Genomic DNA, 72089 nt, shown 5'->3' with positions numbered 1-72089 from the left:
TGTTTCGGCCCCCATCTCTGCGCCCTCCTAGTGTTTGTGTGTCTCTGTGTGTCTGCAACTACAATGTAAATGTATTATCAGTATTATTTTTCGTTTTCTACTTCACATTCAATATTGGGCTCCTTTGGGCTCTCCTCCCCTGCCTGCACAATACAAAGCTGGCTGTACACAGTTTCTACACTATTCTCTTTGGGGGGCACATACAAGAGCAACCTATCATTTATTTTGACAATATCAACTCGGAAATCAAAAAGGTACCCACTCACTTCACTGTATCGACGTTGTCTTCAAAAAAGTTTTATCCGGTCACACTTACCATGACCATTTAACTACTATACATGTATAACCGTTTTACACATTCACAACATCAAATTGTCTTTTGACACATACGAGGTGCACAAACCTCTTGGTACCACTCAATTCACCACTCAAGCTGCCCTCCCTTTCCTCCCTAGCCGGCTGTCCCTGTCCGTCTTATTTGAATATATGGATGCGCATATATGTATATATTAGCCTGCTCTCCCCCCTTCTAGTAGGACTCTTTTTCTCTTACTTTCCCCCAAAGTTTGTGCTAATCTCACTTTTTATTCTCCCCCTACCCCTAAAGAAAAGAAAAAAGAAGTAATAGCGGTCACTAATATATTCTCAGTGCCCCCTTTTGCTGAACACTTTTATCTTATATTCCACTTCCTCATATATTCCCACTACTAGTCAATATAGCACTATGCGGCGCCGCCTTCCACCCCCTTTTCGGAGCTAGGTTCCCGTCACTTTTATCTCTTATTCACCTCGTAATCCTAATGGCCATATGCAAAGAAAAAGCAAGGAAATTTTAAGATGATCCTTAGTAGATCTACGTACCCCCTCTTCGTTACCTGTCCTACACTTCTTTCCCCGCTCCCTTTACAATCGCTCGCACTCAATACTCACGTGCCCGTCTTGAACCGATAGTCTCCGAAACTGGGTCCGTCCAGGCAGTGTCGCCGTCAGCTCAACAGTCAGCCCCGGCTCCGGCGAGCGGTACTCAAAGGGGATTTTTCAACCGGGATCCCATACCCTTTCTCTATTGAGTGCGCACTTCTTAGTGTACCGGTCGCCGTTGGCGGGCAGCCTCCCGGAGCCGGCTCACCGTGCGTATCCCTTTTCGACCGGAGATTCTCGTGCCAAAAGGGGACGGTAATGTTAGGTCGGGGAAAAATAATAATAATAATGATCACGCTTTCGGGGTCACCACTGAAGGCATGCGTCCCCAACCAGCACGATCCTCCCCGCAATGAGAGACAATAAAGGACTCTCCCAAATTGGGAATAAAGCCAGGACAGAGTGCGGGTGAGCTTAAATGGGAGTTTATCGATTAGAATAGGGCATGCAAAGAACTCTGCAAAACTCCGAGAGCGCTCTGTCTGACAATAGCAAAGACAGGCGTATATATTTACAAAAAACGTCATAAGAACCTACACACTATAGGGGGCACAAGTTCAATGGGATTGGGTGGCGACGACTAACTATAGGTGCTGCTGCGATGTGGTTGGCTTTGGCTGGAAGACGTCACTGGTCAGCCTCGCGGGTTGGGCTGGGCCTGGCAGGTTGGCTGGGTTCATCCGGGCGGTGTTGTTGTGCCATCGTGGCCAGTGTCAGAGATGAATGTCCTTTCCTGACTTATTTGCCCTGGGCCATGCAACCGCAGTCATTCAGTCATTGCAATATTATCTTCTCTAGTAAATCTTCCAATAGGATATTCTACAGGTTAATGCTACACAGGCGGAATGTACCTTGTGAGGGGTCTGGAGGTAATACGTCAGGACATGGTTACCAGTGTCCTGTTGACCGGGGCTATAGGTCGAGGGGCTAAGCTTCAGGGCCTGGGACGGGCGGTACAGGTCTTTCTGCCTTGTTAGAAGTTGTTATGGATGTTCCGCTGTGTGTTGTCAAAGTGTTGGGTGTCCTGATTGCACAGGGCCATAAGTCTAAGATGATCCGGTGGGCTATGGGGTTTACGAGGGGGCGCCGTTAGAAGTGTGTGTTCAGGCAGAGGTTTACTGCTGTGCTGTAAATAGTGCAGGTGGCGGGCCGTGGCCTTGGGTGCTGCAGAGGGGGCTACAAATCTTTGAAGCGGCTCCAGTCTGGTTGGGGGAGGTGGAGTAGCGCAGCGCGGGCCTCTGCTCTCATGTCTTGGCAGCCTTCGCAGGGTGGGAGGTGGAACGGCCTTGCATGTATTTCACAAAGGTGTCTCCCTCGTGTGTTGCCGATTTTAGGTAAAAACATCACAAACATTTGAACACTCTATAATACTTATTCAAATCATTTTGAAACATGCATTTAAACTTTGCTGGATGTGTTTCGATTATACCCAGTCTGAGCACCTTATTCATACACTATGTCTTAACAACTACAGTAATTAGTTATATGCATATACATTTGCAGTGAGTGAGGTAGTTTTAGGGTTGGTGGAGTACATAGAAAGTAACCCACCACTGTACGTGGCGGAGGTGGCACATGAGGGGCCTAGACATACACGTGTGACGAGTGCATTCTCACACCCTCTTCACATGTGTCGTGGGTATGGTTACATTTGTTTTCTTGTGTACTCTAGCAGCATCAGTTCAGTTGTGGTGCGGGACCGCGGGGCGTGGGGCTTTCAGTGGTACTTATGAAGAATAATCCCCCGGAAATGCTTTTAACATTTGTACACCCCTGCAGGGGTGTGGGTCCTTCACGGCTGGTGTCATGTACGATAATTACACTATTTCACAGATTTCTTTAGTAAGAGTGGTTGTATGGAGAGGATACATGTGTTAAAAGTGGTTTCTTACATTCATATTTGGGTACCTGTCTGCTTTCAGCAGATGACCATTCTACAGATTTTCCCATCGCCCAGGCCTTGCTGACCGGGTCATTGTGGAAGCAGTGATACACTGCGGAAGGTGAACTGTTACAATGTTAATGTATTATGCTAGATCATGCCCGTCTTGTTCGTGGGAACGTGCTTGCAGCGGATCTACCATGGTGCTGCGGAGACAGGGAGGACTGAAACTATCTGAAGGTGGGGGCCGCGCTGCAGCGCGCTGAGCTCACACCATCTTTAGCAGACAGAAAATGGTTTCTGAGGCCTAGCTAAATTTAATACGTGCGGGCAATGTCTTCAGCAGGTGAGCCATCCACCACCTGGGCCCTGGTGGTAGGAGGGAACTCCCGATGAGCCATGGCCCTCACCCGGGGTGGAGATGTAGGCAAGGGGGGGGGTCTTTTGGACCACTCCTCCCCTACAGAAGTGCCAAAGCATGTGCAGACGAGATCCATGACGAGGAAGAAGGACGCATAACCTGACAAATGGCAAGCGTGAAGAACTCTTTTGCTGGACTGTGGTTTAAATTGGAACCGCCCCCTTTTGAGCTATAATTAAAGGGGAAAAGGACACATTTGAACACTCTGTGCATCCTAGTTGCAGAGTAAATGTTATGTTATGATATGTTATGTTGTGTTATGTTACTTGGCATTTATATAGCACTCTATATATCATTAGTATGATATCAAAGCGCTGGTAGGTTGAACACCCTTGGGAACCATAGTTCTGGTCAGTAGAGAGGGATAGTGTCGTAGGGTGCATGGGTGCACCAGATATGTGTGCAGCTGATGTAATTGCTGGATGCTAGCTGCATTCTAGCATTAGGTGTGGTGATGAGGATATCAGATAGATGTGTGCAGTCTGGTGGGTGGACATCCAGACTGGGCTTTGGCTGCGTTAGGCATGAAGGACGCATATATGAGCAATTATCCGGAATGTGCTCAGCTAGCTGCTTTTTATAGGGTGATGAGGTCATCATGGTGTCGAGTTCATATGTGGACAGCTAGGCAGAATTAGTCAGGGGTATAGCTGGGTTCTAGTTGAATGATGCTGTAAAGTAGAGAGTAAGTGTAGTGATGTGATGTGATGGTTATATTTAAGGTTCCCGAGCCCAGACACTGAGCAGGAAGGCAGAGAGCAGAGTGACATACGGACACATAGAGACCGGGGGCTGGGTTTATAGCGACAGTAGGGGGATATGGATATGAAGCAACAGGAAGGGAACTGGGAAGCAGGTTAACATTTACATTTATGTTTCATCCGCTTTGTCCATTCCGTCCACTCTGTCCGTTCCATCGACTCCATCCACTCTATCCATTCAGTGCACTTTGTCCATTACAGTTACTCTTATTCATTACATCTATTCTGTCAATTCCCTCCACTTTGTCCATTCTATCCATTCTATCCATTCAGTCCTCTCCAACCAATCCACCCACTCAATCCATTCCATCCATTCCGTCCACTCTATCCATTCTTTCCACTTTTATTTATTCCATGCATTTCATCCACTCTATACATTCTATCCATTCCATTTATTCTATACTTTCCATCCATTTCGTCCACTCTATCCATTCCATCCACTCTATCCATTCCATCCATTCTGTCCACTCCATCCATTCTATCCACTTTCATTTATTCCATCCGTTTCATCCACTCTAACCGTTTTGTCCACTCTTGTTGTAGCGTCCATTCTGTCCATTCCATTCAACTCTATCCATTTGACCATTTCATCTGTTCTATCGATTTCATGTATTCTATCCATTTATCCGTTTCGTCCATTCAGTACATTTCATTCATTCCATTTGCGCTATCCATTTCATCATTCCATCCGCCCCTCATGCCACCCGCAGCTGCATGGTACATAGTGATGAATGTTTGAGGCATGTTAATATTTACATTCGCATTTCTGTCTAGATGCGGTTCATGCTAGTGTTCACAGCTGCACCCAAGTGAGGGACATACCAACATTTGCATTTCTATCCAGAAGCGACTCAGGCCAACGTTCACAGTCCTGTCAGGTCTGGTGCAGGCTAATGTTCAGAATTCTGAGTGTGGCATTGCCAATATTTACAATCATGTCCGGGTCTGGCGTAGGCTAATGTTCACAACTCTAACCAAGTGCGACAGGCTACTGTAAAGAAATCTAGCTAAGTGTGGCATTGCTAACATTCACAATCGTATCCAGATGTAGCGCAGACCAATGTCTATAAAATTAGCTAAGTGTGGCATTGCTAACGTTCACAATCCTATTAATATGTGACGAAGGCTGATCTTCACAATTCAAACCAAGTGTGGCATTGCTAACATTCACAGTCCTATCAATAAGGGACGCATGCTAATGTTCACGATTCTAACAAAGTGTGGCATTGCTGACATTCACAATCCTATTTGGATGCAACGCAGGCTAATGTTTACAAATCTAAGTGTGGCATTGCTGAAAACCACAAACCTATCTAGATGCGACACAGGCTAGTTTTCCCAATTCTAAGTGATTCTAACATTCACCATTCTATCCAAGAGAGGCACATGCTACTGTCCACAGTTTCATCGAGGTGTGGCACATGCTGTCATTACAATTCCGTTTAATATATGTGCACTGTCTGGATGCACTCAGCCATAGTAGAGCATTACTCATTGGACTTTGCAGTGATCTTTGGGCTACCTAGATGTGACAGTAGCTATCATTGGCGAATCTGTCTGGTTCTTGTGCAGCCAAATTTCACAATTCTATCCAAATGTGCCTTAGATGTAGATGTAGACTAATGTCAATGACTACCTCCAGGTGTGGCGAAAGCTAACATTTAAAGGTCAGTGTGGCACATGCAAGCATTTACAGTTACAATGATAATGTAGAGTGGTGGGGCTTTCTGGAGTAAAGAAATTGCTCTACTCCCCACCCGTGCCACACTTACATTTTGGTTGCTGCAGGTTGACGGCTGGTTGCTGGCTTCACTGGCTTCCCTGCTGACACCTGCTGACACTTTCCAGAGTGGCCCTTTGCCTTGGGGCCCTTAGCCGCAGGGGCTGCCAGGCAGGGGGCTGCCTTGGGAAGTTCAGGTATAACCAGATGAGTCCGCCAATCAGAGGCCTTGGGCGTGGCAGTGCTCACCTGCTTAAGGAAGCAGGGAGGCTGTGGCCATAGATAGCCAATGGGGAGCGGTGGGCGGGAGGGGAGGCGGGAGTTGGGACAATCAGGCAGGAGTGGGCAGCAGAGGAAACCGAGGGGGAACGAAGGCCTAGGAGGGCAGAAATAACTTTTGGGGCTGCTGTGGGCGGCATGGGATGTGGGGCACCCACCTGCTTCTCGATGGTAATGACTCAATGGAGGAAGGAAAACGGCCAATCAGAGGGTGGGGGCAGGCTGGAGGCGTGAGCGGATGCGAGGAAGGGGTGCTGGGATGGGGTACACGGCACATGGGGCCTGGGGCATTAAATTCGGGCAAATATGGGCCAAAAGGGGGTGAGGGAGTGCAACAACACTCACCTGCTTCACCAATGGAAAAGGGAAGCAGGTGGGAAAAACGAGTCACTAGACTCAATGGAAGAAGGAAAAGAGCCAATCAGAGGGTGCAGGTGGGCTGGAGGCAGGAGCAGACACCAGGAAGGGGTGCTGGGATGGGGTACACAGCACACAGGGACTGGGGACACTACATTCGGGCAAATATGGGCCAAAAGGGGGCTAGGGGGCACAACAACACTCACCTGCTCCAACGATGGAAAAGGGAAGCAGGTGGGAAAAATGAGTCACTAGACTCAATGGAGGGGGGAAAACAGCCAATCAGAGGGTGGGGGCGGGCTGGAGGCAGAAACGGACACCAGGAAGGGATGCTGGGATGGGATACACACCACACGGGGCCAAGGGCACTACATTCAGGCAAATATAGGCCATAAGGGAGTTGGGGGGGCACAACAACACTCACCTGCTTCACTGATGGAAAAGGGAAGCAGGGGGGAAAAATTAGTCACTAGACTCAATGGAGGAAGGAAACAGCCAATCAGAGGGTGGGGGCGGGCTGGAAGCGGGAGGGGACACCAGGAAGTGGTGCTGGGATGGGGTAGACAGCACACGGGGCCTGGAGAAACTAAATTTGGGCAAATATGGGCAAAAAGGGGCTCTGGGGCACAACAACACTCACATGCTTCACTGATGGTAAAGAAGATCTGTATGCTTAAAAAAACCACAGTAATTATTGTCTTTAGACTGAGGCACACTTAAGCCTTAATAAGAATAAGGATATGCCTAATTTCGATCGCGGACATAGCAATTGGAAAAGGAAACAGTACCCGCATTCCTTTTATACAGAGCTCTTGATCAGTGTTACTCATGGTGTTACCCAGTGATGACCTTTCTAGGTTCGTGCTTACTTATCTTGAGTGGGTGTTACATTCTTATCCGTCACTGGTGGGGAGAACTTGCCACATTCCAGATTTTATTGGTAATTCTGACAACAAAAAGATCATTAGAAGAGTGCTCATAATCATCACTGAAGAGTTTTTGAAGTTGCCTAAATTCAGTGAGGAAAACACAAATGCCCTTATCAACCGACGCAGCACATAGACTGGTCAGTGTGGTGTTCTTTCGTCTAACTGAAGAATATCTGCATCTCGTTGGAAGACACACGGATGTGATAACCTTTCTGAGGGATCCAAGAAACACTGCACATTTGAATGTGATCCTGGAAGGAATCATCATCCAGGTGGTAATCTATTCCGAAAGAAATCACAGAGCTGTGTAGAAACTTTTCCTTCGACGGATAGATTGAGGAATTGAATGAAGGACAAAGCTTTGTTCATGCTGACAGGGAAGCTACAATGGGGGTCATTACGAGTTTGGAGGCAGCCATGGCGCTGTTAGCGCCATGGCTGCCTCCAAACCCGGGTCCGGGTCTGGTGTCACTGAATGGGGACTTACCGGGACATTCCGACCTATGCGGACCCGGTAAGTCCGCATTCAGTAAACCATTCCCCATTCCCATTTGAGCCCCCATAGGGCTCAATGGGAATGGGGAAGGCACTAATAACGGGCCCGCAAATTGCTAGCCCGTTATTAGCTCCAAGGTCCCTTAATGGGTCCCGCAAAGAACGGCTGGTCAGACCAGCCGTTCCTGCTGGAACCCGCTAGGGGACCTCGGAATATGGTGGTAGGGGCTTATCGGCAACGCCATCCTTAATGGTGCCGTTAAGCCCCTACCGCCACACTCGTAATGACCCCCAATGTCATCTGGACTGAAGCAGATTCGAGGCATTGATTGGGAACTAATAAATGAAGTAGATTTTATAGAGGCCCACAGAGGACATTCTTCTTCACGATAAATGAACATTTGCACAGCGTCTGTTGAAGGAATTTGTTCCAGAAAGCAGCTAGTTGATCGAGGACGAATGCTGAAAAGACAACAGCTTCCAGATGCAATCTAAAAAATACAGTGTCATACCATAAAAAAAGTGTTTTTCCTTCCTTAGCATCAAATGATCGAGATGGGGAACCAAAGCATCAATTTTGTGTTGCCCCAAGAGGACAGGCGTACATACTGTCCCAGAAGCAGATGCTGCAGGCTTACTTATCCCTGCATCATCTACACATGTATTATATTCATCCTCATATTGCTTTAACTGACAGTTAGAACTGCATTCTTTATAGGAGCACAAGATGCAAAAATTCCTGTATGTGTTTCTGAGCAGAAGGAAAAGGTGAGCGTGGCAACTACAAAGCAGCCTAGGCCATACATAGTCATTCCTGTCCCTAGAAAAAATGGGCAGATACCTGAGCTCAAAATGGATATTAATAGTAATACATCACACACAGCACTTGCTTCAAACACTGCTTTTGAACGCCGGTGACAGGGTCGGCGGAACAGGCAAAATAAGGGGTTGACAAAGGTTGGGCCCACACAGATAATGCATGCAGACACACCTGATCCAGTAACAAGAAGCACAAGCACAAGTCCCCCAGAAAAATCATGTGCAGAGATGATAGCAGAATCTATATGGCCGTTCTTAGCCATTGCCAGAAAAAGAGAGAGGGATAAAAAAAGACTTGCTGAACTTTCTTCTACACAGGGAACCCGGATGGATGTTCCTGCAGACAAACCAGCCAGAAGAAGTTATACTGATGCATTCAGAGATGTGGTTATAGAAAACTACATGAAGGCTTTAAAAATTAAAAGAATCACCCAAGAAGACAATTATGAACTGAATGATTATCTAGACAGCCCTGTACATCTGGGAAATAACATATGGTACCAACACATGAAAGAAGTTGGAAGAAGAACGTCAGATGAAGAATGCTTTGTATGTGCACTCTTGTCATACAGCATGGGGAAATCAAAGACCTACATACCTATTGAAATAGATGCCCAAACAACACATTGTCTTTCGCACATAGCACTTTGCAAAACTAGAGGTCAATTTATGGGAAGTGATGCTTCTCTCAAATGGGCAACTGAAAAGACAGATCCAGATGATGACTATATACAAGATATAAAGACAAGAAACAGAGCCCATACAAGAAACCATGTGATCATATATGAGAAGCCTGGAATAAAAGGAGCTGGAATCAGATGGTAGGTGAATAAGAAATTGGAGGTCACATGAAAGTCTGCAGAAGAAGCTCGTAGATGGAAGAACAGAGGTCAAATGCAAATCTGGGGAACAGCACTGTCACCAGACGGATGGGAGAAAGGTGGCAATCTGCAGAGCATGGGTAGTTATTGGCTGTTATCAACCTACTATTGACATAGTACAGAATGGCTATGCCCTGAGGACTGAAGGGCTGGGGCGATGCTGTTTAGCTGTGGCGGCATCTTTCTTTGCTGAATAAAGCATTCCTGTGAAGTCGGAGAAACATTTCCATTTGTTTTTATTTGTTTCCTGCACTCCTGCAATCCTGCAATCCTGGTAAAGCCGTGCTGCAAAAGGCGAAAAGGACACCTACAGCTTTAACCAGATTCGGAACTGGACTGCTAACCTCTGACCCAGCTGCGCATAAAACCACACCCCCGACGCCCTTGCGGCGTAAGCCCTGAGGGCTGAAGGGCTGGGGCGACGCTGTTTAGCTGTTTGGCGGCTTTGGCGTGCGTGCCAGAACTCACACTATAAAAGGAAAGCCCGAGCGTGAGAAGGGCGAGCATTTATTTTTACATTTTTACCCACTGTTTGGCTGTTTGCTGCTTTGTTGCCTGGCTGTCTTGCCGTATTGCTTCCCCTGGGCAACTTAGTGGCTATCCGAGAATACAAGTTATTAGCAAGACCCTCCTGGCATGGTCCACGCTCTCATGACTCGGACTGCTGAAGGTCCCCAGACCCGACAGAAGACGCTCTACCACCGACGAATGGTGAATCTGTGGACAGCCATAAAAGCCACCTCAGACGGGGGCGGAAAGGTAAGCAAGGCTGCTCCCTGGCCTGCATCTTTACCTTCTCCTTCATCCTTTCCGGCATCATCCGCCCCACTAGCGCCTAACACGCATTTGCCAAATAATCCTCCGAGCGCTTGTGATGATTGTGAAAATGTTCCTACTAATCCGCAAAACCTATTGCAACATCTTGCACACTCTGATATAAGCGAAGGCCCAGATATTCAGACTCTTAGGCAAACTACAGACACTGCCGACCAGTATCACAGCACAGGTACCCATGCTTCTCATGCAATACACCAATTGCCCAGTGAAGTCAGTGAAACACATGAGGAACATACGGCAAAGAACAACGGAAACGTGACTATGCAGGCATCATCACGGAACTCAACTACCACATTTGCCATAAAGCCTGCAGCCTCAAAACGTCCCCAATCACAAGTCAAGACGGCCATGATCAGCGACTTTGGCGAACCGACTGACAGTTTTTATTCGCCACTGTCTGCCACCGATGTCACCGATGCTGAGCTAATTAGCGTATTAAATGTCCCACATGTCGACCAGCGGACTGCTATCAATCACACTCAGGACCTAGCGGAAGGTGCCCGCCAAAAAAGCACATTCAGAGAAAATGGAAAACAGACGGTACGAACACTTAATAATGATGCCTCTCTTTCACCAACACTACTGTGTCTGCCCATTTGTCAAGCAGCGCCAACTGAGACACGAGCCATAAATTCAAAGCTACATGCCACGGCAGGAAAAAAGCGTGCCATTAACAACAAAATAAATAAAGATATGGTTGTCCAAAATGCACGAGCAGATGACATGTGCATATGTGCCCAGATACCAAACAACAGGATCGCCTTATCGGCACAGCCAAACATGTCGGCAGCAAGCTCGATTTGTGATAACAGGGAGAAGCAAAAAACAATCAGTCAAAGGAAAGTGCCAACCATAGTGCGTATGCATGTCAAGCACCAGACGACATAGGAAAAAACATATTGCCAACACCAGGCATGGATTTAGGAAAAGCCGAGGCTTTTGCTACACGCCAAGGATCACCTCACTCAACTTCCAGAACAGCTAAAATGGACTCAAGCTCTATGGCAAGAGCACAACGCCTTCAGTGAATTATCGAACTGAAATTAAAACTAAACCATTCTGCATTTAATGAGCCTGAACTTCTCCCAACAAATGTGAGCACTCTGTGCCCTAAAAACCACAGTACCTCCAGTGAGGATTGTGCAAAACCGCTCCAAGACGATCAGTTTCACATAGAACATTTGCATGTATCATTGAATGGAAATGACTCATCTGTTCAAATCGATCCACAACTGAGTCCATCTGCTGAAACCTTAACTCAGTTACACAACAACGTTGTAGCAGCCTCTTCAATCGTGCAGCTACCATTCACCAAATTATATGAATCTTTGAATGGAGCCATCAGTGACCAAGGGGCAATGCTTTCAAACCTCACAAATAAAATGGAAAAACTCAAACTTTTCACAGGGTTCCTACAGAAACAAATAGAACAACAGGCAGATCTGCCTGTTCGATGGCAGGAACGCCTGAGTGATTTAGCCGCACGGCACCATTGTCAAACTGACAATCTAATTGAAAGTCTGTTAGAGGCGGTGAGATGGATGCCCCTCCAGACCATAGATGTGGGAAAGAAAACTCAGATATGCGATTCTTCTCTGATGGGAAACAACTTCCCGAAAACTATCTCTCCACAAGACATCAAAGGCTCAGGGGAAGTGCCCTGTAACCAAGCCAGTAACAGATCAAAGCACAAGGCCTCTTGTCATCCCAAACCATGACATACAATCCTTGACAATGACTGTGGAGGGCTCTGTGTCAGGAAAAAGACCCCCAACTCTTGATCCTGATAACATCGATGTTGGTAATACAGAAGTAAACAGCCAACAATTGAGGACAACACAAATGCAACCAACCTCTTGCAATGCGCAGCCGGTGAGTCATTTCCACCATTCCTGACGACCGAAAAGCCCACCAGACCGGCTAGAGAAGACAATAAAGTCTCAGCTCAAGAAAACAAAAAGAAGCAACCAAAGCCGATACACTCAAATGTGAAAAAATGTATAAGGATCCTTACCACGCCAACAAAACCTGGCTTGTTTGATCGTACAGCAGAAGCAAGCGAACGGGTAGCTCAGGCCGTGTTTGACCGAGATCTTGGCAAAAAAAACGATCATCAAACTAATAAACAGTCAGCAACACGCCGCGGTCTCGAATCTGATGAAATGAGCAATGTCAGTCCATCTGCCTCCTCAGCAATAGACCTATGTGACCTGTCAACATATTCGGCAGAAGCCGACAACCAAGAAGAGCGAACAAATAATGGGCTTTCGACTGAGTGTTCAGGCGTCCCGTTGACACTAGTTGCTGAAAACTGGAAACAACCAAAGCCACTTCCTGAAAAAAAATCAATTGGGAACCCGCTGCAAAAAGAAAAGGCAAAAACAATTTGGTAAGCACCGTCAATACTTGCCTCCAAGTTAAATCCGAAACTGACATCTAATCAGAGGCATACAAGAACCCAATATTCATCTAGGGTACATCTGAGCAAAAATCAAACAAACAATAGTCGGCTCTGGAAATTACGGATTCAAAATATTCAAACAGATGACAACGAGGTCAATTTAAAGAGAACCAATGTAATGAAATTATTTGCATGCATCCCAGTTTTGCGGACAATGTCCTCGGACGACATAAAGATCGTCGAATATCCAACTGAGATAACTTCTGATCAAGTATTATTACATATTGGCTCCTCGGCAGTGAAAAATATGTTACTACAAGCGACAGAAGATCTACTTGTATTTGGTTTTGACCTAACTTTGGAACCTGAGCATGAGACACAACAAGAATCCTCGGGCCGAGATGTCCGTGCAAATGCGGAAGGACTTGATCATCGACGAGCTACACTGCGAAAATCATTGGCTTACTCTCCTGCAAATTGCAACGAGAGCCGGAACCAGGGACCATTTCCCAGAACACGAACAGGAATCTTTCCACCAAACACCAATAACAATGATTGAAGAGGAGCAACTCAGCCCAAATAGTGTTAACTTGGAACACACAAGGCTTTGTCCACCTGTTCAACAACTTCGAGGTGCAAATGGACAATATCTTTGCTGTCTGCCTCCAGGAAACCTGGCTACGTGAGCCACCGACCCGAGATGGATTTAGTACTTTCTTAAATCCTGCTGGGAAAAACTCTACTGGTCGTCCTTTCTCTGGTTTAGTCACCCTACTGAAGATCCACAATTGGATGACACCGCTGGCATCGTTAAATCTGAATCCTTTTGTTCAAGGCACTTTGGTCCAAATAACATCTACAATTAAGCCAGAGAAACAACATCTACTCTTAATAAACGGATATTGGAACCCAGCCATGATTTCCACAAACAGCTTCATTAGTGCTGTAACAACACTAATTGACGACACAATATTGAAATACAACAACCTACCCATAATGGTATGTGGAGATCTAAATTGCAGTTTGTACAACTATGACAATGTAAAAAAGATGAACATGCAGAAGCCAGCTGATGCGGTAGTTAACAGAGGACAACTTTGGTACGATGCTTTGGTACGATGTGCTAGCAATAAGAAACTGCACAATGGTCAATGGTAATACTAAAGGTGACCAGCCTTGTAATCCAACATGGCGAGGGCCACGCAGTCGAAACACATTGGATTACATCTGGGTTTCCCGACATGTTTTCGAAAGAGTGGCCTCCCTAAATGTAATCCCAATGACCAATAGCGATCACGACCTGCTCCGCCTAGTCTGGGATTCCAACTGGGGTGAACCAACCGGCAAATATGATGTGCAACTCACATCAAATGCGGCAGGAAACCGTTTGAGGATCAACAGGTCGCATATCGAGAACCTTTGCACTGAGCTAAACAGGGGGAACCAGGTGAACTATTCTCCCCTGTTAACAGACTTCAAGATGAACATGGTAGCTTCAAGAATAATTGGCCACTCAAACAAACACCTGTTTAGTAATGTCATCGCACGAGCGAAAAGGGACCTTAGGAAAGATTTGCGCCAGATAAAAAAAATGAAGATACCTACGGACAGTATGGTCACCAAAGTAAAAGCAAGACATCACGCCTATCGACACAGTGATGATAGAACAAAATCGCGCCGAATTGATGTGGAAACTGCTGATCACAAAAAACACGAGTGATATCTGGGCTATCCTAAACAAGGGTAACACAAAATCTGGGCCTACAATTTTCAACCCAATTGACGGCGCGAAATGGGTAGAGCATTTTTAGAGAATCTATAAAAAGCCAACAGAGGATATCCAACCCCAAGCAAACGAGCCAGTATCAGCGTGGGATATAACGCCATCAAGTGACGAAATTGAATTAGCAATACAAAATCTAAAAAATTCAAGAGCAGCAGGTCCTGACCAAATTTCAAACATCATGTTGAAGGAAAACAAGGAACATTGGGCAAAGTTTATCGAATTCCTGTTTGAAAAAGTGTCGCAAAGCAAGAGCATTCCAGAGTCATGGCTAAAAGCCATTGTGGTTCCGATCTACAAGAAGGGCGATAGAGACGATCCGGTGAACTACCGTCCTATCGCCCTCCTTGATACAATCGGAAAAATCATTGGCTCTTTCCTCCGAAAGAGGCTTGCCACTTGGGCTTCCATGTCGGGGAAATACGACATACGACAAACAGGCTTCACCGAGTGTGTGGGAGTCGACGTGAATCTACTACTACTGAATGTCTTAAAATTGGAGGCTCTATGAGCAAAGAGGAAAATCTTCTTTGCATTCATAGACTTGAGGCAAGCCTTTGACACAATAAATCGTGAGAAATTGTGGTCAAAGTTAATAAAGTGGGGGTGTCCATCATTGATTTTGGAACCACTAAAAGCACTTCATTACAAAACTATGGTGCAGATAAGGCTTAATCAACAAGACAACCTGAGTTTGCCTGTAACAACATATAAAGGCATCAAGCAAGGCTGCCCGTTAGCAGCCAAATTATTCAAACTTTTCATAGCTGATCTGCCCGAGTGGCTAGACACAGTACCATCCCCAAGATCAATGACACCCCAATTAAATGCCTTGTCTATGCAGATGACGTAGTGCTAACCGACTATACTCAGTTCGGCTTACAGCGCCTCTTGAATCAATTAATCGAGTATATGGAATTAAACAAGCTCTTGATAAACACAGACAAAACAAAGATCATGAGCATTGGACATACACTTAGCAGGTCAGACAAAAAATTTAAATGGCAAATTGCAAAAAATAAACTCAGCACTGTAAAATCTATAAGATACTTGGGCGTCATGTTTAATGACTCGCTCTACGAAGCGGCATGGACTAAAGATCTGATCAACAGAACAATTAAATTTGGCCTACAAGGAGCGAAGATCAATCACGACTATGGAAAATTTACTATCGCGCCAATAATGACGTTCTATCTCCAGAAGTTCATCCCGACTATTGAGTTTGGTGCCGAAGCCAGCTGGAATCTTGACCATCGTCTCTGGCAAAGATTGGAAGGCACCTTTTGGAGAAGAGCTCTGAGGCTTCCTCACTACATTTCCGTAACTGCGTTGAGACATGAACTAGCAGTCAACTCTCTCCATATGACAGTCATATGGAAATCTCTCGCAACTTTGAGAAAAATGTACCTTGGTCAAAAGATACCTGCATACAAAATTTTTAAGATCGAAAATGATGAGATGCAATCCAAATTAATTCAAATTTGGAAGCAAAAGCTAGACGCCATTATGGAAGCCGCCAATATAAGCAGATCCGAGTTAATCGATCGCCCCCAACACGCACATTTTTTATTTCGAAAACTGGGATTGGATTCAGAACATAGAAAAACGTACAAGACTCAACACTGCTCTTCCACTGGGCTTAGAAGAAACCAAACTTCACAAGCCACCAAAATACTTATTAGACTGCCCGTCACGCCATCACAGAAATAGGTCCCTAAGATTCAGACTAAATGCCCTAAATAACCGGGAAATGCTCTGGATAAGACGGAACAAAGACATTATGGATAATAAATGCAGATTCTGTGGCACAGGAGAAACTGAGTCCCTGAAGCACTTGATAACTGCCTGTATAGGCACAAACAGCCAGCGGACTCTGCATTTGAACAGTTTCAAACCTCAGAATAACGACATGGACGAATGGTGGGCATATGTAAGTGCCGGTAGAAACATCAAGCTATCATGTAGGCTAATCGACTACCTAGACATGATTCTTTGTGACAAATAGCCCAGGTCTGACGAAAGACATCCGAGTAAGAAAAATAGATTAACTAACAAGGAAACTAAAGCACCACAAAACATTCATAAAATAGTGAATGTAGACATGGACCTAGGTGCTGAATATGACTTAGACAAAAATCATGTAAATGACAACGATGCATAAATGTAACAAAAGTTCGATATTGATTTATTGAACTGAAGTATTTTACAATAAAAAAAAAGTACAGAATGGCTACAAGCCATTATGGCCAAAACTTGCTAAACTACTGACATGGTTCGAAGACAGAGGAGGACCCTTGCATATAGTACCATTGGAAAGTTCTAAATTATGCTTCAAGAACAATGGTACAAGAAAAATGGGGGAAAATCAGAACTGTGGACAAATCTTTGATCTACCAGCAATGGTGCATGGAACAGCAGTAATCATTGATCGCTATTGGGCTTGTAGATCGAAACCTACATCAAATTGCCTAAAGATTGGAGAGGAATTTGCACATTGGTGAATGTCCATGTTCCTGCATTGGTGATTCCTAAAGGTGACCTGAACATTGATAGTTTCCTGAAAGCAGATGCTCATCTAAGAAGGAAGAGATCTGTAGAACTGATAAATTGAACAAAGAGAGAGAACTACTTCTCTGCCAAATCAATAGAAACCTTCAATGCTATTCCACATGAACAGAGGCTGTTCAGCCAGACTTCATCAGTGTTCACAATGATCTTTATGCCAAGAATCTAGGTTGGAGCAAATACCAAGAGGCTTCAAATTACCAGATGAGAATTGCTGCAGACAATTAACACAACTATAAAAGGTTTCAATGCAATCAGAGAAGAACTGAGACCTGTAAGACTAATGGCTCTCCAGAACAGATATGTCCTGGACATGATCACAGCCATGGATGGAGGTGTTTGTGCCAAAATTGGAGAATCATGTTGCACGTTTATAACTTCTCACGATGACGACAACGGAAAGTTGACAGAGGCCATAGACATGCTGACGAAACTCCATGGACAGATGATAGAAGAGGTAGAAGATATTGCTGATGACAGCTGGATTGGATCACTCTTCTCGTGTGTTCCACAATAGATGGCAGATATGTTCAAATTTCTCTGAGCTTACTGATGCTTGGATTCTGTGTGATCAAGATAATAATCTCACAGTGCAAGAAGACAGCAAAGAAAGCATAGGGGTGAACATTATGATTGATGTTGAACCAGGATGGAAGCCTAAAGACCTGACTGATGAAGAAATCAGAGACTTTGTGAAGGCCAGTATTCATGCACCTGAGAGAACTCAAAGGACCATAAGAAGTATGTAGTAAGATGGATCTATTGCAGTCCAAGTGGACAGTGCATGCTCATGACATGGAACAAGGATGAGAATGTGAAGTCAGCTGGATGCTTGAAGGGAGTCATAAAAATATGGATTTCCCTAAGAGGCATTTCTTCAACCAGGATGTCTAGCTATAGAAAATGATGTGAGAGTGGTCGATAAATCGCCCAGAGGGGGGAGTGTAGAGGAGAAGCCAAGTACCCCCACTCCACCTGCCCAACCTAGTTGTTAGTTAGTTTAACGTGTACAGGTGCAATGAAGCGCAGGCAGCAAAGCAAACATGAAGCTAGCCAAATGCTTTTAAATAAGTGCCAACATATACATATATACCTCATAGGTACATATGGATTAAATAAAAAATGAATGTTTCTACTACGTATAAAGCAGTCTTGAGCAACGAGGAAGGCCTCAATTCAGTGTCGCAGTTACAAAAGCAATTGAATTAAACAGAATATGTTGGCTGATCTACGGAAGCCAAGGTCTTATCAGAACTGGAATTGGCTGACATTAGATACAATTAACATGAAAGAACAGAAACTCCTGTTCAAGAAGGTCAAGCAGAGCAAAAGACATCAGAGGACTATTCAAAAATAAAATCAAATACACCAAAAGGCTCAATTCGTGGTGTCTAGTCACATGATGGAAGAAAGTTGGACAGATGAGAAGATCACACCGGTTATAGGTAAAAGTATCTAAAACAAAAGGATCGAATGCCTTTTTTTCGACACCAAAAGTGCGGGAAAAAAAGTTTTGAAAGCTTTCTTTTTGTAATGGGGGCCGGGGGGTTCCCCCCAAACCCTGTTTTCCTTTGTAAAAAAAAACTTTTTTTGCACACTAAACTAAAAAATATATAAATAAATAAATATAAAAGCATTAAAAACGTATTTTTTTCGGTCCTTTTGGTTTCGAAAAAAATCACATTCGATCCTTTTTTTTCGATCCTTTGACCGGACACCATCACACCTACACACGGAAGCCAGAGAGTACCCATATTCCTTAAAAAGTCCCAGAGAACAATAAAGTCTCAAAGCCAACTTCAAAGTGCTAATTAACACTGAACCATTGAGATGATGATGGATTGTATTTTTGATTGGTGGGAAGCTGGTATCAAGACAAGCGCACCCGCACGTGGTTGTTCGGTCTGCGTTCTGCTCACGTAGGTGGAAAGTTACTGACGGGGATTAGAAGCCAACCAATTGTAGGGGACCACATAGTTGGGGGTCCTATGGTTTGTGTAGCCAACGGGACGTCCTACATTTAGTGACGTTCATAGTGGCCATTTTGAAGGGAGGGCTTAGTTGCTCCACCTGATGTTAAATATCCAATTCTTTCTCTCCGTTACTCCATACAGATATAACACCTATATTTAGTTATTCACTTAGAACCAATCCCGCTCCCCGATAGGTTTTAGTAGTTTGCCACATAGGATGAAGTTGGTAATGATGCAGGTCAACAAGTCAGCTATGACCGATTATGGGTTTAAGAACCCAGCTTTTTAATGAAATGATTGAGAGTTAGAGTATCGACCAATTGCTGATGTTCGTTGGACTCCCTGTTTTTAATACTTGCATTAAAACAGACAAACGTTTGCCAAGCTATTTGTGTCATCTAAATTATTGATGTTTGATTAAAATCTGCATCCCCATCTTTCTCCAGGTTATTGCTACTCATCTTAAAGGGCTGGAAGCCTACAGTTCACTGGGGCAATAGTTGCTACCCCATGGCGGTTTGACAGCCTCGCCCTGGCCTATTGTGATAAAATGCTCCCCGGTCTCGTCGAGAGCGGGAAGCATTTCGGTGCAATAGGGCACCTGCTGTGCCTTCACCCACTGCGGCAGCTTGGGGAAGCCCTTGAAAGACTCCCCGAGCTGGCGTGGCAGGGGGGTGGGCTAATAGCAGGGTGCCCTGGTCAATCGCCCGCTCGACCCTGCCCTAAGGCCGGCCCTGTTTGTAACTGGGATAACAAAATGATAAATTCTATAATGGAAAGAATAAAACCAGGACTGGATGGTCTTACATCTGACAACCGTGAGAGATTTGCAACCTACGTGGTAAAAGTCACACACCACAAAGCAGGGGCCATCAACTGATGGATTTCGTCAATCTTGAGAAATGAAAAGAAGAAGGGAGGATAAGAGGCAATGCGCTCCCCTTGGACACAGGACAAAACCGTGCCTGCTAGAGGAGTCTGACATGAAGCGATATACATATATATAAATCATCAATAATCAGGTTGGAAACCCCATAACGTAAATTGACCAGATTGTCTGCTCGTCCTCCTAGAGTCAATTCTCTGTCCTTCAAATTGGAAGCACTGCTTGTCTTTAATTATAAGTGGCATAAACAGCACCTATGCATAATATTCTCCTTCTACACTAGATGAAATAACGCATTAGTGGGTCAGACAATCAGGGCGACGTGAGGATTGAGCTTCCACCCTGACGCCTTGCACAAACCGCCGGCAAGCACTCTGAAACATGGTGGCCACCAGCCATCATCCAAAAGTCACTATAACAAGAGAGGCAGCCTTAGAGGCGGAACCTGGGGCTTGAACGTAGAGTGTATCACGGGGAGGGTAGCCACTAATATGAATTAGAACATACTATTAGTTATGTATGTTTTTCCATTCAGCAGGGCAGAACCTGGGGCTTGAACGTAGAGTGTATCACGGGGAGGGTAGCCACTAATATGAATTAGAACATACTATTAGTTATGTATGTTTTTCCATTCAGCAGGGTTATACTGGTGTTAACTAAGTCACCTATGACTCATACTTTAATTGGGTATTGAAATACAGTCAATTACACACTTATTGATAGTCTCATTTGAATGGCTTATACATTAATTTTATTTCATGTTACTCAGCAGTCTGGTTGTAAAACAATCAAGGTAGTGCATACCATTCTGTCTGAGGTAAACAAAAGAATCAAAGCATAAGTCTCAAATTTGTACTAAGCAAAACTTTTTCAAGCAAGCAATAGTGACATTACTTCACATTTGGTTAAAATACAGCATGAGGGAAAGCAACTGCATTGCATTGTTAGAAACCAATACAGACATATGCAGGCATCCAAACAACATAATGGTACAGATATACATGTGTTACACAAGCAGTTAGTGCAACAAATAGAACGTCGGGAACAAAGGAATGACTGTCCTAGACAAAGACACCCGTTTGGTGTGGGTTTTACTGTGGTTCAGTGGTAACCAATTGATATTGATATTGATATTGATATTTTATTTCTATCGCGCTCATACACAAGTGTTTCAGAGCGCGACAAGGCAAGGGAGGGGAACAGGGGAGAGCAAAACAGCGATCTTACTAGGCCCAGTGACATTTCGAACGCGCAAGTGCATGGTAGAGGGGGAGGGGGAAAAGTGCATTGAAGGGGGGAGAAGTGGAAAGTGCGAAACAGGGGTGAAACAGATAAATAACAATAAATAAATAATAAAGGCAACAAACAGTGGTAGTGCAGCCAGCAATTTGCAAGTGCTAGATTTAGGGCAGCAGACAGGGTAGGTCTGATAAGTGCAGGAAGAAAAAGGGGGGGCTGTATGGGGACAGATACAGAGCCCAGTGCAAGGGGGTGGCCCGGAGGCAGTGTGGGGGGGTGGCGGGGTGAGCAGGTACCTGGTGAGCAATCCTCGGTCAATCCAAAAGTCAGACAAATAAATAACTACATATATGAATAAGCAGTGGCACTGGCCAGGCTGGATCATTGGAATGCTGTTTCTGCATCCTAGCAACCCCTGAGCTGGTCTAAAAGAGAGGCTAAATTGGCCACTGGTCTCGCAAGCAAAGGCCACTACACGCCCAGCTTGAAAGCCCTCCACTGATTCTCAGTAGAGCAAAGAGTTCAAGATCCTTTTCATGTCCACAATGACATTTGGAACCAGGGACCAAAATGCCTGAAATTCACCAGTAGCAAGCCACTTAAACCTGGGGTCAGGTAACACAGGTAACACGGGACATGTCATATGGTACTATCAAACAAAGCCCTCAGCAGAGGTAAAAGTCTCCGCTTCATACAGTCGAAGATCTGGAAAGTCCTCCCAGACGATCCTACAGTCATGAAATCATTTGCACATTAGAAATGCTTAGAACGGTTTCCTTTTCCTTAACCCCATTCCATAATTTTCCCGGCTTTCTCTTGATCCTCTCCAAGACCATATTTCTGTGCCCTGAACCTGCTCACACTAGCTTACTCCCAGCCCTTTGTATGGCCGGCCTAAGAATTACCTTAACTTCATCTCTGGACTGCAAAATGCATCGACCTAGCAAATGTGTCCCCCCCTTCTCTAAAATACCCCACCCCTCCTGCTTCCCTTTCCTGTCTCCATATTGCATGCAGCACAGTGCAAAACGCACAAATAAATAATAAATAATCCACTGAAATATCACTCCCTCCATCAAACTGGCCTAATGGCCAGAAGTATATCTGAAATGTTCAGTGAACAGGGCATCCTTCCTCTTGCTGCTTTGCACAAGATAAAGCAAAATGCACACCGGAACGCAACGGCAGTGTCATGGTGCATGCTCCTAAAACCCCGAAACTGGTGAGCCCATCCCGGACTTTGGCTTCCTTGGGGACTTCCCAGGCCCCAGCTAGGCTCACCTGGACTCAGTCCTGGCGCCGCTGGCGCCAGGCTCATGGTAGGTGCTAAATACATGGGCCATATACTTAGCTCTGAGAGGCTGAGCCATTCAGTACAGGGTGTGGCTTGGGACTACTTTACCTGGAGATAGGATACGGTTAAGGGGGACTATTTTCCTGGGACTATTTGCAAGGCTATTTAAACCGCACCCAGCAAACTGAACACGCTTCGCGTTATTCTGCACTCCTGCAGCATAACGCTCACCGTGTCAGCTCAGCTGTTGCTCCCCGCCCGTACCGAGTCTTCTTTCCATTGGCACCTGAGAAAAGAGAAGAACAGGAGTTAGAAACGCATTGAAGGCCTTACCTGCAGAACATCCTGATCTCGCCTTCTGCTTACCCACGGACCGCCGCATCTATAGAAGAGTAGAACTGAAGGTACCCTCTCGGGTAGCTACTCACCTGAAATCGGCCACTTCTAGAAACTCCATCGAGCAGTTCTTCATCATTCCAGCATTGCGCCGCAACTCAACCTGTCGAGCAGCTCTTCCATCATCTTCCTGGAACTGCGCCGCACCTGCCGAACAGAACAGACAAAGCAGGTTAGTCGCACACAGCAAGGAAAGCTAAATACAGCGAACAATTAGCGCGCCCCACACAGCGCTATACTTACCAGCTGGAATCCTGCTCATCATCGTCAGGAGAGTCATCCATCATCCGAAAGCTGCTTAAAGCCGCACCTGAAAGACAAGAACGAACATTAGATATCTCGAGCAAAGACTTAAGACAGCTATTTCAAGGAGTCATTGGAATAGAGACTTACCTGCTTATGCCGGCCTTTCCACTTCAGCAATCTCCATCGGATCAGTGAAGTAACTAGATCCTGGAAAGACTGTGAAACCGCGCCCCTGCCAGAGTGTGCAGGACGGAGAGCTCGCCCATTAAAAAACCAAGACGAACATCTCCTGAGGCAAGAACGAAGGGGAGACGTGAGCTAGCACCCTCAGTTAAGCAGAGCAACACCAGTGCAGACATCATCCTTCGAACGCGAGCACGCCCCCGTGGAGACCAGGTGAGCGTGAAAGAACGCGAAGCCTTACACAAATTCTCTACCTGGGCGCCATGGAAACCTCGGAAACGGATCAGCTAGCTCAGCTTTTGGGGGAACTCAGGGCCGAGGTACATTCGGCTAGACAGGAAACAAATGCCTTACGAAGAGAACTGATTGTAGCCAAGGAGAGCACTGACGATCTCGCCAGACATTTGCTCCAGACACAGGCGGGGCAAGCGGCGCTACCTGGGGTGGGGTCAACGGTACGCACCGCATCAAGCAATCCAGTTCAGGTGGTCCTCCCAAGAGCTGTACCCTTGGCACCTCCAGAACGATTGGCTGGGGATCCAAAAAGGTATGCAGTGTTTATGAATCAGTGCCGTCTACATTTCCTATGCAGGCCAGGGGCTTTTCCAAACGACCAGTCCAAAGTGGCTTTTGTACTTTCATATCTCAGTGGCAGTGCTACTGACTGGTCGGTGCCGCTGGTTAGTCGGGATGACCCCATCTTGCGAGACTTCCAAAGATTCCAATTGGATATGGAGAAGCTGTTTGCCCGACGCTGCCAAGGTCAGTCATTGGACAATGAGCTTTTGTCTTTATGTCAAGGCAACCAAGATCTGCTAACCTACATTGCAACCTTCAACAGACTGGTTGTGGAAACCGATTGGCCGGATGACAAAAGAACAACGCTATTTTACCGTGGTCTGAGAGGGGAGTTAAAGGACATTTTAGCTCAAGTGGTTAAGCCGCCCAGAGACTGTGCTGAGTACATAGACTTTGTAGTCCAGCTTGATCACAGACTGCAGAACCGTAAGGCAGATCGAGCTAGAATCGATTCTAGAGTATTTGTACGCCCAAAGGAAAACACCTCCAAGACCACCGACGTGTCAGAACCCATGCAAATCGGAGGAGTGCGAGGGCCGTTGTCCAAGGCTGAAAGGGATAGGAGAAGACAACAACAGCTGTGTTTGTATTGCGGGTCGGCCAGCCATTTCCTTCGAGATTGCCAAGTGAAGTGACATAAAAAGGCAGTAGGAGTCGCTGGTAAGGTTGAAACCTAGTCTGAACCGGAAAACTTCTCTGCCCGGCAGGCGTAGAGGTCCGCTTGCCGAGCAAAAAGAAGGACTCCCAGACCTTGCACCTAGTTTTGCCTATGGTCCTTATAAACCACCGACAACCATCTCGAATGCATGCAGTCAGAGCATACATTGACAGTGGAGCCATCGGAAATTATATGGATCAAGAACTGGCTTCGAGGATGAACCTTTCCCTTTGCGAAAAGGCAACAACAGACTTAGTCACCACAGTCGACGGAAATGAAATTGCTTCAGGTCCAGTAACGCACTCTATGACAGAGATGACTCTTTTGTGCCAAGACGGCCATCGGGAAACCATAGTGTTTGATATAATCAAGGCTCCACAATTTCAAATAATTCTGGGAATGCCATGGTTAGAATCACACAATCCTTGCATAGACTGGCGTGCCAAGAGGCTGACCTTCTCAGTCAACTGTGCTCAAACGTGTTATCCGACTAAAGGACCTTTGGTCACTGGAGCGACAATGATCATGAAACCAACCAACTCGCTACCGCTGGTATATCAAGACTATCAGGATGTATTCCAAAGGATCAAGCCAACACATTGCCCCCTCATAGGTCGTATGACTGCCAGATCGACCTTGTACCAGGAGCACAGATTCCGTGCGGTCGAATCTATGCACTCACAGAACCCGAGAACCGGCATTTGAGAAAATATCTAGACCAGTACCTGCTAACGGTTTCATTCACCCATCCAAGTCCCCGGCGGCATCACCCTTATTCTTCGCGCCTAAAAAGGAAGGTGACCTTAGGACTTGCATCGACTACCGCGCATTGAATCAGGTCACTGTTAAAAACCGTTACCCGTTGCCTCTGATTCCTGACCTATTGGATCAAGTTAAAGATGCCCGAATTTACACCAAGTTAGATCTCCGCGGAGCATACCACCTGGTGCGGATCAGAAAAGGGGACGAATGGAAGACCATATCAGGTGATGCCTTTTGGCCTTTGCAACGCCCCAGCGGCGTTCCAGTATTTCATGAACAATGTTTTGCAAGAAATTATTGATGTGTGCGTCGTAGTATACATCGACGACATTCTGGTATACTCCCCTTCAGAGCAAGAACATGTACAACATGTCCGGGCAGTTTTGGACAAACTTCGACAACACAAACTATTTGCAAAGCTGGAAAAATGTTTTTTCCATGTTACTGAGGTTGAGTTCCTTGGATTTGTCCTAACTCCTCATGGTGTGTGCATGGACTCACGAAAAGTTAATGCCATTCTCAACTGGCCATCGCCAACCTCAATTAAAGGAGTTCAAAGTATGCTCGGATTTGCAAACTTCTATCGTCCTTTCATTCCTGGATTTTTGCATCTAGTGCATCCCATCACCACTCTGCCACGCAAATACAAGCGTTTTCAATGGTCCAAAGAGGCTGAGAAAGCCTTCCCGGAGCTAAAACAAAGATTAATCTCAGCCCCGATCCTGAAACACCCTCGTCCAGATCTACCGTACGTGGTCGAAACGGATGCTTCCAGTCTGGCAATGGGAGCGGTCCTGTCACAAAGGGACCACAAAACTGGTCAACTGCACCCAGTAGCCTTTTGGTCACTGAAGTTTACGGCTCCCGAGTCGAATTATGCTATTCTGGACAAGGAACTGTTAGCCATCATCAGCGGCTTTCAAAGCCTGGCGGCATTACCTCTTAGGAGCTAGGCACACCATCACAGTAATCACTGACCATCGCAATTTACAGTACCTTAAGGTGGCAAAAGCTCAATCATCTCGCCAACTCCGAGGGGCATTGTTTTTTGCTGAGTTTGACTTTGTAATTACTTACCGACCTGGCTGTCGAAATGGCAAGGCAGATGCACTGTCCCGTATAGGAGTAGACGAGGAATACGCCAATCCCGACCCAGTGCCCATCATCCTTGGTGAAGAGATTCTTGGAATTACTATGGGCCTCATTACACAGTAGGCGGTAAGGGTTTACCGGGACCGGTATTTTACCGGTACCGGTAAACCCTTACCGCCTTACTACGAGGTCCCTTTGCAGGTTGGAGAATTTAATGCCTGCTTTTTGCAGGTGTTAAAAACCAACCCGCAAAGGGACCACGGAGCTAATTACGGTACCGCAATTTGCAGTGCCGTAATTAGCACCTTCCCCATTCCCATTATGCCCTATGGGGCAAAAATGGGAATGGGGAAGGGCAATGGGGGAAGGGGGAATTACCGCCCCACCAACCTTGGAATAGGGCGGTAATTCCCCTTTCCACCAAGGCGGTGCCGGTATTTTACCGGCATGGACCAAGGTGCTAATAGCACCTTGGTCCACCGCCGTCCGTGTAAATGTCTCTAACGTTAGAAGACATTCAAGAGAGAATCTCTCATCTCATGGATTCCAACACCCTAAAGAATTGGCCAACCAAAAGTCCTCACCAATCAGTCACAACCCTATTTTTGGGGACGTCTCTATCTACCCAGCAGAGAACTTCAGGAAAAGGTTGTCTCACATTACCATGGCCCTCATTACAACCCTGGCGTTAAGGGGTTAACAGCGCCGTAAAAGGTGGCGGCGTCGTTAACCCCTTAATGCCTGATTACGAGGTCCCTTTGCGGGTTGGAGATTTTAACGCCTGCTTTTTGCAGGTGTTAAAAACCAACCCGCAAAGGGACCTTGGTGCTAAGTACGGTGCTGCAATTTGCGGCACCGTACTTAGCGCCTTCCCCATTTACATTGAGCCCTATGGGGCAAAAATGGGAATGGGGAAGGGCCATGGCGGCATGGGGAATTACCGCCCCGCCAACCTCGGAATGGGGCGGTAATTCCCCATTCCGCCATGGCGGAGTCGGTAAGTTACCGGCATGGACCATGGTGCTATTAGCACTATGGTCCAACGCCAGGGTCGTAATGAGGGCCCATGACTCATTAGCAGAAGGCCATCCTGGAATTGCAAAAACTGAGGCCAAGGTGAAATGGCATTTTTGGTGGCCAACATGGCGTAAAGACATCAAACAGTTTGTACTATCCTGTGGAGTTTGCGCACAAAACAAGATCCAGAAAAGAAAATCACCAGGCCTGCTTCAGCCATTAGACATCCCACCTACACCTTGGCATACCCTAGCTCTTGATTTTATAACGGACCTTCCTCCTTGTAACGGGTTCAACAAAATTTTAGTAGTGGTGGATTTGTTTTCGAAAAATGGCTCATTTCATCCCACTAAAAGGATTGCCCTCAGCTTCAATTCTGGCTAAAGAATTTCTGGAGCAGATTGTCCGAATTCACGGATTTCCATCCATCCTGATCTCAGACCGTGGCAGCCAGTTTATCTCACGATTCTGGAAGAAATGTTGCGAATTAGCTCAAATTGGCGTAAGACTTTCCACCAGTCACCATCCCCAAACTGACAGAGAGAACAAACCAGACCTTGGAGCAATATCTCAGGTGCATGTTACATCAAACTGAAGGCAGCTGGAAGGATATTCTGTGGATCACCGAGTATGCCTATAACAACTCCCTACATTCCAGTACGGGTCAAAGTCCCTTCTATACAATCTACAGATTACACCCACAAACTTCCAATCTTGACCCGCCGTAACCTCTGCAAATGCCAGCTGTGAAAAGGTTGCATTCTACCATCTCCCAAGCCTTCAAACAAGTGACGGATCATCTGAAGCAAGCTAAGGAAAGGTACAAGAAATCAGCCGACGTGCATAGAAGTGAAGCTCCAAGATATCAGGTTGGGGATGAAGTCTGGTTGGCGTCAAAGCACATACCTGTGAAAGGGCCTCCCTGAAAGAGTGTGCCGACATATGATTAGTATTTTCTGACTAGCCATAAAATATAGAACTCAAATAAATACATATGCCTGCATGTATCTGAAAAATTAGGGTAGCTGTCATGTTGTTAGATGTTTAGGAATACTAAAAGTTAAACCCACTTGTCATTTTGGGATGATGAATCTTTCTCCTCCATCAGCCTCCATCATCCACACCTCCCAACTCCTTGTACAAACAACAAGAAGTGGGCATATTAGAGAGGGTGAGGGAGAGACCTGGCCAATCCGTGGTGTGGGAATTATGATAAAAACTCAGTGTCACAAGCCCTATAAGAGATCAGTTTTCAATCTGAGAGGGATTTTCTGACCTTTCTTTGACTTGGGATCCTTCTTTAGGCTTTTGATTTTTTCCTTCACTTTCTCATTCTATTGCTGGAGGTAGTCTACTTCTGGACTCTTGCCAGGAACAACTTGCAGAGAGACAGGGAGAGCTACCAAGGCCTTAAATGTTGCATGGGAGATGGAGACTGGGAAATCTAGAAGCTACCCTTTTCTGAAGCCTTTGACCAGATCCATTCTGTCCTAGGAGGAGCCCTGCTGTTTCCCTAGATGCTCCATAACCAAGGCCTCCCATGTAAGTAGATTAATCCAAATGCCAACAAATGTGTGGGGTGGAATCTGCAAGCCTTCATCTCCATCTCGCATAGCGGGCAGGGAGGTGGAACTGGGGAGACCCTTATCACATTTTATTAAATCTAACTCAAATTAATTACACTATGGAAAATCACCCTATCCATTTAAATTGAATTGTGTGGGGGACTGCCTGCCTTAATCCTTCCCATTAAATTGTGTCGAGGGGGGAGCTGTGTAGATCCTTGGCGTAATGAATTGAAGTTGAATCAATTAATTCCCATATAGAAAATCACGGGATGAGTGTTGTTAGAGTTTGAAACTAGCAAAGTTCATGCCCAGTCTGTTAGAGCCGTTATAGACAATAAAGTACTTGGGTGACTCTACCTTTCTGAAACCCCTGTTTTCTGTATAGAAGGGGGGTGTTCATAATCCCAAAATAAGTAACCCTAAAACGCTACCATTCAAGTGAATGTAGAGTGTGCAAAACAAAATTTCCCATTTATTTGCTTGCATCCCAAAATTATTTTCCCAAGGCCCTGCATTTTTTCTATTTAGTTCCTTTCCTAAACTTTGCCTTTCAAATAAAAAGCCCAAAACGATGTTTACTTTGTTTCTATTTTCAAACCCTGCCTTTTAATAAAAAGCCAAAACGACTTTGCTACTGCATTCCCAATCGTGCCTTAGAATTAAGGGGTCATATATAACTGATGCCTGGCGGTGGGGGTTGCTGGGAGAGAAGAGCATTGTGATAACCCAAGCAATCACCAGGGGTTGTTTTCAAATTTCATAATTGTTAATGTGCAAGAAATCCTGTGTGTGTGTTTTGATGTAAAGTCTCCAAATTGTACCTGTGTGTTGGAGTAGCTGTAAGTTCATTAGAAATGCAAGTCAGTCAATTGGTGCAAGTAATTTGAAATTGTGATATTGTATTGTGTTGTGCCATTGCATTGGTGGCTGATGTTTTGATTGTTTTATGGTTCTTTGTCAAACCTTAAAAACATCTAGATCCTTACTATACACCAGCCTAGTTCTTAGCTCATTGGTGGTACAGAGGGTGGTGCCAGATAGTTTGGAGGCCTCACTAAAGTTGAATCTGCATAAGCACTTTGAGTGCGTGCCACCTTGCTTAAGGGGGACCGCCTCATAAATCGTGACACTCCAGAGAATCCAAGATTGGACCATAGATAATAATCTAACCCTTAACACCTCTAAAATGGAAATTATCTTCTTTGCCTTTCATATAACCAATGACCAGGTAAAGAATCTATGTATCATTTTCAACAACAAACACTCACTACAACCACAAATAGGCTCGCTAGCAAAAAAAAAGAAATTCCAGCTCCACATTTTTAGGAGAATTGTCTCTTACGTGGAAATGACACAGACAATGGAGGTCTCCAGAGCCTTTGTCCTCTCTCGTCTAGACTATCACAGTTGTCTCTATACAGGACAAAAAAAAATCCAGTTGCCTCAAATGCAAAAGGTAGCATCTAGCCTTATTCTGTGTAATACATCTTTTCATAGACTTCTGTTTGAAAGTCAGCAGTTTTTGCACTTTTGTTTGAAATTGATCAATTACATATACATGTACATGTTTATGTGTATCTGAGGGTGGTATAGCTGGGGGTGGCAGCTGAGTGTGTACGATAGGTGTGGCATGGAAGGACCACCCATGAAAAAAGAGTCAAATTCATGTCTACCAAAGGTGCATGAAGAAACGATTGACTTTAAAACAGCAGTATATGAAAACACATAAGAACCTTATTGTGGCACCCGAGCCCTGGGAGTTTATCAGGCCTAGGAAAGCTCAACTGGCACCCAATTGTAAGAAGAAGACTCAAAATCAACTATACTACCTTCCGTACCCTCCATAACAATACTGTGAAATATATATGAACTCTCACATAATAAATCACAGGTTAACAACCGAACTATACCCAGATTCCCAAAGCCGAAACAAAGAGGGTGTAGCGTTGCAGAGGTAGGTTTTCAATTCTGAAAAAACCTCCCCACATTCTTGAAAACAGAATATGCTGGCAAGAGGTTAAAAGAAATGCCAAAATCTAGCTTCATGAACAGAAGCTATAATGCATATATGCCTGCCCCATTACCCACAATGACTCTTACGCTTCACTCTACCACACCTCTACTGTATCACTGTAGAGAAGCAGATGTACATGTCACTCATTGAGCCCACCGTATCACCTCCATTATATTGGAAGAACAGCAAGAAAGCACTGTACATCACACCTGGGATCATCCCAATACTGCACCGAAGATATGAAAGGCGTTGTGCGCTCAGACAACTGTAACAAATGTGCCCTCGAAATGATGTGGTAGAAGGAAGTCTGCAGACACCACTGGACAAAGAAGAACTATAAGTGAAGTCTGATAGGTGTAAAGTGATACCATGAAGAGAAGAGGTGAGGGCACACTGAAACAATATAAGAATACTTAAAGAATGAAGATGTAACTGAAGTAACAATGTAAACGAATATGAAAATATGAAGAAATCATATATGCTAAAGAGATAAGTGATAACAGATGCAGTAGATGTATATGCGCAGAAACGCAAGGTAGATTAGACATATACACGCTTGCTGAAGTAGAAAATATAAGATGGGTAAAGCAGCCATGTTGAGAAAATGGATGTTGGTTTCGGATAAAAGTAAGCTAGAAGCCTCAAGGAGAGAGGCCAAGGCTGCAGAGCTGACAGGCGCTGGAATACAAAATCGTGCAAGAACAAAGGGAATTTGTTTGGATTAAGATCAAGGATGCCACAGCAAGAAGCAACTGCAAGGCACAAAAGGAGTCGAAGATGATAAGCCATGAATGTAGGACATATTTCTCTTAGATTAAGTAAAGGAGTGAACATTTGCGAGTGCCAAGTATTGGACAATGAAAGATGCAGAAAGCATATTCAAGACGGAGCAACCAAGTCTCCAGATGCCGAAGAGAGTATTAACACCCAGGATGTGCGCTCTGAGGCCCATGGGCATGTGGCGCATTATAACATTTTAAAATAAATAAATAAAATAGCACTAAATAGAAGGACAACATCATGGTCTCCTCAGACATGTTGGAAGACAATAAAACAAGGCTTATTCATAAGGCTCTAAACGAAGATAGCAATGTACCCTCACCCCCTTAAAAGTTCTGGAGAAAAGAACAGTCAGCAAGGTCAACTACAAAGAAGAAGCCTTGGTTTAGGGCTTAACTGATAAGAGATGGTAGTCTAACTGGCCAAGTGGGCTGTTGTCTGACGTTGTTGCCCCCCACCTAGGTTTCATTCAGCTTACGTGCTGCAAACAAACCGAATGTCCAAGGTTGGAAGAGGGTGCTAACCAATCAGGATGGCCTATGTGATGATGGACTATACATTGTTGCAATAGCCAAGCCGCTGCTATTATTCTACTATTATCTGTATTGTACATAGTTAGAGGTAGTTCAAGGCGTGCCTACCAGTTAGGGGCAGCCAATGATGTTACTAACACTTATGCAGACTATAGATATATATGTTCTGCTAACCAATCCACAAGCCCGATAGGTTTTATGATTTGCCACGTAGGATGATGTCATAGCTGACGTACATTGAGGTGTATAATCCTTTGCAGAACTGAAATATGTTTAGAATGAGTAAGCTGCGCTTTGTTATGCTTGCCAGATTTCCCTACTTTATTGAACTGATAATAAAGTAGTATTTTGCCATATTCTTTGAGTTTGTCCAGTTATTTGGGCCTGAAATTAGTTATTGTGGTAATCACGTCTAGCACTTGATATACTCCAGGTGCTACTGCACATTTCGGTAGAGGTGCGGATGGTACAAGATCCAGACCCTCGGATTCTTGACGTCTTACACCATCAGCCGGATGACCTCAGAGTTTCCTGTGGACAGCAGAGAAAAACATGTGTAAGACGAGACAGGTGCCCATTTGAAGAAATTCCTGTCTGATCCCCACGTGCACCCCGCGGATCGAAGGCAAAGTGATCAATTGAGGAAGATTCGAAACCAAATGGCTCAAACTGAACAACAGATGTAAGTAGAAGCATCGAAAGTAGCAAATAAAAGGGGAAAGGTTGTATTGCATGTGTATATAGTGGGGAACGTAACGGGATTTGATTAAGGAGAGATTCCTTGTTTCCTATCCTCAAGGAGGTAGAAGGGACTGCATCACACTCCAAAACAGAGTATTTTTTAAGGGATTCCTGCGGCTGGGCCAAAGAAGGATGTGTGACACACTTCAAAATGGAGTAAAATAGAGATGAGATACTCTTATTAAAGACAGTAATGAAGGCGATTGCATACGTTCTTGTGCACATTTGTTTGGAGTTGTGAAAATATTAGTGTAAAATGTTGATGTCTTTTGTATTAGTTGTAATAATATAGGTTGTAGGTTCAACTATAGAATGATAGTAATAAATCGACTGAGTATGAGACCCTACAAAACAAGCGATTGGTGCCAATCATAGTAGGATAGTAGTTGGAAAAAGAAATTGAATAAAATAAGATTCTTAGAGTGTCAATAATAAAAGCAAGATAGTAAGAATTGATAGAACTATAAACGAAGAAGTAAAAGGAATATTATTGTGTAGGCTTGAAAATTGTTTGGAGAACTGTTTTTTGGGAAATAGGCAGCGATTGATGGTGCTTGTCTGATTTGATTGTTGTGGTGTAACTAATTAAAGTAATAACAGAATAAAATAACTGGTAAGTATTTACAGTTAAAAACGACTTGTCATTATGGGGGACACTCCCCTTTTACACTTGTGTAAAACATTACTGAGATACACACCTAAGATTAGGAAATATCATGCCGAGTAGATAAACGGCACAGCTGACAAAATGTTTATGCATTTGCTTCACTAGCGTTCACTATCAAGAACAGTATTGCAACACATGACACCATACCTACATGCTGCATACTCAAGGAAGAAGTTACAGAAAAGGTTAGCTGTTTTAGAGCTATGGAAAATGTATCAAAGCGAGAGAGAAGACCTGCCTGAGAAGGAGTGGATGCCTAATCAGCATAAAGGGGAGGGCACAGCACCCACGGCTCTTCTTTCTCCTCCAGAACACAATAACACAACTGAGGACAAACAGAGATTCTATCCTCTAATGGAGTTCAAAGCAGCAGCGGGCTATGTTAATCCGACATACGTGCCCCCCGCTTATACTAGTGAAGATAATATAGAAGAAAGCAAGAGTAAAGAACCAACTATATGTCTGCATGCAATGAACATAAAGAGCATGATGACAGGAGTGACATAGAGATAGAAGAAGAAACTAAGAGACAAAAAGGAGAGAAAGCAAGCTAGCAGAGTGACAATAGTGCAGAGCAGTGGATGAGAGGACAGATACTACTCAAATTAGATGGAAAGGGTATTGACAATGTCAAGAAAAGAGAGGAAGGAGAGGAACGGGAAAAGAAGGAAAAGGAACAAGAAAGGTATATAAAGAGGAGAAGGAAAAAGAGGAAGCGAAAGAAGAATGAAGGAGGTAGGAAGAACAGAAAAAAGAGAAAAGGGGAGGAGAAATGTGAAGAAATAGAAGCACAGGGATTGAAAGAACATAGGTTGCAAAGAAAGCAGGAGGAAGAAGAGAAAAGGGAGATGAGAAGAAAGGAAGAATAAACGAGACAGAGTAGGGGACAAAGGGATGACAAAATATATAACATTGTTAATAGATGAATAATACCAACCAAAGCATGAGAAAGATGGGAAGAAGAGAGAGAGGGTCTCAGCAGCCCCGCAGGGAGCTGCAGGGAATACCTAGAATACAGATACGGACTGATGAGCATGAGATAGAAGGCATAGGAAAAAGGATTGGGATTTATATAGGCAAATGAGGGAGAAAAATGGTTACAAGACCAGAGGGAGTATCGACAGATCTCCACCGAAAGAAACAAGGGGTAGATTGGATGACGTAATGACGGACCAGCTCATTATACTGTCCTTAAGTAGATTAGATCTTGATGATGAGGAAAGGGACAACAGTCATTTTAGTTGGGATATAATGATGTCACATGAATAAAGGGTAGAAAAAGAGAAAGCACGAAGAAAAAAACAGCAGGATTTATACCATATTCCGAATGACCACCAGCACAGACGCCTAACAGAGAGGATATATCCCCACCTTATGTAAGTAGATTAAGGTCACTGCCAGGATGAAGATGAACGGGCGAAACTAGCCCCGCTTGGAAGATAAGAAACATAGCTGGATACAATTGTAGACCAGGATTTACACAATTCCCATTATTGGACCAAGAGGGAGGATGACCACAATATAAACTGTGGCCACAAATGGATAAAAAACATTTGAAATGTAAATTGCCTAGTTTGACTGTAGGTGCAGGGAAATGTATCTATAAGTTAGAAATAATGACAACGGGAATGCCGTTAGTAGTGGGTGGCATAAAAAGCCTACTAGCATCCATTTTAAGCGAGAGAGCAATGACATTTGGAGATGAGCAAGATATGCCTTAATAATTGCAGAGCAGATATATGGAGGGCGCTTAGAGTACAATATCATGACACATCAGACATGGCTGTGATTATGACAAGGAAAATGGGTGAGGACGGAGATCCTGTTGCCTTTATTCAAGAGATTCAAGAACGTTGGTGTCTCGAGACGAGGGAACCGTGGGATAAAACCATAGCATTGTTTAATCATATTTTATGTCAAAGACTGCCCGAGCCAGTGCAATGGCAGATGAAAAAACAGGTAGAGATGGAAGCGAAGCCATGGCCAAAATTACAGTTAACTATTGTACAGCATTGTTGATTGATACAAGAGAAGAATAAGAAAAAAGCTGAGAATAGAAAGCAGGAAGAAGGAAAGTTAGTTCATAAGACATTGTCAAATCTTGCTATAGAAGGAGCAGTACTGCTGAGTGGTGATGGTGTGGCCCCCCCAGAGGTACAGCCAGCACAGCCAAGCAAAGCAGGATACCATATAAATCAAGGTGGGTAAAATCTTTGGCCACGAGGTACAGGAAATGGATGTAGAGAATGAGGTGGATTTCAAAACCCTCAATCGGGAGGAGGATTTAATTGAGGACCGCCGCAGCAATTGTGGGAGGACAGGACATATGGCCCACATGTGTAAAAGTAGAAGGGGCATTCAGCGGAACTGGAAAACCCAAGAGGGGGGATGGGCCATTCTCCACAGTATGGCACAGAACCACCAGAGTATTATGGCCAAGATCGCACGCAGTAACAAGCATGTGCGCCGCAAATAGAGCCAACACAGCAGATTCCACTGCAGCCGCAGCCACCACAGCAAGCGCCTATTATGAGAAACGTGAGGTTGTTCTCACATCTATTTCCTGGGGATCTCCTGCTCAGGTGGCCAGGGCAGGGTCTTCACTCTTGGAACCCAACCCTGGGGGCGGACAAGCGAGGGAGGATCACCTGGGTAAAGGGTCCTTGGGGATTGTAAAGAGGACGCCCAAAGGCGAGACTTTCTATTTACCCCTTCCTGATTCTAATATCCTCTCTCCTTCCTCAAGCTTCATGGGCTATTGTCGACCCTGTCCGATATCCCTTTCTTCAACCCTGCAAAATATGAGGTTAGAAAGAGGCAACTGGGAATACCATCGACTCTCTGTCATAAACCTCCTTGTAATACTAGGACGAGAACCAGACAAACCAAAATATCACCTACTTCCCCTACCAAACCCAAGTCTAACAAGAGAGTAAGGAAAGAGCAACCAGGGTCGAACTAGACTCCTTCTAATTACACGTTTCCCCCTGAAATGACCCAAATGACCCAAAGTGCTGAGAGAAGGAAGATGCATCAAAGATAATGCAGATTACCTATACGAAACACCACTATAGTACTGGGACGAAAAAGAGGGATCCTGCAAACTACAGAGCTGAAGGTCAGGCATGTCCCACTAATTGGCCTAATTGGAGCCAGGTATATCAGAGAAGTGAATCACACATGAATCCCCTTAATGGGGTCCAGGCGTTTAAAAGGTGGCACACCAGTGAATTAAGAGAGAGATCAGCAGGAAGGCCAGCCCAGCCCGAGAGAAGCCAGTGGAGAACGGGACGCAGAGTTGCTGAAAGACTGTAGAGCCGAGTAGAGTGTCATTGCATGGCGAGGTAGCCGTGTCTCCAGGGAGCCAGAGAAGACTGGAGTAGGGAGCCGTGGAAATTGGCAGTCCCTTTGCTGTGGCCAAGAAATGCTCAAGAAGTATCAATTCAGGGGTATTCGAGCAACAGGCGGTAACACCCTGACCTCAAATTCCAGAAATCACCTTAACGAGAAATTAAAGCAAAAAGGAACACTGCGATAAGTCAGTTTCACAGAAATGTGAGAAACCCAGTGCGCATATGAAAGAGACTGAATTACATTGTATCAGAGTGGTTGTGTGCGGTTGGCACATTCTCAAAAGTCTCTGATTGAAGCAGAGGAACGAACTGATATGAATTAAGTGTTTGAAAAGGATTTATTTGCAGAAACATTGCATCGGTTTGAACCGATACTGGTACTGATACTGTTCACGTGTGAACAGTACGTGTTTATAAGTTTCTGATTCACCAAGAACATTGAGGAAGTAACATGAAGCAAAATATTGTGATAAAGCGAATGAAAGCTGTGAATGAGCAGCCGAGGGGAGCCAGTGAAAAGTGAGCAAAATGCCAAACAGGCCAAAATAATTTGAACAAGTAAAAGGGAAGGCTGTGATTGAAAGCCAACAAAGTACAAGAAATATTAAGAAAGCAAATAATTAAGAAACAAACGTGTGAGTCTTTGTGAACTGCCAAGGTGGCAGAAAGCTGGACATGGGCAACTGGTTGCATGACATGTAATGGGTGGGCCATGCGGCCTGTGACGTGAGCCTAGACCAGGGAGCCTCAACAAATTCTAATAAGGGTGAAAGCAACCCTGATGCCAGATAAAGCTGGACAGTGTGAACATTGTTTTTGTGAATCAGTGCTTGAAGTTTGGGAAAGGGAACCTGAGCTCCTTTGAAACATTGATTGGTGAACCAGTGCTTCTAGCTTCGGGAAGGGAACCCTGAGCTCCTTTGGAACATTGTATGGTAAACCCATGCTTGAAGCTTGTGGAAGGGAACTCTAAGCTCTGTTGGAACTTTGTTTGTTGAGACCAAGTGTGCTTGAAACTTTAAAAACATCAAATGGTTGGAACAGTATTTTGAATTTGCAAGGGCAGCAAGAGGCTGGTCCAGACTTTATTTTGAACACTAGTTGAATTAGACTATTCCTACACTATTTGTCTGTATTAGACGTGAGGGCAAGCATAGGTTTTAACACAGATAGACTTTTGATTTGGACTTATGGGCATAGAGGTTCCTTAGTTTCTTTCAATAGGGCACACCCCTCCATAGCTATAAGGCAAGTTAGGCATTACACTCATCCTGATGTTTAATAAAGGTTCTATTGTTGAATGTACCACCAGTTGTCTGTGTCATCTCTTCATACCATGCCTGTCTCACACTATGCAAACCCAACAAATACAGACACAACCACAGCGGTACACTCAGAAACAACAGATAGCACCATGATGGAATGTGAATACAGGAGTCCAACAAACACCCACACCCAAAATAGGGAGTGTGACAGTAGTTGGAGGAAATCCTTTTACAGATACAAGGATGAATTTATATCCGCAATAGGAAAGCCCACAGAGTGACTTGATGTGCTCAGTGCTATCTGTAACACCAGACCCACAAGATGAACCGAGGGTCAGGGTAACAATAGGAGGCAAGACATGTTTGTTCCTTTTAGACATGGCAGAAACCCGCTCCTTTGTTTGAGAGGGAAAGTGCCCAACATCTGGCACTTCCATGAATGCACAGGGATTCTCTGGGGCTATGAGTTTGGTTCCTTTTACTGATGAATTACAATTTTCTATAGGAGAACATGACATGTCTATGCCACTATTGTATTCACGGCAGACACCTGTTAATGTATTAGGATGTGATTTGAAGACAAAACTCAACATGACGATATCTTTCACTGACAAAAGGGATACTGTATTCCACGCCACAGATACACTATATTAATGTAAGATAATTTATATTAGCATTTACAGGCCTAAAGGCATTATGAGGGGTTCCTCTAGACCAGGGGTGCACAACTGATTTTGACAGAGGGCCGAAAGTACCTTACATGAGGGCTATAGTGGGCCGAAAAGTAAATGTGGGCGGGGCGGTAGGCGGGGCGTGGCAGGAGGCTTTTTAAACCCCCAATTTGTACTAAACACATGGAAAAAGAATGTTTTTGAGGGGTAATGATTTTCATTTGCATTTCAAACTTACATTTTGTACTACACATTTTCCATTGTTATAATTTATTTCTATTTAGTTATTGTATCTCGCCTGTTTAATTAACTTATATATATATTTTATTGACCCTAGATACACTATGCCCCATGGCCCCCTCACCCCAACCAAACACTATGCCCCATGTCCCTCACCCCCAACCAAACACTATGCCCCATGTCCCTCACCCCCAACCAAACACTATGCCCCATGGCCCCGTCACCCCCAACCAAACACTATGCCCCATGGCCCTCTCACCCCCAACCAAACACTATGCCCCATGTCCCTCACCCACAACCAAACACTATGCCCCATGTCCCTCACCCCCAACCAAACACTATGCCCTATGGCCCCCTCACCCCAACCAAACACTATGCCCCATGGCCCCCTCACCCCCAACCAAACACTATGCCCCATGTCCCTCACCCCCAACCAAACACTATGCCCCATGGCCCCCTCACCCCCAACCAAACACTATGCCCCATGGCCCCCTCACCCCCAACCAAACACTATGCCCCATGGCCCCCTCACCCCCAACCAAACATTATGCCCCATGGCCCCCTCACCCCAACCAAACACTATGCCCCATGTCCCCCTGACCCCCAACCAAACACTATGCCCCATGCCCTTCACCCCCAACCAAACACTATGCCCCATGTCCCTCACCCCCAACCAAGCACTATGCCCCATGCCCTTCACCCCCAACCAAACACTATCCCCCATGGCCCCCTCACCCCCAACCAAACACTATGCCCCATGGCCCCCTCACCCCCAACCAAACACTATGCCCCATGTCCCTCACCCCCAACCAAACACTATGCCCCATGGCCCCCTCACCCCAACCAAACACTATGCCCCATGGCCCCCTCACCGCCAACCAAACCCCCCAACTCAGCACACACACAAACATGCACCAATACAGACCCGAACCCCCACCCCCCAACTCAGCACACACACAAACATGCACCCATACAGACCCGAACCCCCCACCCCAGCACACAAACATGCACCCATACAGACCCGAACACCCCACCCCCCAACTCAGCACACACACAAACATGCACCCATACAGACCCGAACCCCCCACCCCAAACTCAGCACACACACAAACATGCACCCATACAGACCCAAACCCCCCCCACCCCAGCACACAAACATGCACCCATACAGACCTGAACACCCCACCCCCCAACTCAGCACACACACAAACATGCACCCATACAGACCCGAACCCCCCACCCCCCAACTCAGCACACACACAAACATGCACCCATACAGACCCGAACCCCCACCCCCCCAACTCAGCACACACACAAACATGCACCCATACAGACCCGAACCCCCCACCCCCAACTCAGCACACACACAAACATGCACCCATACAGACCCGAACCCCCCACCCCCCAAATCAGCACACACACACAAACATGCACCCATACAGACCCGAACCCCCCACCCCCCAAATCAGCACACACACAAACATGCACCCATACAGACCCGAACCCCCCACCCCCCAAATCAGCACACACACAAACATGCACCCATACAGACCCGAACCCCCCACCCCCCAACTCCAAATCCCCACCCCCAACTCAGCACACACTCAAGCATGCACCCATACAGACCCGAACCCCCCACCTCTCCAACTCAGCACACACAAACATGCACCCATAAAGACCCGAACCCCCCACCCTCCCAAATCAGCAAACTCTCAAACAAGCACCCATACAGACCCGAACCCCCACCCCCCAACTCAGCACACAAAAAACATTCAAATCAAAACATTCATACACATCCGACACCCCCCTATCCCCGCATCTCAACATACACACAAAATACATTCAAATACAAACATTCACACAGCCCCCCAACATCTCAACATACACACAAAATACATTCAAATAAAAACATTCACACACCCCCCCACATCTCAACATACACACAAAATACATTCAAATACATTCATACACATCCGACACACACCCCCACCCCCGCATCTCAACATACACACAAAATACATTCAAACACAAACATTCATACACATGCGACACCCCCCATCCCCGCATCTCAACATACACACAAAATACATTCAAACACAAACATTCATACACATCCGACACACCCCCTCACCCCCGCATCTCAACATACACACAAAATACATTCAAACACAAACATTCATACACATCCGACACACCCCCCCACCCCCGCATCTCAACATACACACAAAATACATTCAAACACAAACATTCATACACATCCGACACACCCCCCCCACCCCCGCATCTCAACATACACACAAAATACATTCAAACACAAACATTCATACACATCCAACACACCCCCTCACCCCCGCATCTCAACATATACACAAAATACATTCAAACACAAACATTCATACACATCCGACACACCCCCCCGCAACATACACACACAAACATAAAGCAAAACAGACCCGACACACAAACACAAACAGAGCACTTACCGGAGACGTGCTGGAAGGCAGGTAAACTGGAACGCTGGAATCGTACTACAGCTGGCGTGGTCCAAGGCTGAAATGCCTTCCAGCATCAAGCCTTATGGACCACGCCAGCCGTAGTGCTGGCCCTCCATTGGTGCAGCACACACGCATTACATGGCTCGTAGGAGCGACGTGGTGCGTGTGTGTGCTGAGCCAACAAGGGCCAGTGTTTTCACCGGCCAGGAAGACAACAAAGACTTTCCTAATGGAGGGCGGCCGCGGGCCACCCTCCATTAGGAAAGTCTTTGTGCCTTGCGGGCCTGTCAAAAGGGCATGGCGGGCCGCAACTGGCCCGCGGGCCGTATGTTGTGCACCCATGCTCTAGACACAGAAGTATTTTTGTATGGAGTAAATATGTTATTGACATGGCTTCCTAGACTCTTGGTTAATTATTGAGAATGCCTGATGAACTTTTGGTTAGTCCAGGAATACCTATGCATGACGAGGAAGGACAGATTATCCCCATAGAACTAGAGGCAGCAGTAGTAAGAGTGGAAAGGGTGGTTGTTCATTGGACAGATGATGAGGGAAGAGAATGGAGAGCATCTTGGCGAAGGATACAGACAAACAGACTTGACAGATGAGTGAGTGTTCAGAAATGATTATTCTGATGACAAATTAATATTTTTCATAAATCTTACTTATTGGATTAAAATTGAGAATAGGCAACTACCACAGAGAATGGCATTGGTGAAAACGAAACGGTTGTTGTTTCAGGAACTCTTAGAAAAGGTGACAAGCATCTTATGGACCATCAGTCCATATGGCGTGGGTCGGTTGATTGGAGCAGGAGCAGTTAAAATGAAGCTCAAACCAGGAGCAAGTTTGCATGAGGAAAACAGTAGCCCTTGTCCAGAGAAGCAGACAAAGGGCATATTTGAAACAATTTCTGCTTCAATACAGCAGAGAATACTAGTACCATCAGAATCCCCATGTAACACGGCTGTGTACTCAACAGGGGGGTTTTGGAGATTTATTCAGGATCTTCACCCCCTAAACAATATTTGTTGGAGCAGAGTTTCCGCTTGTTCTGAATCCAGCTATGATATTATGTAACATCCCAGCTAAAGCTAAATATTTTACAGTTATACATTTAAAAAATGCATTCTTTTCAATTCCCCTTCATGAAGACTCACAAGATTTTACCTCATTTTCGTATAGAAGCCAGTGCTGAAAACAAACAAGATTGCCTCTGTGGTACTGTGAGTCCCCATTGATCTTTAATAGGGTTCTTCATATGGACGTGAGTAATGTACAACTTGAAAGCATAATAATTCAGTACGTAGATGATATATTAGTGTGCAATGAGGCATAGGAAAGATGCAGAGAAGATCCAGTTCCACTAATGACAATACAAGCCGACAAAGGATACAAAGTAGACAAAGAGAAACTGCAATACTGTCAGGAGAAGGTCTTATAAATAGGACAGCTAATCTCTCAAGAGAGGATAAAAGTGACACCCGAGAGAGCAGAAGCGATCATGAAAACTCCAAAGCCTGAGACAGTAAGGGGAATGCATCAATTCTTAGGCCTGTGTAATTATTATAGGGCCTGATATTTTGATTACAGTACATATATTCTACCACTTTTAAAAGAACTCAAGGAAGCACAGATAGGTAAAAGTAAGATAACCTGGACAGATGAGATGACTGAAGGATTTGAAGAACTAAAAAGGGTGATTTGTACAGCCTCTGTGTTATGGATTCTGGACTACAATGAAGAGATTTACTTATTTTCAAACTCAAATGGAGAAATGATAACAGCAGTCCTCATGCAGAAGACAACATTAGGACATGGACATAAATCATTAGCCTATTATAGTGGGAATTTAGAACCCGTAACAAAATGACATTATCCTTGCAAACAAGCGTTAGCTACTGCTTTCACGATTAAAAAAGCGACAAGTAATACAATGGGGTGCTCAATGACATTATTTGTCGAGCATTCCCTGTTTGCCATTTTGGAGAAACCCAAAAATACATTGACTACACAAAGAGCATCAGGGTACAAAGTGATTATTTCAAACCCGGCAATCAAAATGCTCAAATGTAGAGTAGTGAATCCAGCGACATACATAACAGAACCAGTAGGGAAACAGGACTAGGTACATGACTGCACAATGTATTGTGAGGAAGGCATGATATCAAAGTAAGACAAACACAAGTGACCACAGTTTAATGGTGTTTATTGAACCTTATCAGGGATGTGATAAACACCTATCTAAGCCTAAATCAAAGATGGGAGAAAGCTATGACCATTAAATAATAATAATGCGGTCCTACTAGAGTCTCGTCAAAATAAAAGGGCCTATTCTAAAAAACCTATTGCCAATCCTTACTGTTAATTTACAAATAGCGTGTGGAAATGCTCATAAAAAGAAAGAAGTGTTCACTAAATGATAAGTCAGGATGTTCAGGCCGTTGGCCTCCTTGCCCACGTTTTCAGCCCGGGACAAGGTGGTTCACTCGAGCATAGCACACTCTTGGGCTTCTTTGGCACGAGAACACAGTTCTCTTACAAGCATCAGAGCCGTCTATGCTCAAATCTATTCGGTAATTAAAGTCTCTTGATTCAGAGGGCCTGAGGTGTAAAACAAGCAAAAAGTTCCTTTCCAAATATTCACATAGTTTGGTGACTCACGGTTCACCCAGGATCTCCCTCAGCCGGGCTCAGATCCCCTTCTCACAATTAGTCTCCTTCAGCCGGCCTCGGACCAATTACAGTTTGTATACTTTTTTCTTCGTGTGACTCACGGTTCACCATGGATCCCCCTCAGCTGGGCTCAGAACCCCTTTTCCCAATTAGTATCCATCAGCTGGGTTCAGACCAATTGCTGTTTGCTTTAGATATCGAAGACTTTCAAACGTGCACAGTGTTTGGCTTGACCCATTGCAGGACCACTTTGATTTTCCAGTTCACAATTTGTACACTCTATGTTGTATACTGTACAGAGTCTTTTGAATGGGCACCCACGTGGCACTGGACCACTATGTGTACAGTATCTGCCTTGGCTTACCAAAGTGCAGGTATTCCTTGGATATTCAATTACATTCACGTCGCTCACCACACACACCTTGTAGTTTGTTCTTTGCAAATTTCTTCATAAAATGTTGCCGCCTGCATCCTTGGCTCTAACACAGACCGGTCAGCTATCAGACTCCCTGACTCACTGGCTGTGCTGACTTTACTGGAGCAGCTTTCTTGTTGGATCCAAGGACAGTACTACAGCGGCAATCACTTCTCCCCACCTCGGCTGTCGATGCAGGAAAGTGCTGGGTACCTTCAACACACAAAGCACCTATCTTCAGTTTTTATCTCTGGGTCGTATGTTTCTTATCCACGAGGGGTCATGAAAGTAGCGGTTTCTTTCCTCTGAAAAGGCCAAAGGCAATCCCCTCCTTGCAACCCTCTCTGGTCTCGCCGTCTTTCTCCTTGTATTAAACTGCCATCTCAGAACTGCTGCTTCCTCATGTGTTTTGCCTTGCTCAGCGTGTGCTTTCGTGCTCCCCCTTTTATCTGTGTGGGGAAGTGTGATGGAAGTCAGGAGTCTGTATTTATCAGTAATTGCTTGACTCTGCCTGACCCTTGTGTTGGGACATGTCAGGTATACGGCTCGGGTGTTAGTGCGTTGTCGCTCACAGTGACCTGTCCGTGAGAAAGTGTTTGTCTCGGGAAAGAGGGGGGTGGTTTGAATTCCTACTATCCTACCTGGTAGGATTGGGAAAAGTTATTATTGGGAAGGGGATAACGCGTCTCACCCTGCGGTGTCCCACTTCCAGTCCCAGAGGACCCCTCATAAAGGTGATCCTCCCGCACTAGTCCACCCCAAGGAACTGGATCCAAAAGCGATGGCTGTGTCCTGGCCACCTGGATGACAGCTCCCCGGGGACTAGCGGGTGAGACACCTTCAGGTTTCTCACATACCCTTCTCCTATGCGATGTAGCCGCATCTGTTTCAAAGGGGCTAATCCAAATCAGTGGAGAATGGTTGGTGATGAGCGTGAACTTTCTTCCTAGGAGGTGGTATCTAAGGTAGATAATGGCCCACTTGATGGCAACAGCCTCTAATTCCAGCACAGAGCAATTTATTTCACGTGGGAAAAGTTTGCGACTCGTGAACAAGATGGGATGTTCCAATCCATTGCAAATCTGTGACATGACTGCTCCTAGCCCTGTAAGAGATGGTATTACCCAAATTGACCTTTTACAATTGACCTTTTGCACAATTGACCTAATTATAGTGGTCCATATTGATCTTCTGCACAATTGACCTTTATATTATTTTAGTTATTTTATATATGTATTGGGTTGGTTTTGTATTATAAATAATATAAGGGGATTGGGTGAGGGGTTGGAGGGGGTTTGGATTGGGAGAGAGGGTTGCGGGGGGTTTCCCCCCGCATATATGTCTTAATTGACCTTCTAAATTAGGTCAATTCTCCTGAGGTCAATTGTGAAAAGGTCAATTAGGATACAACCTAAGAGATGCAATACGAATTCCTTTGAGAAATCTACTACCTTTAGGATTGGGTTCTGGCACATGGTTTGTTTTAGGGAGTAACCTAAGAGATGCAATACAAATTCCTTTGAGAAATCTACTACCTTTAGGATTGGGTTCTGGCACATGGTTTGTTTTAGGGTGTTGTAACATATATCATCCTCGTCGGTCGAATGAATTTTCTGGGACTCAGCGTTCTTTAGTTTATCTGTCAGCCTAGCTGTCCTGTCCGAGACGTTCGGGATAAACCTACAGTAATAACTGATCAACCCAAGAAATGCTCTGAGATCTCTTTTAGTTTTAGATGTAGGGGTGTCTAGTACGGCTTTCACTTTCTTGGGTTGAGGTTGCACACTACCATTTTCTACAAAGAAGCTGAGGTATTTCACTGCTGATTGGGCCAGTCTGCATTTGGATGGTTTGGCAGTTAGACCATAAGCGTCCGATCCATAAGCCGTTGGAATGTGGCTGGAGCCCCATGTAAGCCGAAAGGGAGGACTTTGAACTGAAACTGTCCTAGGGGCGTCGAGAAAGATGTATTTTCCTTATCAGGTCCGTACACTGGGAGCTGCAAGCACCCTTTTGTTAAGTCTAGGACTGATAGAAGGGTGGCGTTTACGAGTTTATCAATTAAGTCATCGATGCGTGGCATGGGATAAGTATCGGAATCCAAAATTACATTAACTTGGTGGAAATCTATGCAAAACCTCCAGGAATGGTCAGGTTTAGTGACCAGTGCAATAGGGGAGGACCATGGGCTTGAAGAAGGTTCGATAATGTTCACGCTTAACATTTTATTCATTTCCTCAACCACTATCTGACTGCGGGCTTCCGGGAGGGTACACGGTTTCAGATGAACTACTTTTCCGTTAGGTTTTCTAATGTAGTGATAGGTGCCTTTTTACTTTTCCTGGTTTCTCTGACAATACATTGGGAAACGAGATAATTACATCTTTCAAATCTTCTTGTTGTTGGCTAGATAGGTCTTGAGGAATTAATTCAAAGTTATCTATCTCTACTGGAACCAAACAGGACAGTATCATGGCATTGGTGGCAGACAGGTTTTCCTTCCACTCTTTTAAGGGAATGCTTCAGGGTATCTGGTGGCGTAGTCGACAGTTACAAAGACATATTTGTTGCCCAGTCTGTATGTTTCTAAAGGTCCAATGATGTCCATCCCGATTCTTGAAAAAGGGACTTCTATGATTGGCTAAGGGTTTTGAAGGGGCCGGCAATGGGATGTGAGTACTAGTTTTCTGACATATTTCACACGTCTGAATAAAGGTTTTTAAATCATCATGGAAACCTGGCCAGTAAAAAGTCCCGCTGATGTGTGCCTGGGTTTTAGTTGGTCCTAAGTAGCCCCTGGTCAGATGGGAAGGCAGAATCTCGAGAATGATCTTTGGGTGGGTTTTACGGATTTCCAAATGAGTTTTACTCAAACCTTCGGTGGATGTTTCTTTTCTATATAGCAACCCTTACTTTAAGAAGAAGAAAGGGCTTCCCTTCTCTACATTCTCTCCTTCAGGAATTGCTTGTGAAAAGGCCTCAGTGAGGGCTGGGTCATTTCACTCGGCAAAAGCTAGGTTGTGATAGATGGTAAGCTCTTTGTCCTTTTTCTCTGCAGTGCTCGATGGTTCATCAGCTTCCCCAAAGCCTAATATACCTCTCTCAGTTTCTTCTGGTTCACTTTCTCTAAAGTGAGGAAATAAAGTTTTTTCAAGAATCCCTTGAGCAATTTTATCTCCACAATGTACTTCAAATGGAATCTCACCATGGTTCTATAGAAGAACCTTTATGACTCCCCGGAAGTCGTGATCGATGATGCCTGCTAGAACATTTATACCGAACTTCCAGGCTAGACCAGGTTTTGGGGCCAATCTTAGATAACACCCAGGAGGGGGTATCAAAACTAAGTCTGTGGGAATCATTCCTCTTTTCCCAGGACAGATAGTAGCCTCTCTACTGCTAGAGATATTGAAGCCTATTGATTATTTTGTGACAACAGAGGGGCTGGAGGCTCTCTGGCTAAGTGTCATGATTCCTGCCGTTCTTGTCCCCAGCCCTCCAAGATGTCAGGCTGGAGCCAGGCCACGATCACCTACATGGCCCTCAAGGGCCTCTCCATCCCTCCAAAGACTCACTTGGAGTCAGACTTGGCACTTGTGGCACCAGACTCACTCACTCCCATAGGATAACATTGGGGATTGGACTTGTAATGCATTGATGGGGACAAGATGGATGCCCCCACATATTTCGGTTCCCAGAACTGTTTGTGCTGTCTAGTCTTTTCGGTGTGGTTCAGCACAGAGGCACCTGGGATACCCAGAGACTATTTAAGCCACACCCAGGCTGAGAAGCATGCTTTGCGTTTTCTGCACCTGCAGCGTGACACTCACCGTGTTCGGATCGGTCTCCAGTGGGCCTGTATCTTTCTTCTGCGCTCAGCTCCTGCAAGAACAAGAACACCGTTAGGAACAGCCTTACCTTGCAGCCCCTCTGCCCATCATTCAACCCTCCTTCTGTTCTGCGGGCATCTTCGGCGGTGTCATTCCCATCCCGGCATGAAGAGGAAAAGAACAGGGAAAAGGCATTAGTAAGCATTTTACAGCTCTTCGCTTATTTTTTTTTAAAATACAGTACGAGCTTCAAATGCTTACCTGAATCCCAGCCGCTCTGAGGGAACTGTGTCTCCGGAACTTCTCATCCATCTGCGAGGGGGAAAAGACACTCCAGGTTAGCGTGGAAACATCTAGAGGCGCTGCATACCACGCTTACTCACCGCATTTGTTCTTCATAGCCGGCATCCACACTGACAACGTCGCAGCACCTAAAAGACACAGCAAAAGAACTCAGTTCAATACAAATACGAAAAGGGTGCATCGCGCATTGCGCTCTCACTCACCTTCAGCGCCACTCATCTCTGCAGCACGCCGCCATCCCCGGACGCCGGCCATCATCTAAGAAGGAAAGGAACAAAGTTAGAGAACTGTTCAAAGACTCATTATACTTACCAGTCGGACTCTCGCCAGTGAAGTAACTAGGCACCAACGAGCCCACATCAACCAACGCACCCCTGCGCTGAAAGCAGGACAGAGAGCACACCATCCAAGAAAACAAGGTGAGCTGTGGATCAAAGGGAAGGGTTGGACCCCGGGGAGGAAGGGGTTCAAGCACACAGAGACAATAGGGAGTTAAACTCTACCAATCCTGTGTTTCAGGCCCAGTCACCAGTCGAATAGCCTCCAGGGAAGGGTTCGAGGTCGTAAGAGGCCAAGACCGGCTGAGTGAGGTCCCCGTGGATACCAGGTGTGCGTTACAGAATGCAAAGCCTCACATCAAAATCCACCTGGGCGTCATGGAAACGTCAGAAACCCACCAGTTAGCTCAAATGTTGGGACAGCTACGTTCCGAAGTACATGCAGCCAGGCAGGAGACCAACACCCTGAGAAGGGAGCTGATAGTAGCCAAAGAACGTACTGATGATTTAAGCCGACAACTTCTCCAGTCACAAGCAGGGCATGTACCATTGCCGGGAAGCGTGCCCTCGATGCCAGCGCCATCAGCCAATCCCGTTCAGATAACCCTTCCTGGGGCAGTTCCCTTGGCCCCACCTGAACGATTTACGGGGGATCCCCAGAGGTTTGCAACGTTCATGAACCAGTGCCACCTGCACTTCCTTTGTAGGCCAGGGGCCTTTCCGGATGACCAATCACGGGTCGCTTTTGTGCTATCCTACCTGAGTGGTAGCGCCACGGATTGGTCTGTACCCTTTGTGACCCAAGACGATCCTTTGTTGCATGACTTCAGGGGCTTTCAGCAGGAGATGCAAAAGCTGTTTGCCCGGCGTACTCATGGGCAGGCATTAGATAAAGAACTTCTGTCCCTATGCCAGGGGAATCAAGGTTTATTAACATACATAGCCACGTTCAATAGACTCGTAGTTGAAGCAGAATGGCCAGTGGAGAAGAGAACCATGTTATTTCATCAGGGGTTGCGGGGGGAGCTCAAGGATGTTCTCGCACAAGTAGTGAACCCCCCGAAAGACTGCTCAGAATTCACTGACCTTGTTGTTCAACTGGATCATAGGTTGCAGGACCGAAGAGCAGACCAAGCCAGACCGGACCCTCGCCCTATGTATGTGCGTTCAAAGGACAATACTACCCGAAACAGCGGAAGGTTCAGGAGAACCAATGCAAATCGGGGGGGTTAGGTCCCCCTTGACTAAAGCGGAAAGGGATAAAAGGAGACAGCAGCAGTTATGTCTGTACTGTGGAAGGTCAGGTAATTTCCTTAAAGAGTGCCTGTGAAGCCACCGAAGAGGACGGTAGGGGCCACAGACAAGGAAGATACCATCAAGGAATCGGAAAACTCCCCAGCCCGGCAAGTGTAGGGGTCCACTTGTCGAGCGAAAAAAGTGAACTACAGACCTCCCATTTTGCACTAAATGTGGTCTTGATCAATCCCCAACAACCATCTCGAAGGCACGCAGTAAGAGCATACATAGACAGTGGGGCCATTGGGAATTACATCGACCAGGATCTTGCGGCAAAGATGGGGCTACAGTTATGCCCTAAATCAACCACCGACACTGTTACCACTGTCGACGGCACGGAAATAGCTTCTGGTCCAGTATCCCAATGCACTGCAGCTTTAACCCTTCAGTGCCAGGATGGACACCAATAATCTATCGTTTTCGACCTCATTAAGGCACCACAGTTCTGGTTGATTTTGGGAATGCCATGGTTGGTAGCTCACAATCCTTGAATCGATTGGCGAGCAAAAGAATTGGCCTTTCCCGAGACTTGCGCCCACACATGTTATCGCCAAGAGAAACAACCAATAGACGATTACAGGTCATTTGGTCGAAAATAAATGGTCGACAGGACAAATGGTCGACGCAATTTGGTCGAAAGACAAATGGTCGAATTTTTTTATTTTTATATTTTCACTTTTTTTTTTGGGGTGGGGGGGTCCCCCCCAACCCCCTTTTTCTGCTAAAAAACCCTTTTTTTCCTAAACGAAAACCTGAAAAATATATATATAAATTAAAAAAAAAATTCGACCATTTGTCTTTCGACCAAACTGCATCGACCATTTGTCTGTCGACCAAATGACTGGACAGCCCAATAGACACCAGAACCTCCACGCTTGCGACGGTGGCAATCGGCACCCTCCCAAGTGAATACCAGGATTTTCAAGATGTGTTTCAGAAAGAAAGGGCTAATACCCTGCCACGGCATAGACCATACGATTGCCAAATCGATCTGATACCCGGTGCACAAATCCCTTGTGGGCGAATTTACGCACTCACGGAACCAGAAAACCAGCACCTGAAGGCCTATCTTGACCAATACCTGGCCAACGGGTTCATCCGTCCCTCGAAGTCTCCAGCAGCCAGTCCTCTATTCTTCGTACTGAAAAAGGAGGGGGACTTGAGAACCTGCATCGACTATCGCGCACTGAACCAGATTACCGTAAAAAACTGCTACCCCCTGCCACTGATCCCTGAATTGCTTGATCAAGTCAAAGAGGCCCAAATCTACACGAAACTCGACCTGAGGGGGGCATATCACCTTGTTCGCGTAAAACAGGGGGACGAATGGAAAACCACTTTTCGCACCAAATACGGCTTGTACGAATATCAAGTAATGCCCTTTGGCCTTTGCAACGCGCCTGCTGCATTTCAATACTTCATGAACGATATCCTACGGGAATTGATTGACGTCTGCGCTCTAGTGTAAATCGACAATATCCTAGTGTATTCCGCATCAAAGCAGGACCACGTTAAACACATCCGATCCGTATTGGAGAAACTCTGTCAACACCAGCTCTACGCCAAGCTCGAAAAGTGCTCATTCCACTTATCTGAGGTGGAATTCCTGGGCTTTATTCTCAGCCCGAATTGAATTCGAATGGATGTACACAAGGTAGATGCTATCCTGAACTGGCCATCCCCAACTTCATTCAAGGGGGTTCAAAGTATGCTGGGTTTTGCAAACTTCTACCGCCGGTTCCTCTCAGGATTTTTGCAAATTGTGCATCCCATCACGTCATTACTAAGGAAAAGCAACAAAAAGTTCCAGTGGACAACTGAAGACGAGGAGGCTTTCCAGGAACTCAAAGCAAGATTCACATCTGCCCCAATCTTACGCCACCCTCGCCCTGATCTCCCATACTTGGTGGAAACTGACGCCTCAAGCATGGCTATGGGAGCCGTCCTCTCACAAAAAGACCCCAAAACGGGACAGTTACACCCTGTTGCCTTCTGGTCGCGTACATTCAGACCCCCTGAACTCAATTACGCTATTACAGACAAAGAACTCCTAGCCATTAAGTCAGCCTTTAAGGCATGGAGGCACTATCTCTTGGGCGCCAGATACACAATCACCGTAATAACTGACCACCGGAACCTCCAGTACCTAAAAACGGCAAAGGCCCAATCCTCACGACAACTACGTTGGGCTCTTTTTTTTGCTAAATATGACTACGTGATTACATTTCGACCAGGGGTGAAAAACGGGAAGGCCGATGCCTTTTCCCATATGGGGGTGGAAGAGCAAGGGTATCAGACTCCTGATCCAATAGCAATCATCCCGAGTGACAAGCTCCTAGGAATCACAGCAACCATAACTCAGAAAGAAATACGTGAAGAAATCCAAAACCTGATGAGTCCGGAACAATTACAAGCATGGGGTGCGCAAGGAGAACATTACATGATAAAAGATCAGCTGCCCTACTTCAGGAATCGTTTATCCTTACCAAACCAAGAACTACGAGAACAAGTCATGTCCAGTTATCATGATTCCTTGATCGAGGGCCACCCCGGATTCGCTAAAACCCTAGCCAAGGTAAAACAAAATTATTGGTGGCCCACGTGGCGTAAAGACATTATCCAATTCATCCTGTCTTGTGGAGTGTGTGCTTAAAACAAGTCATCCAAGCAGAAACCGGCTGGGCTATTACAACCATTGGAAATCCCACCAGCACCCTGGCACACGTTGTCCGTCGATTTTATTACTGACTTACCACCCAGTCAAGGGTTTAACACTATTCTTGTGGTTGTGGACCTGTTTTCAAAAATGGCACATTTCATTCCTGTTAAGGGGCTCCCAAATGCTTCCACTCTGGCAAAGGTGTTTCTCGAAGGCATCGTACGGCTCCATGGGTTCCCTTCAGTTTTGGTCTCAGACCGAGGTACTCAGTTCGTATCAAACTTCTGGAGAAAATGCTGCTCTCTGGCCCAGATTGACATCCCGCTATCCACCAGTCACCATCCCCAAACGGATGGTCAAACTGAGAGGACAAATCAGACGCTCGAGCAGTATCTGCGTTGCATGTTACACCAAGCTGAAGGAAGCTGGTTCGACCTATCATGGATTGCTGAATATGCTTATAATAATTCCCTACACACCAGCACCGGGCAGACACCCTTTTATACCATGTATGGCAGGCACCCACGTACTTCTGAGTTGGACATTCCTACAACCCTGGAAATGCCAGCAGTCAAACCTTGCACATAACCATTTCTCAAACCTTTAAAAGGGGAGCTGAACACCTACTTCAAGCGAAGAATCACCAAAAGAAGTTTGCTGATCAACACCGTGCAAAGGCCCCCAACTACCAAGTGGGAGACAAAGTCTGGCTGGCGTCTAAACACGTGTCCATGAAAGGACCCCAAACTTTCCGTCCAAGATACCTGGGTCCATTCACCGTCACCTCTGTGATAAATCCTGTGGCAGTCAAACTAGCTTTTCCATCAAACATGCAGATTCATCCTGTGTTCCACGTGTCTCTCCTTAAACCTGTACAACCTGGGACCAGGGTAGCAACGCCACCGCAGCCAGTAGTAGTTGCCGTGGAGCCAGAATTTGAAGTCAAGGACATCCTAGATTCAAAGTACGTCAGATCCAGATTATACTACTTAGTAGACTGGAAGGGGTATGGTCCACAAGACGGGACATGGGAGCCTTGTGAGTACATCCATGCACCTTGCTTGCTTAGACGATTTCATCAAAACCATCCAACCACACCAGGACCAGACAGAAGAGCCACCTTGAGAGGGGCCTTGGGGGGGGGGAGTGCTGTCATGATTCCTGCCCCTCTTGTCCCCAGCCCTCCAAGATGTCAGGCTGGAGCCAGGCCACGATCACCTACCCTCCAAAGACTCACTTGGAGTCAGACTTGGTGCTTGTGGCACCAGACTCACTCACTCCCTTAGGATGACATTGGCGATTGGACTTGTAATGCATTGATGGGGACAAGATGGATGCCCCCACGTATTTCGGTTCCCAGAACTGCATATGCGGTCTAGTCTTTTGGGTGTGGTTCAGCCCAGAGACACCTGGGATACCCAGAGACTATTTAAGCCACACCCAGGCTGAGAAGCATGCTTTGCGTTTTCTGCACCTGCAGCGTGACACCGTGTTCGGATCGGTCTCCAGTGGGCCTGCATCTTTCTTCTGCGCTCAGCTCCTGCAAGAACAAGAACACTGTTAGGAACAGCCTTACCTTGCAGCCCTTCTGCCCATCATTCAACGCTCCTTCTGTTCTGCGGGCATCTTCGGCGGTGTCATTCCCATCCCGGCATGAAGAGGAAAAGAACAGGGAAAAGGCATTAGTAAGCATTTTACAGCTCTTCGCTTATTTTTTTTTTAAAATACAGTACGAGCTTCAAATGCTTACCTGAATCCCAGCCGCTCTGAGGGAACTGTGTCTCCGGAACTTCTCATCCATCTGCGAGGGGGAAAAGACACTCCAGGTTAGCGTGGAAACATCTAGAGGCGCCGCATACCGCGCTTACTCACCGCATTTGTTCTTCATAGCCGGCATCCACACTGACAACGTCGCAGCACCTAAAAGACACAGCAAAAGAACTCAGTTCAATACAAATACGAAAAGGGTGCATCGCGCATTGCGCTCTCACTCACCTTCAGCACCACTCATCTCTGCAGCACGCCGCCATCCCCGGACGCCGGCCATCATCTAAGAAGGAAAGGAACAAAGTTAGAGAACTGTTCAAAGACTCATTATACTTACCAGTCGGACTCTCGCCAGTGAAGTAACTAGGCACCAACGAGCCCGCATCAATCAACGCGCCCCTGCGTTGAAAGCAGGATGGAGAGCACACCATCCAAGAAAACAAGGTGAGCTGTGGATCAAAGGGAAGGGTTGGACCCCGGGGAGGAAGGGGTTCAAGCACACAGAGACAATAGGGAGTTAAACTCTACCAATCCTGTGTTTCAGGCCCAGTCGCCAATCAAATAGCCTCCATGGAAGGGTTCAAGGTCGTAAGAGGCCAGGACCGGCTGAGTGACATCCCCGTGGATACCAGGTGAGCGTTACACTAGGCTTCTGGAAATGTAGGGTTCCCCAATTTGTTTCAATTGAATCACATCCCACTGCTGACACCCTATGTAAGGAAGGCATGGTATCAAAGTAAGACAGACATAAGTGACCACAGTTCAAGGGAGTTATTGAACCTTATCAAGGATGTGATGTACGCCTTTCTAAACCTAAATCTAAGATGAGATCAAGCTATGACGATCAAATCATAATAATGCAGTCCTAGTGGAGTCTCATCAAAACAAAAGGGCCTATACTAAAAAACCTATTGCCAATCGTTACGGCTAATTTACAAATAGTGTTGGGAAATGCTCATAAAAAGAAAGAAGTGTTAGCAAAATGATGAGTCGGGATCTTCAGGCCGTTGGCCTCCCTTCCTCACGTTTTCAGCATGGAACAAGGCAGTTCACTCGAGCATACCACACACTTGGGTTTCTTCGGCACGAGGACACAGTTCCCTTACACGCATCAGGGCCTTCTACACTCAAATTTCGTATGTAATCAAAGTCTCTTGATTCAGAGGGCCTGAGGTGTCAAACAAACAAAATGTTCCTTTCCAAATATTCACATAGGTTGGTGACTCACGGTTCACCCCGGATCTCCCTCAGCTGAGCTCAGATCCCCTTCTCACAATTAGTCTCCCTCAGCCGGGCTCAGACCAATTGCAGGTTGCTTTAGCTATCGAAGACTTTGTAATGTGCACAGGATTTTGCTTGATCAATTGCAGGACCACTTCAATTTCCCAGTTCACAATGTGTACACTTTTTGTTGGATTGTGTTATGATGTGGCTTCAAAGTTATATATATATTATGGGATCTTAGTGATTTCATAGATGGAATGATGTTACAGGAGGATTCTAACTGTTTAGAATGAGGTGCATGTTTACCTTTGTATGCTCAAGGGGGATTAGGCTGCATGTTGGCAGCTGGGGGTCCTTATTTGCATATCTTAATAAACACTCATATATTTCTATCCTGGTGTCCTCCTGATATATGCTACCCAACATTGGTGATGAGGATCTGGCGAAGGATCCGCACCAAGGACCCCCAGCAAGAAGTAAGAGGTGCCAGACACAGATTGCCAGGCAGGCCGCTCCGCTGCCGCAGCGTTGAAGCGGCCACAAGGTAGTTTGCCGTGCCCTGGTCCAAGCCGCTCCGCATACTGCGTTGTAGCGGCCTCCTTGGGACCAAGCTGTGAACCAGTGAAGCCAAGTAAGTGAGCCACGCTGCGCTGTCGTCCGTGTCGTCTCATGGGTCCAAACAGCAGGTAATGAGAAGGGCGGGGGGCGGAGACAGTTTCGCACTCACCGCGGATGAAAACGGAGCAGGTTGCAGACATTCGGAGGTGAAGATGATTACCGTTAGAAACGTTGTGATATCATCGTCCAATCTGTAGTCCTACAGCAGTCCCAACAGAAGCGCCTCTGCATTATTTAATATGGCGAAGCGATGCAAGCACCACATTGCGAGTGCGGAGCATATTAAAAAGTTACCGCACACCACATAAGAAAGGCGCACCAACAAAGACAGGGCAAGCATGGCCCAGATTGAAAATTACCACGCAATACGTAAGAGAGGTGCACCGATAAAGGAAGACTTTGCACCAGAACAGTCTACCATGCAGGTTTAGAAACCTACCATGCAATACATAAGAGAGGTGCAACAACAAAGAAAGCCCTCACATCAGAGCAGTCAACCACACAGTACACTATAGAGACATAGCAACAAAGGCACTGGCTACTTTAGAATTCTATGACTTAGAATATAGAAAGGGTGCAGCAGAGAGCCAAAGGCCCTCATTACGACCCTGGCGTTGGACCATGGTGCTAGTAGCACCATGGTCCATGTCGGTAACTTACCGACTCCGCCATGGCGGAATGGGGAATTACCGCCCCATTCCGAGGTTGGCGGGGCGGTAATTCCCCATGCCGCCATGGCCCTTCCCCATTCCCATTTTTGCCCCATAGGGCTCAATGGGAATGGGGAAGGCGCTATGTACGGTGCCGCAAATTGCGGCACCGTACTTAGCACCAAGGTCCCTTTGCGGGTTGGTTTTTAACGCCTGCAAAAAGCAGGCGTTAAAATCTCCAACCCGCAAAGGGACCTTGTAATCAGGCGTTAAGGGGTTAACAGCGCCGCCACCTTTTACGGCGCCGTTAACCCCTTAACGCCAGGGTTGTAATGAGGGCCAAAGACTGGCTATATTATCATATCCAGTGTACCATAAGGAGTATACCACGCATAGAGGCATAGCAGAGAACCAAAGACTGCATGGTATGGTTGTATACAGTGTGCTCTAAGGACACCTTACAGCAGATAACACAACTGGAGGAGAGCGGAGAAGCACATTAATAGACTAGCAAAGCAGCAACCATTACCTAAGCAATTTTCAGGCCACCCAGGGAGTGCAGAAAATGGCGATGGCAGGAATAAATGGGCCTCCAACTTGCATGCCCACTCCAGGAACTCCCAAAGTCGCATTGGGGACAGTGGAAGAAAGGTTTCTTGCACTATTTGAAGGCGGCATGTGGCAATTCGTACCCCAATGATATAAAGATGGCTCTGCTAATGAGTTACCTTGAATACAGGGGCAGAGGATTTTCGAGATGCTGCCCCGGATGCAGGATGACGGGACCGGAGATGCATCAAATGAACTGCAGAGTGCCCTCTTCAGACTAGACCAGCATTTTAATCCCAAAACCAGCACAAAATTGGAACGCTTTAACTTTCGGATGAGGATTCAAGAAGCAAATGAATCAGTTGAGGACTACATTACGGCACTACGGCATTTGGCTGTGTCTTGCAAATTCAACAATGCTTTTGATGAACACATTAGGGATCAATTCATGACCCATTGTGCATCCAACAATATCAGGGAGTAACTATGGTTGAGGGACGAACCAACATTGGATGAAGTACTAACCATAGCTCGAAGAGTGGAACACTCATTGGCGTGTGTTGCCAAGCTGTCAAAGAATGAGAACAATACACACAAAGAATCAAAACCTGAAGTACTGGCTGTGAGTGAATCCAAAGGGAAAAAGAAGTATAGACCCAAGCAAGGGGTTCGAGGAGGAGGAGGAGAGTCGAAGTTATCACAAGGTCCAACCATGAAGGGAGAGAAAAAGGAAGGAGAGGGAAGAGAAGAGCGTTTGTGCTTTTGTTGCGCCAGCGGAAGCCATTTTGCAGCATTTCTAGGATGTCCTGGAAGGAGAGTCATGTGTTCCAAATGCAAGAGAAGGGGCATTTTCCTAACTGTTGTAAGAATTATCAGTCTGGACAGTTCAACCAGAAGAGAGTGTTGTATATTAATGAAGAGTCAGATTGAACATCATCAGAAGACGAAGAACCTGTCATGATGCCTACCCCTGGGGAACCAGACCAGGTCTAGCAACCCCAGAAGCAGGCATCAAGTTATTTTGAGCAAGCCCAAAAACCCCTGCTAGGGGCTGTTTGGGTGCGGTCCTGGCGCCTATGGCGCCAGGCTCATATGGAGAGTCAGTCCTGGCACTCATAGAGTAGAACTTACCTGATGCAGACCAAGCTGCAAGCTTACCTGATGCAGACCATGCTGCAGAGCTCCAAGCCAAATGAGGCTTGGAAGGGACTATTTTACCTAGGGACTGTTTTTTACTCGGATGGGGCTGGGGAGGAATACTTAGCTGGGACTACTTTGGAGGCTATTTAAACCACGCCCGAAGAGCAGCACACGCTTCGCGTTATTCTGCATCCAGCAGCGTAACGCTCACCGTGTCTGCAAGCCTGCATCCAGTCTTCTGCCACGCCCGCCTCGAGTCTGCAGCTCCTAGAAAAGGGAGGAACAGAAGGAGAAGAGGTTAGAATAAGAGCATAACCTTCGATCCTTACCTGAATTCCGGATCCACCGCGCCTTCGAGCTGGAAGAAAGAAGCATTTTACACGCGCCGCCTCGCCTGCTGCAGCGCCGCGCTGAACTCACCGGCCTTCGCAGCATCCTCACGATCCATCGCATCCTTCTGCACGTTCAAGGGGAACACAAGAACAGCAAAGGTGAGCCAAGGGAATAAACAGAGGTAATAGTAACTACGCCCATAGACTTACCTGATTACCGCCGAGGGTGCTATTCCTCTTCACAGGTCGGCACAGTCTCCATTACATCCTCGCCGTACCCCGGCCCCTAAGGGGAACAAAAGGAGAACAAGTTGAGACAAAGGGACAAACAAGGGGAACTCTTCTCACCGCAATAGACTTATCTAATTTTACCGCCGGAGGCATTATTCCCCGAACTTCATATTTTCTCTCCACACCTGAATAAGGGAGCAAGCAACAAGCTACATTCTGGCTTTATTTTATTGAACTGTTTAGGATAAGACAAATCCTTACCTGAACTTCGTCAGCTACCACGAGGAACTCATCGCTGGGCTCAAGCTGCAAACTGCAAGGAATCGGACAAGAGTGAAAGTCAGACATGTGAACTCTTACGAACTACATACATTTCGGAATCAATATTGTTCTGGAACTCACCAATTCCTTTGAGCCAGTGAAGCAACTGGTTATCAACGCGCCCCTGCGCTCAATGCAGGATGGAGAGCTCATCTTTTCAAACCATCAGGTGAGACTATAAGAGGGGACATCAAAGGTGATCTGTGGGGAGAACAGCGGGGGTGGGGGAATTTACGCTCAACTCCACAGGTGGTTAATTCCCTTTCTCCATTTGCAGAAGAATATTCCTACGGGCCAAGCAAACAAAGCTAGGTGGGCCAGTCCAGTCTGTCATCTCGGCCCTACGCGTCACATTGGTGGAGACCGCAGCTGTCCAGTTCAGATCGACGCCTCTGTGGGAGCCAGGTGAGCGTAACAGAACGCGAAGCCTAGCCACAAATTCCCACCCGGGCATTATGGATACCTCAGAGACTGACCAATTGGCCCAATTACTAGGGGAACTGAGGGCTGAAGTGCATTCCGCCCGTCAAGAAACCAATGCTCTTAGGAGAGAACTGATTTTGTCAAAAGAGCGAACTGATGACGTTGCTAGGCAACTATTTCAAAGCTAGGCTGGACAAGCACCCCTACCTGGTTCCGAGGGAAATCCAGCTCCTGTGTTATCGAGCAACCCTGTGCAAATAAACCTACCAGGAAATATTACATTGGCTCCACCCGAACGCTTTGCCGGAGATCCCAAAAGGTTCGCCGTGTTTATGAACCGCTTGCACTTTTTATGCAGACCTGGAGCCTTCCCAAACGATCAAGCCCAGGTAGCTTTTGTATTGTCATACCTCAGCGGCAGTGCAGCTGATTGGTCAATTCCACTAGGTACTCAGGATGACCCAATTCTTCGGGATTTTCAGGGCTTTCAAACTAGCATGGAAAGACTATTTGCCCGGCACTCCCAAGGACAGGCCCTAGATAACAAACTTTTGTCCCTACGACAGGGTAAGCAGGACCTTCTATCCTACATTGCGACCTTTAATAGATTGTTAGTGGAAACTGGATGGCCTGAGGTAAAACGAATCACATTATTTCATCGAGGGCTTCGAGAAGAACTCAAGGATGTCTTGGCTCAAGTCGTGAACCCACCACAAGACTAAGCTGAATATATAGACTTAGTGGTCCAGTTAGATCACAGACTTCAGAACAGAAAGGCTGATCGAGCCAAGTTTGAGAATCGGGTGTTGGTCAAAACCCACGCTAACCCCAAAGGAGCAGATGCTTCAGAACCAATGCAAATCGGAGGGGTTAAAGGACCCTTAACCCAGAAGGAAAGAGAAAGGAGACGGCACAGCAATTGTGTCTATACTGTGGAACTTCTGGGCATTTTCTACGGGATTGCCCTGTAAAACCACCCAAGAAGGTGGTAGGAGCTGCTGATAAAAGCCATATGGAGTCAGACTCGGGAAACGACCATGCCCGACAAGCGTAGAGGTCTGCTTGCTGAGCTTGAAGAAGGATTCTCAGACCTCGCATTTCATCATACCAATGGTCCCCGTAGATCCAGTGCAGCCATCGCTTATGCACGCAGTAAGGGCATACATTGATAGCGGGGCCATAGGAAACTATGTGGACGATGAATTGGCTTCCAGGATGAATCTACCTCTCTGCCGAAAAACCACCTCAGATGTCATCACCACAGTCGATGGAACTGAAATTGCCTCTCGGCCTGTAACTCATTCCACCGCAGAGCTGACATTATTGGGTCAGGATGGGCATTAAGAGACTATTGTGTTTGATGTAATCAAAGCCCCACAGTTGCAAATAATACTGGGGATACCATGGTTGGAAACACATAATCCTTGTATTGATTGGCAAGAGAAGAAAATAACCTTCCCGTATTGTGCACAAACCTGTTACCCAAAGAAAAATCAGAACGCAGGCCTGGCCACAGTAACCACAGCAGTCATGCAACTACCTCCAGAATACCAAGAATTCCAGGATGTCTTCCAGAAGGAACAGGCAAACACCTTACCTCCTCACAGATCGCACGATTGTCAAATCGATCTTATACCCGGTGCACAACCCCCTTGTAGCAGGATCTATGCCCTTACGGAACCTGAGAACCTTCACATACGACAATACTTAGACCAGTACCTTGCCAATGGCTTTATTCGCCCATCCAAGTCCCCTGCATCTTCAGCTTTGTTCTTCATGCCCAAAAAGGAAGGTGACCTCAGAACGTGCATAGACTACCGCGCATTGAACCAGATAACTTTTATGAACCGATACCCATTGCCTCTGGTCCCTGAACTACTAGACCAAGTGAAGGACGCTTGTATATACACTAAATTAGATCTCCGGGGGGCATACCATCTGGTACGTGTAAAAGAGGGCGACGAATGGAAGACTGCTTTCCGCACTAAGTACGGGTTATTCGAATACAAGGTGATGCCTTTTGAGTTGTGCAATGCACCAGCAGCCTTCCAATACTTCATGAACGATGTCCTTCGTGAACTCATTGACGTTTGTATTGTCGTGTATATCGATGATATTCTAGTATACTCCTCTTCAGAATCTGACCATGTGAAGCATGTCCGAGCAGTCCTTGAGAAATTGCGCCAGCACAAACTATATGCAAAACTAGAAAAATGCGTTTTTCATGCCACAGAAGTTGAATTCCTTGGGTTTATCCTGACCCCAAAGGGAGTCCGAATGGACTCGCGAAAGGTAGACGCAATCCTTAAGTGGCCATCACCAAGTTCAGTTAAAGGAGTACAAAGCATGCTCGGCTTTGCCAATTTCTACCGCAGATTCAGCCCAGATTTTTCACATGTCGTACATCCCATCACAGCACTCTTGCGAAAAAATAAACGCTTTATGTGGACTGAAGAAGCTGAAAATGCCTTCCAAGAGCTGAAAGCGAAATTCACGTCTGCACCTGTGTTAAAGCACCCGCAACCTGAACTTCCATACATAGTGGAAACTGATGCATCCAGTCTAGCCATGGGAGCTGTCCTGTCTCAAAAGGACCCTGAAACTGGCCAGCTTCACCCAGTAGCATTTTGGTCCAGAAAGTTCTCGGCACCCGAGTTAAACTATGCGGTTACCGACAAGGAGTTATTAGCCATTAAATCCGCCTTCAAGGCTTGGCGGCACTATCTTCTCGGTGCCAGGCATACCATTACTGTGATCACCGATCACCGGAACTTACAGTATTTAAAAACAGCCAAGGCCCAATCGTCACGTCAACTCCGATGGGCATTGTTCTTTGCCGAGTTCGATTTCGTGATAACCTATCGACCAGGTTGTAAGAATGGTAACGCAGACGCCTTATCCCGAATAGGGATGGGAGAGGCAGAAGTGAACCCAGAACCAGTACCTATAATTTCCGAACAAAAGATTCTTGGCATGACTACTCTACAGACACTAGAGGACATTCAGGTAAAGATCCAGCAACTCTTTGATCCTACAGCCCTGCAGGACTGGGTAAAGAAAGGCCCGGACTACTCTGTCACCAATGATCTACCTTATTACCAAGGGCGGCTATTTCTGCCACAAAAGGATTTACAAGAGATAGTCATTTCCCGTTATCATGATACCCTAATGGAGGGGCACCGAGGTATTGTAAAAACTGAAGCTAAAATCAAAAGCAATTCTGGTGGCCCACCTCGCGAAAGGATATTAAATCATTTGTGATGTCTTGTGGCATTTGCGCCCAAAACAAAAGTCAAAAGAAAAAACCAGCTGGACGCTTACAACCTTTAGACATTCCGCCTACACCATGTCACACCTTATCGTTAGACTTTATTACCGATCTACCTCCTTGTAATGGGTTTAACACCATTCTAGTTATTGTGTATCTTTTTTCCAAGATGGCCCACTTTATTCCTTTAAAAGGACTACCTTCAGCCTCAATCCTGGCCAAAGAATTCCTCGAAAACATTGCTCACATACATGGATTTCCGTCCGTGTTGGTCTCTGACCGGGGCAGTCAATTCATTTCACATTTTTTGGAAGAAATGTTGTCAATTGGCGCAAATCGACGTGAGAAAATCGACCAGTCACCACCCCCAGACCGATGGTCAAACGGAGAGGACCAACCAGACTCTTGAACAATACCTGCGTTGTATGTTACATCAGACTGAGAGTAATTGGAAGGACATTCTTTGGATTGCCGAATATGCATACAAGAATTCAGTACATTCTGGAACTGGACAAAGCCCCTTTTATACCCTATATGGGCACTACCTTCGAACCTCAGACCTTGACTCACCCCAACACTTAGAAATGCCCGCAGTGTACCATCTACACGCTACGATTACACAAGCCTTTAAGGAGGCAAATGCACATTTAAAACAGGCGAAGGAGAAATGTAAGAAAGATGCTGATCGGCATAGAAGTGATACTCCACAGTACCAGATAGGGGACCAAGTATGGTTGGCCACAAAACACATACCCCTCAAGGGAACGCAGACCTTTAACCCTAGATATTTGGGACCCTACTCTATTAAGGCCATTATCAACCCGGTGGCCGTCAAGTTGGACTTACCTGCTAATTTGCAAATTCACCCCGTCTTTCATGTGTCACTTTTGAAGCCAGTGCAACCAGGGACAAGACTAACCAAGCCACCAGACCCCATCCTTATAGACGGGGAACCCGAATTTGAAGTTAAGAACATCCTGGACTCCAAGATGGTGAAGTAAAAACTTTTTTATTTAATCGACTGGAAAGGTTACGGACCACAGGAAAAGTCTTGGGAACCTAGTGACCACGTGCATGCACCTCGATTGGTGAAAAGATTCCACCGAAATTTCCCAGACAAACCAAAACCATGGGGAAGAATGACTTTAGGAGGGGCATTGGGGGGGAATGCTGTCATGATGCCTACCCCCGGGGAACCAGACCAGGTCCAGCAACCCCAGAAGCAGGCATCAAGTTATTTTGAGCAAGTCCAAAAACCCCTGCTAGGGGCTGTTTGGGTGCGGTCCTGGCGCCTATGGCGCAGGATCATATGGAGAGTAAGTCCTGGTGGCATAGGCGCCAGGCTCATAAAGTAGAACGTACCTGATGCAGACCAAGCTGCAAGCTTACCTGATGCAGACCATGCTGCAGAGCTCCAAGCCAAATGAGGCTTGGAAGGGACTATTTTACCTAGGGACTATTTTTTACTCGGGTGGGGCTGGGGAGGAATACTTACCTGGGACTACTTTGGAGGCTATTTAAACCACGCCCGAAGAGCAGCACACGCTTCGCGTTATTCTGCATCCAGCAGCGTAACGCTCACCGTGTATGCAAGCCTGTATCCAGTCTTCTGCCACGCCAGCCTCGAGTCTGCAGCTCCTAGAAAAGGGAGGAACAGAAGGAGAAGAGGTTAGAATAAGAGCATAACCTTCGATCCTTACCTGAATTCCGGATCCACCGCGCCTTCTTGCTGGAAGAAAGAGGCATTTCACGCGCGCCGCCTCGCCTGCTGCAGCGCCGCGCTGAACTCACCGGCCTTCACAGCAGCCTCACGATCCACTGCATCCTTCTGCACGTTCCCGCCGCACTCTGGCACCTAAGGGGAACACAAGAACAGCAAAGGTGAGCCAAGGGAATAAACAGAGGCAATAGTAACTACCCCCATAGACTTACCTGATTACCGCCGGGGGTACTATTCCTCTTCACGGGTCCGCGCATTCTCCATTACATCCTCGCCGTACCCCGGCCCCTAAGGGGAACAAAAGGAAAACAAGGTGAGACAAAGGGACAAACAAGGGGAACTCTTCTCACCACAATAGACTTACCTAATTTTACCGCCGGAGGCATTATTCCCCGAACTTCATATTTTCTCTCCACACCTGAATAAGGGAGCAAACAACAGGTTACATTCTGGCCTTATTTTATTGAACTGTGTAGGATAAGCCAAATCCTTACCTGAACTTCGTCAGCTACCACGAGGAACTCATCGCTGGGCTCAAGCTGCAACCTGCAAGGAATCGGACAAGAGTGAAAGTCAGACATGTGAACTCTTACGAACTACATACTTTTCGGAATCAATATTGTTCTGGAACTCACCAATTCCTTCGAGCCAGTGAAGCAACTGGTTATCAACACGCCCCTGTGCTCCATGCAGGATGGAGAGTTCATCTTTTCAAACCATCATGTGAGACTATAAGAGGGGACATCAAAGGTGATCTGTGGGGAGAACAGCGGGGGTGGGGGAATTTACGCTCAACTCCACAGGTGGTTAATTACCTTTCTTCATTTGCAGAAGAATATTCCTACGGGCCAAGCAAACGAAGCTAGATGGGCCAGTCCAGTCCGTCATCTCGGCCCTACGTGTCACATTGGTGGAGACCGCCCGTGTCTCTGACCGGGACAGTCAATTCAATTCACATTTTTGGAAGAAATGTTGTCAATTGACGCAAATCGACGTGAGATTATCGACCAGTCACCACCCCCAGACCGATGGTCAAACGGAGAGAACCAAACAGACTCTTGAAAAATACCTGCGTTGTATGTTACATCAGACTGAGAGTAATTGGAAGGACATTCTTGGGATCGCCGAATATGCATACAATAATTCAGTACATTCTGGAACTGGACAAAGCCCCTTTTATACCCTATATGGGCACCACCCTCGAACCTCAGACCTTGACTTACCCCAACACTTAGAAATTCCCGCAGTGGACCATCTACACGCTACGATTACACAAGCCTTTAAGGAGGCAACTGCACATTTAAAACAGGCGAAGGAGAAATATAAGAAATATGCTGATCGGCACAGAAGGGATACTCCACAGTACCAGATAGGGGACCAAGTATGGTTGGCCACAAAACACATACCCCTCAAGGGTACGCAGACCTTTAACCCTAGATATTTAGGACCTTACTCTATTAAGGCCATTATCAACCCGGTGGCCGTCAAGTTGGACTTACCTGCCAATATGTGAATTCACCCCGTCTTTCATGTGTCACTTTTGAAGCCTGTGCAACCAGGGACAAGACTAACCAAGCCACCAGACCCCATCCTTATAGACGGGGAACCCGAATTTGAAGTTTAGAACATCCTGGACTCCAAGATGATGAAGTCAAAACTTTTTTATTTAATTGACTGGAAAGGTTACGGACCACAGGAAAGGTCTTGGGAAACTAGTGACCACGTGCATGCACCTCGATTGGTGAGAAGATTCCACCGAAAGTTCCCAGACAAACCAAAACCATGGGGAAGAACGACTTTAGGAGGGGCCTTGGGGGGGAGTGCTGTCATGATGCCTACCCCTGCTGAACCAGACCAGGTCCAGCAACCCCAGAAGCAGGCATCAAGTTATTTTGAGCAAGCCCAAAAACCCCTGCTATGGGCTGTTTGGGTGTGGTCCTGGCGCCTATGGCGCCAGGCTCATATGGAGAGTAAGTCCTGGCGCCATAGGCGCCAGGCTCATAGAGTAGAACTTACCTGATGCAGACCAAGCTGCAAGCTTACCTGATGCAGACCATGCTGCAGAGCTCCAAGCCAAATGAGGCTTGGAAGGGGCTATTTTACCTAGGGACTATTTTTTACTCGGGTGGGGCTGGGGAGGAATACTTACCTGGGACTACTTTGGAGGCTATTTAAACCACGCCCGAAGAGCAGCACACGCTTTGCGTTATTCTGCATCCAGCAGCGTAACGCTCACCGTGTCTGCAAGCCTGCATCCAGTCTTCTGCCAAGCCCGCTTCGAGTTTGCAGCTCCTAGAAAAGGGAGGAACAGAAGGAGAAGAGGTTAGAATAAGAGCATAACCTTCAATCCTTACCTGAATTCCAGATCCACCGCGCCTTTGAGCTGGAAGAAAGAAGCATTTTACGCGCGCCGCCTCGCCTGCTGCAGTACCGCGCTGAACTCACCGGCCTTCGCAGCATCCTTACGATCCACCGCATCCTTCTGCACGTTCCCGCCGCACTCTGGCACCTAAGGGGAACACAAGAACAGCAAAGGTGAGCCAAGGGAATAAACAGAGGCAATAGTAACTACCCCCATAGACTTACCTGATTACCGGCGGGGGTACTATTCCTCTTCACGCGTCCGTGCAGTCTCCATTACATCCTCGCCGTACCCCGGCCCCTAAGGGGAACAAAAGGACAACAAGGTGAGACAAAGGGACAAACAAGGGGAACTCTTCTCACCGCAATAGACTTACCTAATTTTACCGCCGGAGGCATTATTCCCCGAACTTCATATTTTCTCTCCACACCTGAATAAGGGAGCAAGCCACAGGTTACATTCTGGCCTTATTTTATTGAACTGTGTAGGATAACCCAAATCCTTACCTGAACTTCGTCAGCTACCACGAGGAACTCATCGCTGGGGTCAAGCTGCAAACTGCAAGGAATCGGACAAGAGTGAAAGTCAGACATGTGAACTCTTACGAACTACATACTTTTCGGAATCAATATTGTTCTGGAACTCACCAATTCCTTCGAGCCAGTGAAGCAACTGGTTATCAACGCGCCCCTGCACTCAATGCAGGATGGAGAGCTCATCTTTTCAAACCATCAGGTGAGACTATAAGAGGGGACATCAAAGGTGATCTGTGGGGAGAACAGCGGGGTGGGGAATTTACGCTCAACTCCACAGGTGGTTAATTCCCTTTCTCCATTTGCAGAAGAATATTCCTACGGGCCAAGCAAACGAAGCTAGATGGGCCAGTCCAGTCTGTCATCTCGGCCCTACGCGTCACATTGGTGGAGACCGCAGCTGTCCAGTTCAGATCGACGCCTCTGTGGGAGCCAGGTGAGCGTAACAGAACCATCCTGAAAACATTACCTTTGGCACGATAAACATTATTGATGGTGATGATGATGATGATGAGTGCAAGCATCCGTATGCGTGCATCAAAGTGAATGGTCAGGATGTAATGATGATGGCTGACTCAGGGTCCAAGATCACATTAGTGTCTAGGGAAGTGTTTGAAACGGATGTGAAGGGAGAGATTAGATTCCTGGCAAAACCCAACATTAACGCGGGTGGATATAACCAAGATAAAATTGAGTTATTAGGTTACTGTGTGGGTCAATTTAAGTTCAAGGGTCGTCAATGTAAAGGAAAGATATATGTATCAAAGAAAGGCCTTACGTTATTGGGCTGGAGAGAACAGAGGAAATTGAAAATCAAACTAGATCCCAATGAAGAGGAGCAGGTACTTCATGTGGGTTGTGCCATACCTGAGAGGTATCCTGGCGTTTTTAAAAAGGGGGTTGGAAAAGTGAAAGGGGTCCAACATCAAATAATATTAAAAAAGGGCAGTAACCCTGTTGTGGCGAAATTGAGACCTGTTCCTATGATGTTGAGAGAAGGTGTCAAGAAGGAAATATACAAGTTGTTGCATTCCGACATCATTGAAAGGGTAGTGATGGTAAAGAAAGGTTTGGGAGAGCTGAGACTATGTGTGGATTTGCGAGAAGTTAACAGGTGTGCATTGGTAGATCAGCATCCTCTATCCAACATGGGTGAAATGTTAGCAAGGGTTGGGCGTGGCAATGTGTTCTCAAAACTGGACATGGCATCCGCTTACCATCAAGTGGAACTTGAGGAAGGGTGTCGGAAACTGACTGCTTTTGTTACCCATGAAGGGGTATTCCGATTTAAGAGGATGCCTTTTGGATTAGTGTCGGCATCCTCTGCAATCTTGAAGTCCTAATGGCCTTCCACCTATGGCTAAACCAGCGGAATCAACACATCAGATTCACCATACATTGGCATTTCCACGGAATCGACTTTCTGGATCTTCACATCTACAGATCGGGAAATTACTTACACACGGAACTGTTCCGCAAACCCACTGACAGGAACACCCTGCTGCACTTTGAAAGTTACCACCCCGAGGGTCTGAAGTACAATCTACCCTATGGACAATTCCTCCGGATCAAAAGAAATTGCACAGACCACATCAATTTTGAGAAACATGCCACTGATCTCCAAACATGACTGTTTGACAGAGGTTACCCGAAGAAAGCCATCAAAAACGCGAAGAAGTGGGCCGCCAACACAGACCGCAATATATCTCTCACAAAAACAACCAAAAAAGAACTAGACAGGCTACTGTGTGTCACCACCTATAGTCCACTGAGCAACCTCATCAAAAAAACAGTCAAACAACATTGGCCCCTGATCAAAAATGTGGGATCCCTTCAGAAAGTCCCACTGTTTGCATTCAAAAAGAATCATAACATCAAAGAAACTCTGGTACACACTTTCATTGAACCAGCCAGACAGACCAACACCTTGTGGAATTTACCACCGACACAAGGCCACTACTGATGAGGCAAATGCACTGTATGCCAATTCACCAAAACTATGAAAGTATTCCTCCACAATGAGATCAAGTGGACCCTGCAAGATCACACGAACTGCAACACTAAACAGGTTATTTACATCATAACCTGTCCCTGTGGACTCCTCTACGTGGGCAAAACCATGAGACTAGAATTTGCAAGCACCACTCGTGCATAAAAAACAAAGTACCGGACAAACCCCTCGTCGACCACTATGTCCGTAAGAATCACACCAACATGGACTTGAAGTGGGTGGCGATACAAAAGGTGTCTTCCAGCAAAAGAGGCGGTGACATTAATAAAATCCTGACCCGCCTTGAACAAAAATGGGTGCACAAATTGAACACTGTCAAGAAAGGGTTAAATATCACTGTCAAGTGGAAGCATTTCCTGTAACCCGTCTACTTTGCAGCCCTTCTGCATATGCAGCCGGCCACAATCGCTATTCCATGACTACAAGCTCCACATGTTTCCACTACCTACTGCATGGTTCTGTGATGCATCACATGTTCTATCTTTCAGCTGTTCTGACTCTGTTTCCAACACTGTGTCCCGTTGCATTAACCAGTGACACTGGCAATGACAATTATTGTAAAGTTTGTACTACGTTGTTCCAGGGTGATTAATATTTAATACGCATGTTTAATACACTGTTGCAAGCTACATTCACTTGGGTATGTGAATCTGTATTAACTAGAGACACCGGCAATTACATTTATTGTAATGTTTATTCTACGTTGTTCCAGGGTGATGCATATTTAATACGCATGTTTAATACACTGTTGCAAGCTACATGCATTTGGCTACGTGAATCTTCCAATCACCAGGAGTTCTCATACTCCACTGTCCTAGACAATCATCAGACGACCTCAGTGTTGTTCTACAGTCGTCCATGTCATTTGCCTGCACCGATGTGCTACTCTTCAGTGTACATCAGTGCCCACTGTGCAGTCATTAGATGCCCACTAGGCATGACTCGGTGTCCCTGCTGTAACATCGCCTTCCTCCTAGATTCCATCTAGATCCTTGCAACACGCAGGCATCTGTATGGGCAACCCCATCTGGGAACACCCCAAAATGGCCGCCTATATTTAATCCTGTCTGTAAACTCAGTGCTGACACGGTGCGCCTCTTATGGGATTCGTGAATGCCTACAGACTTACCTGCTGCAGCTTTCCACTGACCGACCTCAAGGTAAGCAAATTCGGAGCACAGATTAGTCTCAGTGATTCTAATCACACTGCTGCACACATGGCCACGCTCAGCATCCGTCTCGTGTTTGCACACGCACGCTTGGAAACTGGCAAGCTTGGAAACTTCCACTCATATGGCCACACCACCCCTGCTTGTAATTCTTTTGAATTGTTGCTAACCCCACGGGCTCCTGCACTGGCCCTAAGGGCACCAGTCCGCAATTCTGCAAAGCAGCACACCGAATTGATAGTTGCACTTACCAGCATTTTATAGTTGCACTCACCAGCATTCTAAAGTATTTTTAATCACTAGATGGCAAGCATGTAACAACACAAGCCACACTACACCAACCCTGTCGTGCCTGTTCTACTACGCTGTCTCACACGGGCACTTAGACAACCGCGAGACCCTGGCGCACAGTTTCTGAGCCTTATATTTATTTTACCAGCAGTCTTCCACCTCTGGCGGATTGACACAGCGTTATTTAACGCCTGCCTGATGCAACATGTTGTTCCCTGCTTCAGGCCACCCATAGGTACGTCCTTACCTATCCATCTGCATTATTCAAAATCAGCAGGCACAGGCAACTAATGCCACTTGTCCTTCCTATTCTTACAGGA

This window comes from Ambystoma mexicanum, chromosome 2p (genome assembly GCF_040938575.1).
Source record: "Ambystoma mexicanum isolate Mex_15411 chromosome 2p, UKY_AmexF1_1, whole genome shotgun sequence".
In the NCBI taxonomy this organism is placed as follows: Eukaryota; Metazoa; Chordata; class Amphibia; order Caudata; family Ambystomatidae; genus Ambystoma; species Ambystoma mexicanum.
The sequence above is the reverse complement of the archived record's forward strand: the minus strand, read 5'-3'. Positions refer to the sequence as shown.